We start from the raw sequence: 65,955 nt of genomic DNA, 5'->3' as shown, positions 1-65,955 counted from the left end.
TTTATATAGACATAGAGGGAGCTAGGAGAGTCCAAATGAGGTGCGGTTTTCGGCCACGCGATCGTGATCGAATGCTCTAGATGATGGAGCAGGTTTAGGTGGGTTTTGGGCCAAATTGGAGGGGTGTTGGGCTGCAACACACACGAGGCCTTTTCGGTCCCTCGGTTAACCGTTGGAGTATCAAACGAAGTCCAAATGATACGGAACTTGACAGGCGGTTTACCGGTAGTAAACCAAGGCCGCTTGGCAAGTCTCGGTCCAATCCGGAAATTTTAATCCCCACACACGAAAGAAAGCTAGAAATGACCATCGGAGGAGAACGAAGCGCCAGAATGCAAAACAGACAACGGGGAAAATGCTTGAATGCATGAGACGAACACGTATGCGAATGCAATGCACATGATGACATGATATGAGATGCATGACAACGATAACAACACACGGAGACAAAGACCCAAACCCGAGAAAATAAAATAACTTAACGCCGGAAACGGCAAGAGTTGGAGTACAAATTGGGAAAGTTACATCCGAGGCGTTACAGAGGAGGACTCCCCCCTCCTTGGCGCGCCCCAAGGGCCGGCCGGCCTCTCCCCCTTGCTCCTTTATATACGGGGGCAGGGGGCACCTCTAGAGACACAAGTTGATCTTCGTGATCGTTCTCTTAGCCATGTGCGGTGCCCCCTCCACCATAATCCTCGATAATATTGTAGCGGTGCTTAGGCGAAGCCCTGCGACGGTAGAACATCAAGATCGTCACCGCGCCGTCATGCTGACAGAACTCTTCCCCGACACTTTGTTGGATCGGAGTCCGGGGATCGTCATCGAGCTGAACGTGTGCTAGAACTCGGAGGTGCCGTGGTTTCGGTGCTTGATCGGTCGGGCTGTGAAGACATACGACTACATCAACCGCGTTGTGCTAACGCTTCCGCTTCCGGTCTACGAGGGTACATAGACAACACTCTCCCCTCTCGTTGCTATGCATCGCCATGATCTTGCATGTGCGTAGGAAATTTTTTGAAATTACTACGTTCCCCAACAGTGGCATCCGAGCCAGGTTTTATGTGTTGATGTTATATGCACGAGTAGAACACAAGTGAGTTGTGGGCGATATAAGTCATACTGCTTACCAGCATGTCATACTTTGGTTCGGCGGTATTGTTGGATGAAGCGGCCCGGACCGACATTACGCGTACGCTTACGCGAGACTGGTTCTACCGATGTGCTTTGCACACAGGTGGCTGGCGGGTGTCAGTTTCTCCAACTTTAGTTGAACTGAGTGTGGCTACGCCCGGTCCTTGTGAAGGTTAAAACAGCACCAACTTGACAAACTATCATTGTGGTTTTGATGCGTAGGTAAGATTGGTTCTTGCTTAAGTCCGTAGCAGCCACGTAAAACTTGCAACAAACAAAGTAGAGGACGTCTAACTTGTTTTTGCAGGGCATGTTGTGATGTGATATGGTCAAGACATGATGCTAAATTTTATTGTATGAGATGATCATGTTTTGTAACCGAGTTATCGGCAACTGGCAGGAGCCATATGGTTGTCGCTTTATTGTATGCAATGCAATCACCCTGTAATGCTTTACTTTATCACTAAGCGGTAGCGATAGTCGTAGAAGCATAAGATTGGCGAGACGACAACGATTCTACGATGGAGATCAAGGTGTCGCGCCAGTGACGATGGTGATCATGACGATGCTTCAGAGATGGAGATCACAAGCACAAGATGATGATGGCCATATCATATCACTTATATTGATTGCATGTGATGTTTATCTTTTATGCATCTTCTCTTGCTTTGATTGACGGTAGCATTATAAGATGATCTCTCACTAAATTTCAAGATAAAAGTGTTCTCCCTGAGTATGCACCGTTGCCAAAGTTCGTCGTGCCCAGACACCGCGTGATGATCGGGTGTGATAAGCTCTACGTCCATCTACAACGGGTGAAAGCCAGTTTCTCACATGCAGAATACTCAGGTTAAACTTGACGAGCCTAGCATATGCAGATATGGCCTCGGAACACTGAGACCGAAAGGTCAAGCGTGAATCATATAGTAGATATGATCAACATAGTGATGTTCACCATTGAAAACTACTCCATTTCACGTGATGATCGGTTATGGTTTAGTTGATTTGGATCACGTGATCACTAAGAAGATTAGAGGGATGTCTTTCTAAGTGGGAGTTCTTAAGTAATATGATTAATTGAACTTAAATTTATCATGAACTTAGTACCTGATAGTATCTTGCTTGTCTATGTTTGATTGTAGATAGATGGCCCGTGTTGTTGTTCCGTTGAATTTTAATGCGTTCCTTGAGAAAGCAAAGTTGAAAGATGATGGTAGCAATTACACGGACCGGGTCCGTAACTTGAGGATTATCCTCATTGCTGCACAGAAGAATTACGTCCTGGAAGCATCGCTGGGTGCCAGGCCTACTGCGGATGCAACTGATGACGTTAAGAACGTCTGGCAGAGCAAAGCTGATGACTACTTGATAGTTCAATGTGCCATGCTTTACGGCTTAGAACCAGGACTTCAATGATGTTTTGAACGTCATGGAGCATATGAGATGTTCCAGGAGTTGAAGTTAATATTTCAAGCAAATGCCCGGATTGAGAGATATGAAGTCTCCAATAAGTTCTATAGCTGCAAGATGGAGGAGAACAGTTCTGTCAGTGAGCATATACTCAAAATGTCTGGGTATAATAATCACTTGATTCAACTGGGAGTTAATCTTCCAGATGATTGCGTCATTGACAGAATTCTCCAATCACTTCCACCTAGCTACAAGAGCTTCGTGATGAACTATAATATGCAAGGGATGGATAAAACAATTCCCGAGCTCTTCGCAATGCTAAAAGCTGCGGAGGTAGAAATCAAGAAGGAGCATCAAGTGTTGATGGTCAACAAGACCACTAGTTTCAAGAAAAAGGGCAAGGGGAAGAAGAAGGGGAACTTCAAGAAGAACAACATGCAAGTTGCTGCTCAGGAGAAGAAACCCAAGTCTGGACCTAAGCCTGAAACTGAGTGCTTCAACTGCAAGCAGACTGGTCACTGGAAGCGGAACTGCCCCAAGTATTTGGCGGATAAGAAGGATGGCAAGGTGAACAAAGGTATATGTGATATACATGTTATTGATGTGTACCTTACTAGAGCTCGCAGTAGCACCTGGGTATTTGATACTGGTTCTGTTGCTAATATTTGCAACTCGAAACAAGGACTACGGATTAAGCGAACACTGGCGAAGGACGAGGTGATGATACGCGTGGGAAATGGTTCCAAAGTCGATGTGATCGCAGTCGGCATGCTACCTCTACATCTACCATCGTGATTAGTATTAGACCAAAATAATTGTTATTTGGTGCCAGCGTTAAGCATGAACATTTTATCTGGATCTTGTTTGATGCGAGACGGTTATTCATTTAAATCAGAGAATAATGGTTGTTCTATTTATATGAGTAATATCTTTTATGGTCATGCACCCTTGAAGAGTGGTCTATTTTTTATTAATCTCGATAGTAGTGATACACATATTCATAATGTTGAAGCCAAAAGATGCAGAGTTGATAATGATAGTGCGACTTATTTGTGGCACTGCCGTTTAGGTCATATCGGTGTAAAGCGCATGAAGAAACTCCATACTGATGGGCTTTTGGAACCACTTGATTATGAATCACTTGGTACTTGTGAACCGTGCCTCATGGGTAAGATGACTAAAACACTGTTCTCTGGTACTATGGAGAGAGCAACAGATTTGTTGGAAATCATACATATAGATGTATGTGGTCCAATGAATGTTGAAGCTCGTGGTAGATATCGTTATTTTCTCACCTTCACAGATGATTTAAGCAGATATGGGTATATCTACTTAATGAAACATAAGTCTGAAACATTTGAAAAGTTCAAAGAATTTCAGAGTGAAGTTGAAAATCATCGTAACAAGAAAATAAAGTTTCTACGATCTGATCATGTAGGAGAATATTTGAGTTACGAGTTTGGTCTACATTTGAAACAATGCGGAATAGTTTCGCAACTCATGCCACCCGGAACACCACAGCATAATGGTGTGTCCGAACATCGTAATCGTACTTTACTTGATATGGTACGATCTATGATGTCTCTTACAGATTTACCGCTATCGTTTTGGTGTTATGCTTTAGAGACGGCCGCATTCACGTTAAATAGGGCACCATCAAAATCCGTTGAGACGACGCCTTATGTACTATGGTTTGGCAAGAAACCAAAGTTGTCGTTTCTAAAAGTTTGGGGCTGCGATGCTTATGTGAAAAAACTTCAACCTGATAAGCTCGAACCCAAATCGGAGAAATGTGTCTTCATAGGATACCCAAAGGAGACAGTTGGGTACACCTTCTATCATAGATCCGAAGGCAAGACATTTGTTGCTAAGAATGGATCCTTTCTAGAGAAAGAGTTTCTCTCGAAAGAAGTGAGTGGGAGGAAAGTAGAACTTGATGAGGTAACTGTACCTGCTCCCTTATTGGAAAGTAGTACATCACAGAAACCGGTTCCTGTGACACCTGCACCAATTAGTGAGGAAGTTAATGATGATGATCATGAAACTTCAGAATAAGTTACTACTGAACCTCGTAGATCAACCAGAGTAAGATCCGCACCAGAGTGGTACGGTAATCCTGTTTTGGAAGTCATGCTACTAGATCATGATGAACCTACGAGCTATGAAGAAGCGATGGTGAGCCCAGATTCCGCAAAATGGCTTGAAGCCATGAAATCTGAGATGGGATCCATGTATGAGAACAAAGTGTGGACTTTGGTTGACTTGCCCAATGATAGGCAAGCAATTGAGAATAAATGGATCTTCAAGAAGAAGACTGACGCTGACGGTAATGTTACTATCTACAAAGCTCGACTTGTCGCAAAAGGTTTTCGACAAGTTCAAGGGATTGACTACGATGAGACCTTCTCACCCGTAGCGATGCTTAAGTCTGTCCGAATCATGTTAGCAATTGCCGCATTTTATGATTATGAAATTTGGCAGATGGATGTCAAAACTGCATTCCTGAATGGATTTCTGGAAGAAGAGTTGTATATGATGCAGCCGGAAGGTTTTGTCAATCCAAAGGGTACTAACAAAGTGTGCAAGCTCCAGCGATCCATTTATGGACTGGTGCAAGCCTCTCGGAGTTGGAATAAACTCTTTGATAGTGTGATCAAAGCATTTGGTTTTGTACAGACTTTTGGAGAAGCCTGTATTTACAAGAAAGTGAGTGGGAGCTCTATAGCATTTCTGATATTATATGTGGATGACATATTACTAATCGGAAATGATATAGAATTTCTGGATAGCATAAAGGGATACTTGAATAAGAGTTTTTCAATGAAAGACCTCGGTGAAGCTTCTTACATATTGGGCATCAAGATCTATAGAGATATATCAAGACGCTTAGTTGGACTTTCACAAAGCACATACCTTGACAAAGTTTTGAAGAAGTTCAAAATGGATCAAGCAAAGAAAGGATTCTTGCCTGTGTTACAAGGTGTGAAGTTGAGTAAGACTCAATGCCCGACCACTGCAGAAGATAGAGAGAAAATGAAAGACGTTCCCTATTCTTCAGCCATAGGCTCTATCATGTATGCAATGCTGTGTACCAGACCTGATGTGTGCCTTGCTATAAGTCTAGCAGGGAGGTACCAATGTAATCCAGGAGTGGATCACTGGACAGCAGTCAAGAACATCCTGAAATACCTGAAAAGGACTAAGGATATGTTTCTCGTATATGGAGGTGACAAAGAGCTCATCGTAAATGGTTACGTTGATGCAAGCTTTGACACTGACCCGGACGATTCTAAATCGCAAACCGGATACGTATTTACATTAAATGGTGGAGCTGTCAGTTGGTGCAGTTCTAAACAAAGCATCATGGCGGGATCTACATGTGAAGCGGAGTACATAGCTGCTTCGGAAGCAGCAAACGAAGGAGTCTGGATGAAGGAGTTCATATCCGATCTAGGTGTCATACCTAGTGCATCGGGTCCAATGAAAATATTTTGTGACAATACTGGTGCAATTGCCTTGGCAAAGGAATCCAGATTTCACAAGAGAACCAAGCACATCAAGAGACGCTTCAATTCCATCCGGGATTTAGTCCAGGTGGGAGACATAGAGATTTGCAAGATACATACGGATCTGAATGTAGCAGACCCGTTGACTAAGCCTCTTCCACGAGCAAAACATGATCAGCACCAAGGCTCCATGGGTGTTAGAATCATTACTGTGTAATCCAGATTATTGACTCTAGTGCAAGTGGGAGACTGAAGGAAATATGCCCTAGAGGCAATAATAAAGTTATTATTTATTTCCTTATATCATGATAAATGTTTATTATTCATGCTAGAATTGTATTAACCGGAAACATAATACTTGTGTGAATACATAGACAAACTAAACCTCACTAGTATGCCTCTACTTGACTAGCTCGTTAATCAAAGATGGTTATGTTTCCTAACCATAGACATGTGTTGTCATTTGATTAACGGGATCACATCATTAGGAGAATGATGTGATTGACATGGCCCATTCCATTAGCTTAGCACCCGATCATTTAGTATGTTGCTATTGCTTTCTTCATGACTTATATATGTTCCTATGACTATGAGATTATGCAACTCCCGTTTGCCGGAGGAACACTTTGTGTGCTACCAAACATCACAACATAACTGGGTGATTATAAAGGTGCTCTACAAGTGTCTCCAAAGGTACATGTTGGGTTGGCGTATTTCGAGATTAGGATTTGTCACTCCGATTGTTGGAGAGGTATCCCTGGGCCCTCTCGGTAATGCACATCACTTAAGCCTTGCAAGCAATGCAACTAATGAGTTAGTTGCGAGACGATGTATTACGGAACGAGTAAAGAGACTTGCCGATAACGAGATTGAACTAGGTATTGAGATACCGACGATCGAATCTCTGGCAAGTAACATACCGATGACAAAGGGAACAAAGTATGTTGTTATGCGGTCTGACCGATAAAGATCTTCGTAGAATATGTAGGAGCCAATATGAGCATCCAGGTTCCGCTATTGGTTATTGACCGGAGACGTGTCTCGGTCATGTCTACATTGTTCTCGAATCCGTAGGGTCCGCACGCTTAACGTTATGATGACAGTTTCATTATGAGTTTATATATTTTGATGTACCGAAGGTTGTTCAGAGTCCCGGATATGATCACGGACAGGACGAGGAGTCTTGAAATGGTCGAGACATAAAGATCGATATATTGGATGGCTATATTCGGACACCGGAAGTGTTTCGGGTGATTTCGGAGAAAACCGGAGTGCCGGAAGGGTTACCGGAACCCCCCAGGGAAGTATTGGGCCTTAGTGGGCCTAAGGGGAGAGAGAGGGCAGAAGCCCAGGAGGTGGCGCGCCCCCTCCCATGGGGAGTCCGAATTGGACTAGGGGAGGGGGGCGCGGCCCCTCTTTCCCTCTCCCTCTCCCTCTCTTTCCTTCCCCCTTCTCTCTTCCTAGTTGGACTAGGAAAGGGGAGTCCTACTCCTACTAGGAGGAGGACTCCCCCCTCCTTGGCGCGCCCCAAGGGCCGACCGGCCTCTCCCCCTTGCTCCTTTATATACGGGGGCAGGGGGCACCTCTAGAGACACAAGTTGATCTTCGTGATCGTTCTCTTAGTCGTGTGCGGTGCCCCCCTCCATCATAATCCTCGATAATATTGTAGCGGTGCTTAGGCGAAGCCCTGCGACGGTAGAACATCAAGATAGTCACCATGCCGTCGTGCTGACGGAACTCTTCCCCGACACTTTGCTGGATCGGAGTCCGGGGATCGTCATCGATCTGAACATGTGCTAGAACTCGGAGGTGCCGTAGTTTCGGTGCTTGATCGGTCGGGCTGTGAAGACGTCCGACTACATCAACCGCGTTGTGCTAATGCTTTCGCTTCCGGTCTGCGAGGGTACATAGACAACACTCTCCCCTCTCGTTGCTATGCATCACCATGATCTTGCGTGTGCGTAGGAAATTTTTTGAAATTACTACGTTCCCCAACACTTTCGAGGGTAGAGTATTCAACCCAAATTTATTGATTCGACACAAGGGGAGCCAAAGAATAGTCTCAAGTATTAGCAGCTGAGTTTTCAATTCAACCACACCTGGAAACTTAGTATCTGCAAAAAAGTGTTTAGTAGCAAAGTAATATGATAGTGATGGTAACAGTAACAAAAGAGTAATGAAAGCAAAGTAATATTTTTGGTATTTTGTAGTGGTTGTAACAATAGCAACGGGAAAGTAAATAAGCGTAAACCAATATATGGAAAGCTCGTAGGCATCGGATCAATGAGGGATAATTATGCCGGATGCGGTTCATCATGTAACAGTCATAACATAGGGTGACACAGAACTAGCTCCAATTCGTCAATGTAATGTAGGCATGTATTCCGTATATAGTCATACGTGCTTATGGAAAAGAACTTGCATGACATCTTTTGTCCTACCCTTCCATGGCAGCGGGGTCCTAATGGAAACTAAGGGATATTAAGGCCTCCTTTTAATAGAGAACCGGAACAAACCATTAGCACATAGTGAATACATGAACTCCTCAAACTACGGTCATCACCGGTAAGTATCCCGATTATTCTCACTTCGGGGTTAACGGATCATAACACATAATAGGTGACTATAGACTTGCAAGATAGGATCAAGAACTCTCATATATTGATGAAAACATAATAGGTTCAGATCTGAAATCATGGCACTTGGGCCCTAGTGACAAGCATTAAGCATAGCAAAGTCGTAGCAACATCAATCTCAAAACATAGTGGATACTAGGGATCAAACCCTAACAAAACTAACTCGATTACATGATAAATTGCATCCAACCCATCACCGTCCAGCAAGCCTACAATGGAATTACTCACGCACGGCGGTGAGCATCCTGAAATTGGTGATGGAGGATGGTTGATGATGACGACGGTGACGAATCCCCCTCTCCGGAGACCCGAACAGACTCCAGATCAGCCCTCCCGAGAGGTTTTAGGGCTTGGCGGCGGCTCTGTATCGTAAAACGCGATGAAATCTTCTCTCCTATTTTTTTCTCCCCGAAAGCAGATATATAGAGTTGGAGTTGGAGTCGGGAGGTCTCCAGGGGGCCCACGAGGTAGGGGGGCGCGCCATAGGGGGGGGCGCCCCCCACCCTCATGGAAAGGGTGGGGGCCCCCTGGTCTTCATCTTTGGCGAGGATTTTTTATTATTTATTGTAAGACATTCCGTGGAGTTTCAGGTCATTCCGAGAACTTTTGTTTTCTGCACATAAAACAACATCATGGCAATTCTGCTGAAAACAGCGTCAGTCCGGGTTAGTTCCATTCAAATCATATAAGTTAGAGTCCAAAACAAGGGCAAAAGTGTTTGAAAAAGTAGATACGACGGAGACATATCATCTCCCCCAAGCTTAAACCCTTGCTTGTCCTCAAGCAATTCAGTTGACAAACTGAAAGAAATAAAGAAAAACTTTTACAAACTCTGTTTGCTCTTGTTGTTGTAAATATGTCAAGCTAGCATTCAAGTTTTCAGCAAAGATTATAACTAACCATATTTGCAGTAATTCTCAGGTCTCATGATTACCCATATCAATAGCATAATCAACTAGCAAGCCATAATAAAAAATCTCAGATGACAACACTTTCTCAAAACAATCATAATATGATATAACAAGATGGTATCTTGCTAGCCCTTTCTGAGACCGCCAAACATAAATGCAGAGCACCTTTAAAAATCAAGGACTGACTAGACATTGTAATTCATGGTAAAAGAGATCCAATCATAGTCACACCCAATATAAATTAACAGTGATGAATGCAAATGATAGCTGCGCTTTCCAGCTAGTGCTTTTAATAAGAGGGTGATGACCCAACATAAAAGTAAACTGATAGGCCCTTCGCAGAGGGAAGGAGGGATTTGTAGAGGTGCCAGAGCTCGGTTTTGAAATAGAGGTGAATAATATTTTGAGCGGTATACTTCCATTGTCAACATAACAACCAAGAGATGGCGATATCTTCCATGCTACACACATTATAGGTGATTCCCAAACAGAATGGTAAAGTTTATACTCCCCCTCCACCAACAAACATCAATCCATGGCTTGCTCGAAACAACGAGTGCCTCCAACATACATCAGGTCCCAGGGGGAGTTTTGTTTTGCAATTATTTTTGATTTAGTTTGCATAAAGCATGGGACTGGGCATCCCGATGACCAGCCATTTTCTCGTGAGTGAGGAGCGGAGTCCACTCCTCTTGAGAATAACCCGCCTAGCGTGGAAGATACAGACAGCCCTAGTTGATACATGAGCTATTCGAGCATATAAAACAGGATGATTATTTGAAGGTTTAGAGTTTGGCACATACAAATTTACTTGGAACGGCAGGTAGATACCGCATATAGGAAGGTATAGTGGACTCATGTGGAATAATTTGGGGTTTAAGGGATTGGATGCACAAGCAGTATTCCCGTTTAGTACAGGTGAAGGCTAGCAAAAGACTGGGAGGCGACCAACTAGAGAGCAACAATAGCCATGTACATGCATTAAAATTAATAAATATTGGATGCAAGCATGAGTAGGATATAATCCACCATGAACATAAATATCGTGAAGGCTATGTTGATTTGTTTCAACTACATGCGTGAACATGTGCCAAGTCAAGTCACTTAAATCATTAAAAGGAGGATACCATCCCATCATACCACATCATAACCATCTCAATAGCATGTTGGCACGCAAGGTAAACCATTATAACTCATATCTAATTAAGCATGGCACAAGCAACTATGATCTCTAATTGTCATTGCGAACATGTTTATTCATAACAAGCTGAATCAAGAACGATGAACTCATCATATTTACAAAAACAAAAGAGGTCGAGTTCATACCAGCTTTTCTCATCTCAGTCGGTCCATCATATATCATCATAATTGCCTTTCACTTGCACGACTGAATGATGTGAATATAACAAGAGTGCACGTGCATTGGACTAAGCTGGAATCTGCGAGCATTCAATAAATAGGAGAAGACAAACCAAATGGGCTCTTGGTTAAATCAACAATAAAGCATATAAGAGCCACTTCAACAATTTAATTATGGTCTTCTCCTATCGACCCCCAAAGAAAGAAAAGAAATAAAACTATTTACATGGGAAAGTCCCAACAAGCAAAAGAAGAACGGGAAATATTTTTGGGTTTTCTTTTTAATTACTACTACAAGCATGGAAAGTAAATTAATTAAAAGCTACAACTATTTTTTTTGGTTTTTTCTTAAGGTTTATTAAACACACAAGAAGAAAGCATAAAAGGAAATAAACTAGCATGGATGATACAATGAAAAAGTATGAACACCGACATCTAGCAATGAGTGTGTGTGAACATAATGTAATGTCGGTGGGAAATACGTACTCCCCCAAGCTTAGGCTTTTGGCCTAAGTTGGTCTATGGCCACGGCTGGCCTGGCTGATATCCATAATAATAGTTGTTGGGGTCGTACTATGATGAAGAAGACTCTGACTGCCATTGGCTGACAGCCATCTCCGGATCCCAAGAATAAACAGACTGTCGTGGAGGCTCCTCTTGTGGTTCTGGTTCCGGGGCTGGTGCAGGGTCCCGGTAGGCGTTAATAGCCGCCAATGGAACAAGGTATGTGCCTACGGTCAAATCAAACAAAGAGGGAGCAGGCAAGGTAATAGTCTCAGGATGATGTTTATTAAAGAACAATTGATATTTAAGCTCTCCTTCCCTATTCTTAACAATAAAATCATGTGCTACCATACTTTTATAATCTAAATAAACACGAGGCAGCACCTTTTCTTCCTTCTCATAATGCCTAATAGGTATGTTAAAATGTGCAGCGAGGCGTGAAGCATAAATGCCTCCAAAGATGGGACCCTTAGTACGGTTCACACTTAACCGTCTAGCAATAATGCCACCCATACTAAAAGTGTTATCACTGTATAAACCTTGGAGCAAAATAATAATATCAGGGATACTAAGGTTTCCATAGTTTCCGCGACCAATTAAGCAACAACTAGCAAATAATGCAAAGTAACGTAAGACAGGAAAATGTATGCTAGTGATTCGTGCATCGGCAACCTTCCTAGTTTCCCCTACAGTGATAGTATCAATAAATCCCTCCACATCATCACGATGTGGTTCTTCTGTCTTGCCCTCAAAAGGGACTAAACAAATCTGACAAAAATCATAAAGTGACATCTCCTTATGCTCATCATATAAATGAAACTCCACCGTAGGTGGTGAGTTCCTAGAATGAAAATGAAAGTTTTGCACAAAGGTATTTGTGAGTAAGAGATACTGATCGCATTGGTCGTGGAGGAAAGCGGTGAGGCCTGCATTATGAGCCAATTCATAAAAATCTTCATAAATCCCGGCTGCTCTCAAGAAATCCTTCGAAGGCCATTCACACGCCCGAACCTCCGCGGTGCGCGGCAAATTATACTTAGGCTTCGATGCCTTTTCCTTCGAGCTTTGGCTCGATGAGCCCCTCAATAATCTCCTCATCATTTTCTAAAAAATTCTGAAATTTTTAGTAACTTCAAAATAAAAGTAAACCAAACTCAATAATATTGATAGCAACCACTCCTACAAGTGCCTAGAGCCTATATCATGCATCAAAACTACTTTTGACCATATAAATTTGACATGCAAGCTCAAGAACAGGGTCACCTAAGCAGCAAAAATTTGCAATGAATAAAGCACTAGAACAAAAACTAATTGGACCAATGGAGGAGTCACATACCAAGGAACAATCTCCCCAAGCAGTTTTGTGAGAGGTGCTTTGAGCAAGGAGATCGAAAATGGCAGCAAAGAGGGCTGGAACTCGTGCTTGAGTTGGTTTTTCGTGTTTGTGGGAGGAAGAAGAAGAGGATGGGTGCACGAATAAGTGGAGGAGGGCCACCGTGGGCCCATGAGGCAGGGGGTGCGCCCAGGGGGGTAGGGCGCGCCCTCCACCCTCGTGACCAGGTGGTAGCTTCCCCTGCGGTAATTTTTGCACCATAAATCCTCAAATATTCCCCAAAAATCATATTAAATTGGCATGTCATTCTGAGGACTTTTATTTTCGGGACATTTTTTATATTGCACGGATAAATCAGGAAACAGACAGAAAAATACTATTTTTACTTTATTTCAACTAAATAACAGAAAGTATAGAGAGGGTACAGAAGGTTGTGCTTCTAGTTTCATCCATCTCATGCTCATCAAAAGGAATCCACTAACAAGGTTGATCAAGTCTTGTTAACAAACTCATTCCGATTAACATGAAACCGGAGAAATTTCGAATAACACTAGGTTACCTCGATGGGGATATGCACATCCCCAATAATAAGTATATCATATTTCTTCTTGACAGTAGGAAGAGGGAATTCAAAACCTCCAAATATAATCGATGGAATTTTTCCGATAGAATTGATACTATGAACTTGAGGTTGTTTTCTCGGAAAATGTACCGTATGCTCATTACCATTAACATGAAAAGTGACATTGCCTTTGCTGCAATCAATAACAGCCCATGTAGTATTAAGAAAAGGTCTTCCAAGAATAATAGACATACTATCGTCCTCGGGAATATCAAGAATAACAAAGTCTGTTAAAATAGTAACGTTTGCAACCACAATAGGCACATCCTCACAAATGCCGACAGGTATAGCAGTTGACTTATCAGCCATTTGCAAAGATATTTCAGTAGGTGTAAACTTATTCAAGTCAAGTCTACGATATAAAGAGAGAGGCATAACACTAACACCGGCTCCAAGATCACATAAAGCAGTTTTAACATAGTTTCTTTTAATGGAGCATGGTATAGTAGGTACTCCTGGATCTCCAAGTTTCTTTGGTATTCCACCCTTAAAAGTATAATTAGCAAGCATGGTGGAAATTTCAGCTTCTGGTATCTTTCTTTTATTTGTAATAATATCTTTCATGTACTTAGCATAAGGATTGGTTTTAGCATATCAGTTAACCGCATACGCAAAAGATAGGTCTAATCATTTCAACAAAGCACTCAAAATCCTCACCATCCTTTTTCTTGGATGGTTTGGGAGGAAAAGGCATGGGTTTCTGAACCCATGGCTCTCTTTCTTTACCATGTTTCCTAGCAACAAAATCTTTCTTATCATAACGTTGATTCTTTGATTGTGGGTTATCAAGATCAACAGTAGGTTCAATTTCTACATCATTATCATTACTAGGTTGAGCATTATTATGAACATCATCATTAACATTTTCATTAGGTTCATGTTCATTGCCAGATTGTGTTTCAGCATCAGACATAGAGATATCATTTGGATTATCGGGTGGTTCAGCAATAGGTTCACTAGAAGTTTGCACAGTTCTATCATTTTTCTTTTTCTTCCTTTTAGAAGAACTAGGTGCATCAATATTATTTCTCTAAGAATCTTGATCAATTCTCTTAGGGTGACCTTCAGGATACAAAGGTTCCTGAGTCATTCTACCAGTTCTAGTAGCCACTTTAACAGCATAATTATTTTTCTTACTATTCATCTCATTGAGCAATTCCTTTTGAGCTTTAAGTACTTGTTCTACTTGAGTGGTAACCATAGAAGCATGTTTGCTAACAAGTTTAAGTTCACCTCTAATATTAGCCATATAATCACCCAAATATTTATTCATATCAGCATTTTGTTTTAGTTGTCTACCAAAATAAGCATTGAAGTCTTCTTGCTTAGACATAAAATTATCAAACTCATCCAAGCATTGACTAGCAATTTTAGCAGGAGGATTTTAGCTTTATCATATCTATAGAGAGAATTTACCTTTACTACCTGTGTCGGGTTATCGAGGTCTGGAGGTTCTTCAATAAATAAAGGATTAAGATCATATGTTTCTTCAATAGGCGGTAAATTAAGACCATGTATTTCTTCAATAGGAGGTAAATTCTTAACATCTTCAGCTTTAATACCTTTTTCTTTCATAGATTTCTTTGCCTCTTGCATATCTTCAGGACTGAGAAATAGAACACCTCTCTTCTTCGGAGTTGGTTTAGGAATAGGATCATTAATTGGAGCAAGAGCTGACTCAGGAGCTGGCTCAGGAGGTGACCAATTATTTTCATTTGTCAACATATTATTCAATAAGATTTCAGCTTCATCCGGTGTTCTTTCCCTGAAAAGAGAACCAACACAACTATCCAGGTAATCTCTGGAAGCATCGGTTAGTCCATTATAAAATATATCAAGTATTTCATTTTTTCTTAAGAGGATGATCAGGCAAAGCATTAGGTAACTTGAGAAGCCTCCCCCAAGCTTGTGGGAGACTCTCTTCTTTAATTTGCACAAAGTTGTATATTTCCTTTAAAGCAGCTTGTTTCTTATGAGCAGGGAAATATTTAGCAGAGAAGTAATAAATCATATCCTGGGGACTACGCACACAACCAAGATCAAGAGAATTAAACCATATCTTAGCATCACCCTTTAATGAGAACGGAAATATTTTAAGGATATAAAAGTAGCGAGATCTCTCATCATTAGTGAACAGAGTGGCTATATCATTTAATTTAGTAAGATGTGCCACAATAGTTTCAGATTCATAGCCATGAAAAGGATCAGATTCAACTAAAGTAATTATATCAGGATCAACAGAGAATTCATAATCCTTATCAGTAACACAGATAGGTGAAGTAGCAAAAGCAGGGTCAGGTTTCATCCTAGCATTTAGAGATTGCTTATTCCATTTAGCTAATAACCTTTTGAGTTTATATCTATCTTTGCAAGCTAAAATAGCTAAAGAAGCTTCTTGATCAAATAAATAACCCTCGGGAATAACAAGTGATTCTTCATCATCACTTTCATCATCATAATTAGATTCAATATTTTCAATCTCTCTAGCCCTAGCAAGTCGTTCCTCGAGAAAATCACCAAGTGGCACAGTAGTATCAAGCATAGAAGTAGTTTCATCATAAGTATCATGTATAGCAGAAGTAGCATCATCAATAACATGCGACATATCAGAACGAATAGCAGAAGCAGGTTTAGGTGTCGTAAGCTTACTCATAACAGAAGGTGAATCAAGTGCAGAGTTAGATGGCAGTTCCTTACCTCCCCTCGTAGTTGAGGGATAAAATGTTGTCTTGGCGTCTTTCAAGTTCTTCATAGTGTCCAGCAGATATAAATCCCAAGTGACTCAAAGAATAGAGCTATGCTCCCCGGCAACGGCGCCAGAAATTAGTCTTGATAACCCACAAGTATAGGGGATCACAACAGCTTTCGAGGGTAGAGTATTCAACCCAAATTTATTGATTCGACACAAGGGGAGCCAAAGAATATTCTCAAGTATTAGCAGCTGAGTTGTCAATTCAATCACACCTGGAAACTTAGTATCTGCAACAAAGTGTTTAGTAGCAAAGTAATATGATAGTGATGGTAACGGTAACAAAAGAGTAATGAAAGCAAAGTAATATTTTTGGTATTTTGTAGTGGTTGTAACAATAGCAACGGGAAAGTAAATAAGCGTAAACCAATATATGGAAAGCTCGTAGGCATCGGATCAATGATGGATAATTATGTCGGATGCGGTTCATCATGTAACAGTCATAACATAGGGTGACACAGAACTAGCTCCAATTCGTCAATGTAATGTAGGCATGTATTCCGAATATATTCATACGTGCTTATGGAAAAGAACTTGCATGACATGTTTTGTCCTACCCTCCCGTAGCAGCGGGGTCCTAATGGAAACTAAGGGATATTAAGGCCTCCTTTTAATAGAGAACCGGAACAAAGCATTAGCACATAGTGAATACATGAACTCCTCAAACTACAGTCATCACCAGTAAGTATCTCAATTATTGTCACTTCGGGGTTAACGGATCATAACACATAATAGGTGGCTATAGACTTGCAAGATAGGATCAAGAACTCTCATATATTGATGAAAACATAATAGGTTCAGATCTGAAATCATGGCACTCAGGCCCTAGTGACAAGCATTAAGCATAGCAAAGTCATAGCAACATCAATCTCAGAACATAGTGGATACTAGGGATCAAACCCTAACAAAACTAACTCGATTACATGATAAATCTCATCCAACCCATCACCGTCCAGCAAGCCTATGATGGAATTACTCACGCACGGCGGTGAGCATCATGAAATTGGTGATGGAGGATGGTTGATGATGACGACGGTGACGAATCCCCCTCTCCGGAGCCCCGAACGGACTCCAGATCATCCCTCCCGAGAGGTTTTAGGGCTTGGCGGTGGCTCCGTATCATAAAACATGATGAAATCTTCTCTCCTAATTTTTTCTCCCCGAAAGCAGATATATAGAGTTGGAGTCGGGAGGTCTCCAGGGGGCCCACGAGGTAGGGTGGGCGCCCTAGGGGAGCGCGCCCCCCACCCTCGTGGAAAGGGTGTGGGACCCCTGGTCTTCATCTTTGGCGAGGATTTTTTATTATTTATTGTAAGACATTCCGTGGAGTTTCAAGTCATTCCGAGAACTTTTGTTTTCTGCACATAAAACAACATCATGGCAATTCTGCTGAAAACAGCGTCAGTCCGGGTTAGTTACATTCAAATCATACAAGTTAGAGTCCAAAACAAGGGCGGGAGTGTTTGGGAAAGTAGATGCGACGGAGACGTATCAACTCGTGCAACCGTTACCCTTCTTGGGTTGAAGTCTCCATCAACGTGGATGTACGATAGCACCACCTATCGGAACCACGCCAAAAATCTCTGTGTCTCCAATTGCGTTTGCACACTCCAAACTCCTCCCTTTACCTTCATATGCAATTGCTTTACTTTTCGCTGCTATACTCTTAGAATTGCATGTGTAGGTTGATTGCTTGACTTGTGTTAAGTTGCTAAAATCTGCCAAGAACTAAATTTGGGAAAAGGCTAGATTTTTATTTTTTTAAGTAGTCTAATCACCCCCCCCCCTCTAGACTTACTTTCGATCCTACACTTGGGCATCCCCAAGCTTAGGCTCTTGCCACTCCTTGTTCCATAATCCATCAAATCTTTACCCAAAACTTGAAAACTTCACAACACAAAACTTAAAAGAAAATCTCGTGAGCTCCATTAGTAAAAGAAAACAAACCACCACTTCAAGGTACTATAATGAACTCATTCTTTATTTATATTAGTGTTAAACCTACTGTATTCCAACTTTTCTATGGTTCATAAACTCTATTATTAGCCATAGATTCATCAAAATAAGCAAACAACACATGAAAAACAGAATCTGTCAAAAAAAGAACAGTCTGTGGTAATCTGTAGGTTTCGAATAATTATGGAACCCCAAAAATTCTAAAGTAAATTGCTGGACGTGAGTAATTTATCTATCAATCATCTGCAAAAATAATTAACTAAATATCACTCTCCAGTAAAAATGGCAGCAAATCTCGTGAGCGCTAAAGTTTCTGTTTTTTACAGCAAGATCGCAAAGACTTTCCCCAAGTCTTCCCAAAGGTTCTACTTGCCACAAACACTAATTAAAAGCATAAAACCACATCTAAACAGAGGCTAGATGAATTATTAATTACTAAACAGAATCAAAAAGCAAGAAACAAAAATAAAATTGGGTTGCCTCCCAACAACCGCTATCGTTTAACGCCCCTAGCTAGGCATAAAAGCAAGGATAGATCTAGGTATTATCATCTTTGGTATTTGTCTTTTTAATGGAATTATGCTCGAATCCAGGAGGTTCCTTACGTTTCCCTTCATACTCGGAGATTTTTAAATCTAGAGCATCCAACCACTTATTGCAAAGTGTAATCAATGTATTCATGCGGTGAAGGTTCCCTCCAACATTTTTAAGAGGTTCAATAGACTTTTGCAATTCGCATAATTTTTCTAAGATTTGGGTTCCCTCAGGAGATGGTCCCTTTTGTGGGGGAAGTATTCCTACTATCCCTTCTATAATTTCATAAGCAACACTGGGATCAATATCAATAAAATTCCCTTTGGCGGCAAAATCAAGGAGTTGTCTATGGGGTATGGTGAGCCCAATATAAAAATTACGAAGTAAAATCTTAGAGTCTCCCTCTATAGTGCAATCATGATAATATTTTATCATCCTATACCAAGCATCTTTTAAGTTTTCTCCTTGTCTTTGTTTGAACTGGAGAACTTCAAAATTGGGAGACAGGGGAGTAGATAAAGGACTAGCCATAACGACGAAGCAAGCGAAAGAATAAGAGAACAGAAAAAGAGGGCGAATAAAACGGCAAGGGTGAAGTGGGTGAGAGAAAAACGAGAGGCAAATGGCAAATAATGTAATGCGAGGGATAAGAGTTTGTGATGGGTACTTGGTATGTCTTGACTTGTGCGTAGACTCCTCGGCAACGGCACCAGTAATCCTTCTTGCTACCTTTTGAGCCCTGCGTTGGTTTCGCTTGAAGAGGAAATGGTGATGCAGCAAAGTAACGTAAGTATTTCCCTCAGTTTTTGAGAACCAAGGTATCAATCCAGTAGGAGGCCACACGCAAGTCCCTCGTACCTACACAAACAAATAAGAACCTTGCAACCAACGCGATAAAGGGGTTGTCAATCCCTTCACGGTCACTTACGAGAGTGATATCTGATAGAGATAATAATGATAAGATAAATATTTTTGGTATTTTTATGATATAGATTGCAAAGTAAAATAGATTGGAAACTTATATGATGGAAAGTAGACCCGGGGCCCATAGGTTTCACTAGTGGCTTCTCTCAAGATAACATAAGTATTACGGTGGGTTAACGAATTACTGTCGAGCAATTGATAGAAAAGCGAATAATTATGAGAATATCTAGGCATGATCATGTATATAGGCATCACGTCCGTGACAAGTAGACCGACTCCTGCCTGCATCTAATACTATTACTCCACACATCGACCGCTATCCAGCATGCATCTAGAGTATTAAGTTCATAAGAATAGAGTAACGCATTAGGTAAGATGACATGATGTAGAGGGATAAACTCAAGCAATATGATATAAAGCCCATCTTTTTATCCTCAATGGCAATAATACAATACGTGTCGTTTTCCTTTCTGTCACTAGGATTGAGCACCGCAAGATTGAACCCAAAGCTAAGCACTTCTCCCATTGCAAGAAAGATCAATCTAGTAGGCCAAACCAAACTGATAATTCGAAGAGACTTGCAAAGATAACCAATCATGCATAAAAGATTTCAGAGAAGAATCAAATCTTACTCATAGGTAGACTTGATCATAAACCCACAATTCATCGGATCTCGACAAACACACCGCAAAATGAGTTACATCGAATAGATATCCAAGAAGATCGAGGAGAACTTTGTATTGAGATCCAAAGAGAGGGAAGAAGCCATCTAGCTAATAACTATGGACCCAAAGGTGTGAAGTAAACTACTCACACATCATCAAAGGGGCCATGGAGTTGATGTAGAGGCCCTCCGTGATCGATGCCCCCTCCGGTGAAGCTCCGGAAAAGGCCTCAAGATGGGATCTCTTGGGTACAGAAGGTTGCGGCGATGGAAATAGGGTTTTATGGTGCTCCTGGATGTTTTCGGGGTATGTGAACATATATAGGAGGAAGAAGTAGGTCGGTTGAGCCACGAGGGGGGAGGGCGCGCCCCCTGCCTCGTGGACACCTCGTTCGTTTCTTGACGTCCACTCCAAGTCCTCTGGATCACGTTTGTTCCAAAAATTATGCTCCCGAAAGTTTCATTCCGTTTGGACTCCGTTTGATATTCCTTTTCTGCGAAACACTGAAATGGGCAAAAAAAACAGCAATTTACACTGTGCCTTGGGTTAATAGGTTAGTCCCAAAAATAATATAAAAGTGTAAAATAAGCCCATTAACATCCAAAACAAATAATATAATACCATAGAACAATAAAAAATTATAGATACATTGAAGACGTATCATACATCATGTATTTGAAAAATATGTCCAATGTGTATCAGAAAAATGTTTCACGTGAGCTCTAAAAATGTACATTGTACCGAGAATAAAGTAGACATGAGTTCAAAAACCGATAAAAACCTCAAAGAAATAAAAAAGAAATGCAAAAAACACAAAGAAAACATAGAAAACCAAATATAATTTCGAAAGAAAGAAATAGCGAGAAAGACCAATGAGAAAACAAAGAAAACGAAAGTAGAAATGAAAAAGAAAAAGAAAAACCAAATAAAACCAACAAAAAAATAAAGAAAACCGGATAGATTGAACATATAGCGATCGCTACGAACGGTAGCAACTACCGTGCTAAATGGACCAGCCCTCTACTGTGTCGCCTGTATGCGATTCCTATTAGAAATTATTACGGACGAGCACATAGCTGCCGCGGGTGCGCGTTTGATCATGAAGTGAAATTTTACGTTAAGGCTCCAAGCACCATGGCTTTATTCATGAAGTGGGCCGGAAAGTGGCATGAGGCGTGGATTTGTTTATTTGCTATGGGAAAAAATGAGGCGTCGATTTGTTAGTATATGAGTTCACTTGGGCTCTTTAGTTTGGAGAAAAATAAGGAATAACAGTTTTTAATCTGCAATGTATATATGGCATAGTATTACTATGTACATATCAATTTTGGTGAGAAAACATTTATTTTCTTAAATAAGTGTTCAACTTTCTCCTTGGTAACCGATAAATTGGTCATCGGAATGATTCGTTTAGATGCAAAACAAATTTCTACCATTGTTTACAAATCATTTTCTTTATCACAGTACAACTTTTTTGGCGTCACAAGTCTTATCTTTTTCTTAAAATTCACACTCCCGGGTATTGTTAAAATAAACAACATCGTGTGCGGAAGGCGAGTTTCACAATTTTCATTATTTGTTACTAGAAACTTGCCTTCCACACATCATATTATTTATTTTTCGTTTGCAAACATTATTTCAAACAATAAGAGCAAGTCCATTATTTTCTTGACCAAATTTTCTTAAGAGGAAATACCTGAGGTATTTATTGATCTGCACAGAGATAGCAGCCTATAAAGAGAGGGGACACATGAAGAAAATATGCAAAGAAGGGACCACAGATCTAATCAGCTGCAATCTACCATCGTAAGATGACATAGTGGAACACTCTACTAGCCTTCTCTCAATTCTTTGATGGATGGGTGTGAAATCTTCAATTTTGGGCTGTAAGCGTTGAGAGGCAGACCAAGATAGATGAAGGGGAAGGAACCTCTCAACCAACCCATGATATTGAGCAATTTGATGAATTGGTTTTCCGTAACATTGATGGGATCAAGAATTGACTTGGAGCAGTTAATTCTCAATCAAGTTTGGGAAACAAAGTGAAGCATGAGATCTTCTACATCATGCAGTTGACTTTCCACATCAGGCATGAAGAAGATTGTGTCATCGGCATATTGGATCACGGGAAAATTAGGACATGAGGGAACTTTTAAGTGGTGGATTAGCTCAACTCTCATTGCTTAATTGAGGATCAACTAGAGGGAATCAGGAGCAAGCACAAAAAATGTGGTATGCACTGTTGTGGTGGAAGCAAATTTCTAGCATATACAATTAAAACGCCCTGATACTATTTTGTAACTAGCACAATGCACGTGCATTGCTACAGAGCCATAAAAACGACGATGAGATACTACTGGCTTAGGAAATCATCAAAAGATGATGGTGTCTTATGTCTATTGCATGGTTTATGATTAAAAAGGGAGTGTAAATATAACTAAAGGTCATGTTGTAGTCATTGACGATTTTTAAGCAACTATCATAGGTCCTTTGCAAGATTTGCAATGAGATAACATTTTAAATTTTAAAACATAGGCGAATGGACATGAGGAATTTGAATGAACAAGATCGTGGAATTGGTAGTACGACAAGGTCTATGACCATGTTGAAATTACAATGTGTTCACTCTCTTCTACTATGCTATAGAAGTGGAAGAATTGATCTGGTAGAGAAATTAAAATAAAGATCATGATTTTGAATTGGAATCATATGTTATAATATGTGTTTTTATAAGAGTGTTATATGCTCATATTAGGGTAACAGTGTATTTGTTTATTTGGGATGGGATAGGTCAGGCTGGTCATAGTGGGGAGTAAGGCCAACTCCACCGCGCGACCCCAAACGGACGTCCGTTTTGTCCGGTTTCTGTCCGTTTGGGTAGGGCAACGGGGTCGTGTCCGGGCGTGTCCTGGGATGCGGTGGCCGTGCCCCCAGCGCGCGGCCGCATCCCTTTGCCCCATCCTGTCCGTCAGGGCCAAAAATGCCCATATTTTCATCAAAACTAGTTTTACAACCCAAATATTTGTCTGAAAATTAAAATAGTTTTACAACCCAATTGAAATTGTCTTTAATAAAATAGTTTTACAACCAAATCGAAATTGTCTTGACTGAACATAAAATGGACCAATACATCTATTGGTTGCCAATGTGATCCCACACGTGCTCAACCAAGTCATTTTGAAGATTCAAATGAGTGTGCCAATCACGCATCTCACGGTGGAATTGGACAAACTGTTCAAATGTGGTCGGGTCTTGGTGCAGGGGCTCAATATTTTCACCTTGATAATCAAATCCTTGGTCGAAGATACTCTCATCACGCTCGTCCACGACGATCATGTTGTGCATGATCACACGAGCAGTCATCACCTTCCAAAGCTTCCTTTCATCACATGACAGTGCAGGGTTTCGAACGATACCCCACCGGGATTGAAGCACACCAAAAGCACGTTCCACATCCTTTCTAACACTCTCTTGTATTTGGGCAAATCTCTTTCTCTTCTCACCTTGGGGTTTCGAGATTGTCTTCACAAAAGTTGACCACTGAGGATATATACCATCTGCTAGATAGTATCCCTTGTTGTACTGGTGGTCGTTGATCTCAAAGTTGACAGGTGGGGAGTGGCCTTCTGCAAGCCTCGCGAAGACTGGAGAACGCTGCAGCACGTTGATATCATTGTGAGAACCTGCCATGCCGAAGAAAGAATGTCATATCCAAAGATCCTGCGATGCCACCGCTTCTAATATGACAGTGCACCCGTTGACATGCCCCTTGTACTGGCCCTGCCAAGCAAATTGACAGTTCTTCCACTCCCAGTGCATACAATCTATGCTGCCAAGCATGCCTGGAAAGCCTCTACCTGCGTTGGTCGCCAACAATCTCTCTGTATCAGCGGCAGTTGGCCGCCTCAAGTACTCTGGGCCAAACACCTCGATCACAGCCTGGCAAAACTTGTACATTGACATCAGACATGTTGTCTCACTCATACGCACATACTCATCCACCAGATTGCCTGGAATTCCATATGCAAGCATGCGGATGGCCGCGGTGCATTTCTGGTAAGAGGAGAATCCAAGCTTGCCAAGGGCATCCGGCTTGCACTCAAAGTATGGGTCATGAGCAACCACTCTCTCTCGGATACGATTGAACACATGCCTTGCCATTTGAAAACGGCGACGGAATTTATCCGGCTTGAAGAGCGGGGTGTTGGCAAAGTAATCGGCATAGAGCAGGGCGTGGCCTCTCTCTCTGTTGCGGTTCAGGTTGGGAGCACGGCCAGGGACTGACCCCCTGTACCGAGGAAGCTGTCGTTGAATGTGGTCGTGAACGACCAGTGCAGCCACCACAAGATCTTCATCATCCGACGACGAATCGTCCGATGAACAAAGGAAGTGATGGAAGAAAAACTCGTCTCCACAGTCCATACCTTTGTGGGCAAAATGCCGAACACCTTGCGGTCGTGGTGGCGAAGAGGCCGCGATGATCACCTCGATGCAGCAGGGGTGGTTGCCGGCCGGCTACTGGCCACTCTGGAGCTCTCGTCGGAAGCTGCCAAGGCCGCCGTGGTACGTCGCCGGCGGTCGTGTCCCCTCTGCCGCTGGCAAAGACAGCGACGGCCAAACCTCCGATCGACGGCCAAAACTACGTCCAAAGCGCGGGCGTGGTCGCGGCCATGTCAAGACGTGGTTTGGTAGGGACGGCTGGAGGCTGCGCAGTGAGGAGGCGGATGGAGAATAGCGGCGGCACGGGCAGCGGCGCGGGGTGGGAGAGAGAGGGTGGAAGCGTTGGGAGCGGAGGGACTGCTAGCGTCCCCGACAGGCGGGCCACCGGGGGGGGCAAGGGCGTGCGTCCAGGCCGTCCGCGCGCGTCCGTTTTACCCCAAACCGAGCGCAAGTTTGAGCCGGGGATGGGTCGAAAACAGACGGAATCCGGACATTTGTCCGTTTGAGACCGCGCTATTCGTCCGTTTTATCCCAAACGAACGGGGCCGGACAGGATAGGGTCGCGCGGTGGAGTTGGCCTAACATATGTATGATGTCATGCAACATTTTATTTATTCTGTTGTAGACTCATCTTGTCTTGGTATGTGTGATGTTACTCATAATATGAATACCATATTATGTTACCATGAGCCTCTCTTGTCTCATTAATTACTTGACACATCATCTATTTTGCTTAGATATGTGTAATGTTACCACTTAGAGCAAGTACAATAGGTCTAGTCAGCCAGCTATAAGCAGTACCACGTCATCAGAAATCACTGATGGAGAAAAAAGAGGGTAAAAAAACGAAGGGAGCGGGCACTCCAGCTATCGCGAGAAACAAGAAAAAGCAACCACATGCAGGGGTGTGAGCGGGCGCTCCAGCTATCCTTGCGTCCCTTTACATGCAAACATTGAATAGTACTAGGTAGTTTACAGCCAAACTATAGTATTAGTGAGATTTTATAAAGGCTTTATGTGATGTAGCATTGACATATAGCCACCAACAACAGGCTTTGTTATTAACTATGCTCTTATGTTACTTTCATTATAGGTAGTCTCACAACAGTAACATTTCTTTATTATATTTTTTGGAAGGTTGTTAGTCTCATATGTGGGTAAAAGTGCATTTGTTTATTTGTTGATCTCACGTGTGAACTCACCGCCACTTCAATATTTATAAGTACTCCCTCCATATATATAGGGGCTAATAAGTTTTTTAAGGCTGTCTTTGACTATTGATAAAATTAATAATATATAATATGTATAATGTGAAAATTATATTATTAGAAGCTCGTTCCATGCACGAATTTAGTGATATGCCTTGTGTAGGCTGCATGTCATATAATATCGCGTTAAACACTAAGCTGTTGTCCGATTCTCACGGTTAGTGAAATGCCACCAAGTCTTTTGCATGTTGGACTTGGGTCCATTAAGGCATGTACAACGATGTTATCTTAGATGTGCACTATCGTATTAACCATTGTATCTGCCCTTAAGAATCATCTGAACCACCGTAAAAGTATAGCAGAGTTGCGTGTGGTTACTTGTGATGTGCCGCAACGAGCATCGCGCAAACCTAAGGTCAAGCCATTTTCCACAGGTTGTGGGCAAAGGAAGGCGCCGATGATGACGATGCGAGAGGCAGTGAGTGCCACCAAAAGCAACGCTCCCTCCATTCCACAACATAGTGATTTTGTAAGAGAAATTCCATAATGTAAGCAGCGAGCCAACCGTGGAGGACCTGAACAATGGCATCCTGTCACGGGCGACATCTTTTCTCAGTCGTCGCAACGTATTGTCTTCACTCTTGACGTCCATTTCGACTTTATGCATGACTCGTACGAAAAAGGCCGGTCTTCGCCGTGGCTGTCATGCAGTATTTACAGCTGCTGCCATTCCCTTCCGAGTAACAATGATTTTAGACATTGACTTATCTTCGGAGACTCTGAAATTGCATAGCAGCAGTGCAGCACACGCTGATAGAAGCTATTGAAAATGAAGTCAGGCACTTGGCAAGGATTATAAATTCTCAATTCATCAAGGTAATGATTGCAAATTTGATCAGCGATCAAGTCAGACACTTTGGTCTTCGCCTCTTCGGCAAGCAAGAGGCTGGGCTTCCGCGTGTGGGTGGCTGGGCTGGGGACCCAGGCTGGGAGTGGGGGCTTGGATTGAACATCAGTTGAAAAACAAGAACTTCCCCTAAAAAAGTTAAAAAACAAGAGCTAATACACAACATGCATTAGGACGGAAGATGTATATCTTTGTTCACGATAAAAAGGACACGTAAATCAGAGGGCTTTTGCACAAAAATCGTCATCGCCAGGGGGCGAGGCCAGGAATACCAGGAGACCACTAGAAAAGTGGACACTTTGAACAACGCAAAGCATAGCAACCACACCGTGCATTCGCTCCCGTGCACAACCGAGAGGAAGAGAGGAGACATGCCGTGCGGAAGAGAGAGCAGATCAGCGGTGGCTGGGGTGCCCGCACGGCGGCTCCGCCCGCTCGTGCTCATGTTCGTCCTCTTCTCGGTGATGCCCCGCCGCGCACTCTCACGGAGCCTGGCGCTGCCACCGCTGCCGGTGGTGCGGAACATAACGTGCAACACCATCCCATATCCATTTGGTGTCCGAGGCAGATCCCTCCCCGGCTTCGAGGTAATCTGCGGGTGGAACAAGGAAGCAATGCTGGAGATCAACAAGAGCAGCCATAAAATCGATTATGTGTCGGTGGAAGGCGCCTTCGTCGTCATCTTAGCCGGGCCCATCAGCCAAGTCTGCTACGACCGCAACGGTAAGCAGACGCAGGCCACCGGAATCGGCAACATCAGCTTGGACGGGACGCCGTTCACCTTCTCCAAGCGCAATAAGTTGGTCGCCATTGGATGCAACTACGGGCTATCTGCTAACTTCAGCAACTCGATGCCCGGTCATAGCCAGTGGCAGCTTGTCAACTGCAACTCCTTTTGCGACGGAAGCTCTTGCCCTTCCGATGCAGCTTGCTGCGAGGACACCATGCCGATGGACGCCGCTCAAGAGTTCACCTTGACGTTCGACAAGTTACCAGGGCAATTCACTGGTGACGAGAACGGCATTTGCAGCGCTGCGTTCTTCTACGACCAAGATGAGCAAATCTTCAAGGGTGGGCAGGATCCGCTGAAAGACCCGCTGTTCCCGGGTGGTGACCACGCGATGATCTTGGATTGGGCAGTTGGGCAGGGCACGTGCGACCAGGCCTTAACCTACAATTTGATGTCACTCTGCAACAGTCTGAGTGACTGCATCGATGCGCCCAGGGGAGTTGGCTATCTCTGCAAGTGCAACGCAGGGTATGACGGGAATCCATACACTGCAGAAGGATGTGTAGGTAAATATTTCTTCATCAACCACACAGATATCCATGACCTACAATATTGAATAGAATTTCACCTGCAGTTTCATGTGAAGGCACACAATAGTCAGTCTTCACCTAAGGTCTTGAAATGTAGCCTAGACAGATTAACAAACAGGTTACTAAAAAAACAGGAAACCACCATAGTCCCATTTTTTAAATCTTTGTTAGCACAAGCTGATGAAGAGACTAAAATGTAGGCAAGAAGGCTGAAACGCGTCAGTACCAGGCGATCTTGTGCATCGACCCATCACTAGCAAAAGAGTGTCCTTGCACAAGATCTTCAATCTTACCAATGCTCCAAGAATCTGCGTCCATATATTCTTCATATATCGCCATCTATAAGTCTGAAAACAAATACAGTTTCTTAGTTCTGAAGTACACCAACGGCAGCTGAATAGCACATATTCAAGATTGTTCTTATCAATTTATCCACCATGGTGCCAATGGCTCTAAAACTCTGACCTAATTTCAGAAGCGAACATCAATGTTTGTCGATCTACCACACAATCAAAGAATAAATGATGGATGGTTTTGGTTTGAGCACAAAAGAGGCACCTATGTAATTCTGAAAACAAATATAGGTCCTTTGTTCTGAAGTATTCATTCATTTCATCATTGTCATTGTTATTTTGCTATGGTTCCAAACACAAGCAAGGAAGTTTAATTCATTTGTCACATCTACAAAGCAGCTTATATAATTTTACCTGCTTTTATGAATATAAATATGCCTCTCTGATTTTTGAAATGAAGTGCTGCATTGTTGATTTTTAGATATAAACGAATGCCGGAATTTGGACAGCAACCCTTGCAACATTACAAAATTCTGCAACAACACCAAAGGAGGTTTTACTTGCTCATGTCCCCCTGACTTGATTGGTGACGGTTACAAGAACGGGACAGGCTGCACTGAGGCGCCCCTTCCATCTGGTAATGTTATGTCTTGGAACATTTGACAGTTTACCGTAGTAAAATTTAACTTTATACTTAGAAAAATCATACAAAATGTATGTGACCCGAACATACTTAACAATTCGCACAATATCAAAAGCTACAGCTCAGCTACTTTTATGCATTACCTTTGTTTCTTTTTACATGTTTGGGCATGGATGCAGATGCTAGTCAAATTATTTTAAAAGAGTAATAAAATTAAAGTATCTTGATGACAAATCTACTTATAAGATTTGCACATGAACATCCAAATACTGTTGTGTGTATTAGCTGTACAAGTTTTATGAAGTTGATTGCATGCATTCTAAGAGGACATCTAAATGAGAACATATAGAGTACCACCTAGCCTCTTCATGCAGCCATCTATCTGTTTTACTTCTATCTTTCAAAATTTCTTAAGCACACACTTTCATCTTGGTAGAAGTACTTCAGGTTCTCAAGCGCTGACATAGCAAATAGATATGTCCAGGCTACAGTATTACTATCAAAAGATCTAATAATGACCATTCTCTTGCAATGCAGGTTCCCCTATGCAACAATCGCAAGGTATGATAAAGATACTTTTTGCCAAACAGTTGCAAAAGAGGACTATATTATTAGTCTACTAACGATCTATGGCTAACTATTAGGTTTGAACGTGTGCGCTCACCCTGAGAGGAACCCCTGCATGTACTTGGAGTACTGCAAAGATGGGCAGTGCTCTTGTCCTCAAGGCATGATTGGTGATGGCCGTGAAAGGGGAAGTGGCTGTCAAAAAAAGCACTTTCCTGTAGATGCTGCCTTGGGTAACTTACTCAAGAAACCTGGCATAACAAATTTTATTATTATAATTTGTTTTTGCTTCATAGAGTATTCACTTCCATTTTATTAGTCTTATTCTATCAATGCAATTCTTAGGAAACATAGTTCTGCAATGCTGGTCCATTGATGTAGTATGCAGTGTTCATATGTACGATAATTTGTGCGAGTTAGGCCCCTCGTGGAGGTGAGGCCCGTGACACTGAAGACTGTGAAGCCCAAATGGAGAACATGTTTTTGCTCTTGCAATCGTTGAGAAATATTGGTTTGTTGGCTTGTTCAATAGTTCTACACAGAGAGACATTGTCCTCGCAAGTGCCTCCGCTCCGGTTAGTAGTTTAGGTTAGATTTTTTTAGTCCTCGCAGGTGTGGTGCTTCTTCTTTGAGTTTGTCTTCCGGACTTCGATCCTCCTCGAGTTCGTTCATCTGGACGTAGTCGATGGAGCTCCGGCGTAGATTTATGCTGTCTTCTTTGGACGGTGAGGTTAGGGTTTCTCGTCATGTGGCGAGATTTGGTGTCAGGTGTTTCAGATCTATTCAGGGGTTCAACGACGATGACTGCGACTCCAAGGCGCTGGTCCTTAGGGGCACGTGCACGAAGACTTTTCGGCTATCATCGACAAGGTCATGACGGCTCCTGTAGGGGAGCAGGAACAGTGCGCATCGGTGGCTCGTTCTGATGGTAGTAATGGTCGTTCGGTGGTCTCGGAATTTCATGTGATTTTTATTATGTTTGACGTGCTTTATACTTCCGGTGAACTTTGATAATAGATCTGAATCATTTTCGCAAAAAAAGATACATTGTCCTGACCCAGTAAAAAAAGATAAATTGTCGCCAAAAAAGCAACATAGAGATATGAATACGATGCACTGAAAAAAAATGCATCTATACCAATATAAAAAGACCCAAAGGGGTAGATCCAATTAATCTCGGCCATCAAATCATGTCAATTCAACGATGACATTCAGCGACCTAGAGTGCTTCAATGTCGAGCGCTCAACACGTTTAGCAAGCAGTTAATTTCATGCCAAATATAATAATAATCACATAATAACATGTAAATAATATCTTGCCTAATATCCGCATGCACTTAATATACTTTCAAATTAACGTGCATTGCACGTACACATTGACTAGTGACTCAAAAAGACATTCTTGGTTCCACAAGGGGGGAACAGAAACATGCAATGCCGATGTTGGTATACATAGGAAACTGGACGAGGAAGAAGATTTCGGCATCCCGAACAAAAGAGCTTGATGTATTTTCCAAATTTCTGTAAGAATATTTTTGTAAGGTCAGTGGTTTATAAAAGAAGAAGAAACAGCAACCCTTTTGACCGGCAAATGCTCTTCTTTTTCTTTGCATCGTGGCACGATGTCGCTGGAGCCGTGTCAAAAGCATTCGTACGGGTCTCTCTCAGAAGAAGAAAAATGTATTCAGGGGTCACGGTCACGGTCAAGGTCAAAGTCAAGCCATCCATTCATTTTCCACAGCCCACAGGGTAAGGCAAGGCGCCCCTCCTCCCAAACAAAGTCCAAAGCCACCAGAGCCCAGTCGCGCGTGCCGTCTTCTCTCCGTCGTCGCCGCCTCGGTCTGCCATGATAGCGCCAAGTACCAACCGCCCGTCAAAATGAAAATGTATGTTCATCCAGGACGAATTTGGTTCATTTTTGGATGCATACAGGACAGGTGCCGTCTTCTCACACATTTGTCACGCCTAATTCATGGGAACTTACCCCTCTGCAAATGAAAAACTCTGTATGTCACACAGAGATTTTACAAGGAACGCAAGACTTCAGAATGATTCGTATCTCAAGTTTCGGTGAAAATGAAATCCCAGTGGTGTAAATTTAGCTGAGTCATTTCCTGACCTACAAACAGGTCGAAAATAGGGGTGTACTAGATAGATATGGAGAAAGAAAAAAACTAGCCAACAGTTCCCTGGTATAACCCTACTATGAGTTTCTACGACTAGCAGCTAAACACAATTGAACAGATCATTACTGTGAAAGACCTAACATGAGAGGTCGCCGGACGGGAGTAGAATGATCTCCATACTTTCATCCTTGGCAATTCCATCATGGCTCAAACTCAACTGCGCATCGAAATTCATCTCCCCGCGGCAGCTCAAGTCTCGAAGCAGAGGAAGTAGAGGCTCTTCTTCTTCACTCTTCAGAACAGAGTGTTGTTTCATCAGTCTTCTCAGCGCTTCAAGTTCAACCGCAACCTCAATCATCCTCGGCCTCTCTTCACCTCTCAGCCTCAAGCATCGCAAAGCCAGCTGCGCGACCGTTTTGACATGCCGCATTCCAGCTTCCTTGGCCACTTGAGAGTCTACAATCTTCAGCAACTGGTTCTGATGGAACAACGTGCTAAAATGCATCGCGAGGCTTCTCACCTCGTCCATCTGTCCACCACATATTGGTTTCTCCCTTGTCAGTAGCTCGATGAGCACCACACCAAAGCTGTAGACGTCACTTTTCTCGGTCAGCTGGCTTGTCTGGAAGTACTCAGGGTCCATGTACCCTAGCGTGCCCTGCACCAAGGTCGTCACATGGGTCTGATCGCGGGGTATCGGCCTTGACGCGCCGAAATCGGACACCTTTGCGGTGAAGCTTGTGTCAAGAAGTATGTTCGATGACTTGACGTCTCTGTGGACGATTGGCGTCTTTGCAGCCAAGTGCAAGTATGCAAGTGCCGATGCTGTTTCAACTGCAATCCTCAGGCGGTCCTCCCACGACATCGGGATTGATGTATTGTGAAGATGATGAAAAAGGGCCCCGTTGGTGATAAATTCATAGACCAATAAGGGAACTTCTGCCTCGAGACAGCAGCCTAGTAGCTGAACCACATTCTTGTGGGTCACTTGTGAAAGAATGACCAGCTCATTCACGAATTGCTCCACCTGGCTCTGATCAACCCGCTGCGACCTTTTGACTGCTACAACCGTTTGATCCGATAATATACCTTTGTAGACTGTCCCGAATCCACCTCTGCCAACAATATTGTTATCGCTGAATTTGTTGGTTGCCTTGTCAAGCTCACCTGAGGTAAATATCCGCAGCGGTGCCTTCCGAGAAAGCATCTGCTGCTTCAGTAACACACCACCATTCTGCATAAAATATCTCTGTCTTTTCTTTGCAAGCTTTCTCCTCCTAAAAAGACAGTGAGTCCAGAAACTGAAAACAAGGAGAAGCAGTAGCAGAGCTAGTCCCACAACTGCAAAGGCACAGTAAAACTCGGAGGATTATTTATTTGGTCAAGCATTAATCTAACTCAACATGCCTCCTGTACAGTGTAAACATCCATCGCATGACAAAGCAGTGAGATAGGGCTTCAGAAACTTGCCTATTGAAATCTGCAGCGTGCCAATTCCATTGCAGCCACTTCCATCCTTTCGGCCATTACCACTCATCCCTGATGGGCAAGTACAGTTGAAACCGCCCTTCACGTTGATGCAGCTATGTGTGCATGGATTTCCAAGGAAGCACTCATCGATATCTTGCCGACAGTCACGTGGAACCAAACAGATATCAGATATGGGTAGTTCTTGCCGATTATTAAGCTGGAAAACAAAAACTGAGGAAACAAAAAAAGTCAGAAAATATAAGCACATACGTGTTCGTTACCTTGGCATCCACCAGGCCCTTGCAGGTATGGGTTCCCCTGAAACCCGTTGGTACAATTGCAGCGATATCCAATCCCATTAGACGAGTTATAGCAGTAAGAATTCTCCTTGCAAGCATATGATGCAGAGCGGCTTGCCTCCTCACAGCTGCCACCATCTATGGACCACTCAAGAACAACATGCCGGTATTGAGGAGGGCTTTTATTTGAGTTGTTCAGGATCTTCAGGTCAGCAGTAGCGAAAGCATAGGAGTTCTGCTCCACGATGAACGCCTCAGCACATGCTGAAGTATACTTGCTGAGGCTGGCAGTTATGTTTATGTTTGTGAAATCTGAATACAGCTTCTTCAACCCCTTTGGCACCGGTGCTTGGCAGCAAGCCACACCAGAGCAAGCACCATCGACGATGCTATTATTAGAGCAAAAAGAAGCGCAGCCACCGCTGTAACCACCACTGGTACCATTCACCAGCATGGCCACCATATTACAGCCGACAGCGGTGAACTTGTTCCTTGTATCGGAGAAGGTGAAGTTTGTCCCCTCAAGGCTGAAGCTAGCAAAGTTCCCTCTGCACTGCGGGGAACGGGAAGCGGCACTAGCCAGGATGGTCACATAACCATCCAGCAGGGAGATGTTGAGAATACTAATTGAGTTGTTGCCTATGGGAAGCCTAGGACCAGATGAAGTACAATTGATCTCGAACCCTTGAGCTGGGGAGGGGCTCTGGCCATGGACACCAAAAGGATAAGGGATAGAGATGTTGGAACTTGAGCATGCAGAGGTACTCAATTCCATAGAATGAACAAAGAATGGAGAGAAGCATGTGAGGAGGAGCCATGGCAGGAGAGGAAAGGGAAGCAACTCCTTCTCCATTGGTCTTCGGAAACAAACGGTAGGCTCCAACGCCTATTTATCAATAGTTTCTCAGGAAACTGAGGGGAAGAACCACCAGCAAACACTTGCCTGTGGTTCTCTGGTACCGTGGTACACTCTAATTTTCTCTTGTAGGACAATACTGGGGCATCGTTTCCTCATCTTATTGTGGTCTAGTTTCTGTAGTGGGGCACCGTTTTCTCATCTTATTGTGGTCTAGTTTCTGTAGTGGGGCACCGTTTTCTCAACTTATTGTGGTCTAGTTTCTAGTTTCTGTAGTGGAAGCCAAGAAGGTGATCTATTCGAGACTCACAGCCACAAACAGGCTTCAGCTAAGATGTGCCGATGTGGACTTGTCCCATTAACTAATAAGCACGACCATATTCCCTGTTATCATTTTCCCCTTCCCCTTTCCATCTCATTTCCTTCCCTGAAGTCAAGTGGATGCTTCAAGCAAACACAGGGTACCAGAGGGGATGCTTTAAACTGCTGGCCTTTGTCTGTACATATACATATTGGTGCCTACACCAAATATCAAATATTATCATGCAGACCATTGCTCATGGGTATAATTGATTGATTTCACCACCTGACAGGTGACAGGCCACCTAAAAGTTCAGATGAAAGTATGCAGGCCTACGAGTAGTAGTACTTGTCTTGTCGTCAAGTAGTTTGGATTCACCAAGTTCAGTCAATGCCTGAACCTAAACAACCAAACCTCATGCCCGGTCTACCTAGATGGTAAAAAAGAGGACAGTAGATGATCAGGATCCATTGCCCCTGCCATCCAGCCAGCAGGAGGGCAATCCACAAACGGAACTGCAGAGGAAACAGGTAGTAGCAGTTTTTTTTCAGAAGAAGAGCGAGTGGCAGATTCAGATATAGGTAGTGCCAAAATTCTAGGGTTCTAGACTCTTACCTCGCCGCCCATGTCGCCAGGCACGGCGGCTCCGGGCTCCGCCTCCCCGCGCAACCTCCAGTCCAGCTTATCACCGCCCATATGAGCCTCCCAGTCCCAAGGTCGCGTTGCTCGGGACGCTGGGCGGCTGGCGGAGTGGGCAGGAGTGCGTCTGCCGGCACCGGGGAGGGTGCGCATGCGAGCGGTGAGGTGGCTGCCGTGCTTTCCCCTGCCATTGCGGCGGCGGAGGAGGTGGGAGAAGCGGCGAGTGGCGAGGGTGAGGAGTCCTGGTTTCCGGAGGACAGAGAGGAGGCTGAAGCGGTCTGGAAAGAAATGCTGAAACTGTAAAGAAGAAACAAGGCAAAGGCTTGCCATTACATTAATTAAGAGAGAAGGTTTGTAATAAAGTCCAACAGAAGGCAAGAAAAAAGCCATCACTATCGCGGCATTGCATAACCCAAGTGCTTAGCGCCCCGAGCACCCACAAACGAATTTCTTCTTCGATGTTGCGTAGTCGAAGGTGTCACGGTGTTTCGATTTGCCTGACAAATCATTCGTGTTAGTGACACAGACCCTTAATGGAGGTGAACTGAGTCGTGACAGTACCATATTACAGATTTCGGGCTTATATGTAAAGGGATTCGGCAAGGGAAACCCCCTAGGTTATCAAGGGGGTTGGGACTTGGAGAGAAAAGGAAAATACTTTTACAAACAGTCACATGGTACTCGGGTAATTAGCCGTAGCAAAGAACACGAAATTCCAAATGTTACTCTATGCTTTAAAAACGACAAGATCGGACACGCCTGTCACTTTCATGTGTTTGCTGCTCTACACAAACACAGACTCGTGGTCTTTTACAACTTCCAACCGATTCAACCTAGGTATATTTTACAGATCGTTTGTGTTGTTAGTGGCACATGCCCTTCATGGAGGTGAACTAAGCCGTGACACTACCGTGTTACACCAGCAATGGAAATGGAACTTTGCGAAATTTCGGGCTTATATATAAAGGGGATTCGACAAGTGAAAAACACTAGGTTATCAAGGGGGCTGGGACTTGAAGAGGAAAGGAAAGTATTTTACTCACAGTCACATGGTAATTAGCCACAGCAACAAACACAAAATTTCAAATGTCGCTCTATGTTTTAACAGCAAGATCAGACACGTCCGCCACTTCCAGGTATTTGCTGCTCTACACAAACACAGACTAGTGGTATTTACATCTTCCAACTGATTCGGCCTAGGTATATTTTACAGAAAGATGTAGGGAATGTAATAACCACATTTTTTGCATTCTTTGTAATAACCACTTGGTCCCACCTTGCACGGGGGACAGACAGATATAAAATACCATGGCAGCTTCAAACAAGAAAAATACAACAAACGACGACGACGATGGCAACAATGCCAGCAACACAGCACTGCAGATTCTGTAATAGTAACTATTGACATACTGAGGTCGATAAGGTTGCCCGGAAAGCTTTGATTGTGTTCACAACATTTGAAGCCGCTCTTCTGTGTATCACACACTAACCTACATATGCTTCTGTACAGGTGAAGCAATGACTCCAAAGTCTGGATATAAACTTCTACATATAACATAGTACTATTGACCTGTTGGGCTGTTGGCTATGTATGTAATGTAACAACATATGTAAACTATGTAGATACATGATCAAACACAAAAGTCAGCACCTTCACAGTACAAAAGAGAGAGGTGGCCAGTTCCGAACGTTGGCCACCACTCTGGTTGCCCCTTTGTTGAAGAAAGCTCCTTCCATCAGATTGCCCAGCCAAGGCTTCGGCATCTGAACACAAAAACAGTTTTCGGTCTTCACACCAGCCACCGGACGGACAGTCAGAGATCAACAACGGTTTTGAGGTATCGACAGTTTGGGACTTTGGGAAATGTACATACAACAGCTGCAAGCCTGAGCCAGGTCAAGCCATGCCAACCATTCGTACTACCAGCATAGCCAAAAGACCTACGGTGGATCCCGTACCGCAGGACTGGCCTTTCTAGCACGGTGAGCAAGAGCATGGGACGGCCTGCCAACTGCTTCCATTATCCTACTGAACACAACCTTTGCGGGGACACATGTGACCAGCGGAATTGCTTCGTCTGATTTCAATAGACCACCCAGAACATCGCTGCGCCTATGTGCCTTTGCCTGGCCACCTTCTCTGTGAGGCTTTTTCCCAATGGAAATGGATGAAACGGGTCTGGTTTTCTGGCTTGGTGAGCTTGCTTTCTTGAAGCCAGAGGGCTTCTTTTGAGATTTCTGAGAAAATGGCCTCAGCACACTGGTGGTGCTTTTCTTTGCATGCTTGACCCCCTGCTCATCGGTGGCATTGCCATCTAAGGTTGCTCGTGATGAATTCAAACGTGGGACTCTGGGCATAGCAGTCCTTCTGCCTGTTGGCCAAGCAGGTGGTGCTGCTGTGCTATTTTCCAGAACAGGATCACTGCCCAAAATAAGCCTGTCCATTGAACCTTCTTCAAGAATTCCAACTTGGATAGGGTGTCCAACAATAGCTTTACCATCCAGTCTGCTCATCAAAGAAACCAATGGGACATGCTCGCCTTGATAGTTAGCCTGTACCTTCAGGTCAACATTAAACAACACCGGCCCAATGTAACCAAGATGTGAGCCATGATTTTGTTGATACAATGAAGATCCTTCCCCACATGCCTTCTGACCAATAGAGGTTATCTGATTGCCATTTTTATTTAGCAAAGAGGTCTTGCAAGAAATTTCACAGTCGTTGAAAGAAGTGTAACTTCGTCCAATATCTCTGATAGGTTCTGAAGATAAGGGATAATCTTTACCATAGTATCTGTTAACGCCTGAATGATTCGCGGCCTTGTCAACCAAATCTGCTTCATCACGATCACAATCCAACCTTTCTTGGTTCTCAGGAAAACTTTGACCAAACGGTTGATGGCTTGACGCATCAATAATCTCAACTTTAGAGTCACCTTTATTGGTCATTTTGAGCAGCCCCTTCATGAAACTACTTGAGCTATCTAATGACAGATTTTCATCCGCCTTCCCCATTGGTCTCTTCACTGCAGTGCGCCGGTTGCGTTTACCTTTCATATGCCACTGGGAAACACCTAACTCAGGAGAACCATCCTCACCTAGTAAGACGTTTTGTTGAGGAATAAGAGTAGAAAAGTTCATCTCATCATCGTCATCAATATCATTTGCATGCCTTGACTTATTAAAAGCCTGGAGGGAATTAGGATCACATGCATCTGATTCAGGGGATTGTACCTTAGCATACCCTGCCAATAATATCAACAAAGGGAAAACGATCAAGTAAGGACAAATATCCAGTAAGAAATGTACGGAAGTCACTGGAATCATCATAAGTTCAAGACAAAGGTGGAGGTTGTATGTTATTGTAGCAAAACACAAACATGATCAAGTATACTTAGCATATCTCAAAGCACAGAGTTTAATCAACAAACTTCCATAAAAGAAGTGCACCAACAAAATAGATGTACACGGCACTAGGTAGCATAGTAGAAATGAGCTGTACACGATTTTTGCAACAGTTCAGCCCCACACTCACGCATAACTAAATAATTGCATGATCGGCAATAATTGATCCTACAACATCCCTACAATATCATTAGGCATCAATATTTGACAACCTAAGCAGGAGCATGATTATTTATTGTTGTGTCTTACAAAATCAAAATCCAAAGAAGAGGCATGTAGCAATGAGGCACTTACTTTGCAGAAGTTCAGCATCATCTTCTGTCTCAGTATCTGAACATAAACTCATTGAAGGATCAGATTCATGCTTCTCAACGAAGTCCGGAAATGTTTGCTCTTCGAGAAGAGTATCCTCCTGCTTTAGGTAAGTTTCCGTCTCACGATGAGCTTCTGTTAATATTGTTTCCTTAACAGGTATGAAGTCACGGCTATGTGCATCACCAGAATCAGCAGACAGGTATGTGGCACCACTTCTTTTGGCCTGACAGATAGCAGGCAAAGGATCCTTACCTCCTTCAACTACAACAGTTCCAGAATCATCATTGCACTGAAAAGGGCGAGGAAATTTGACGCTACTCTGTACAACTTGAGCAAGTGGCCTGCATCTATCATGTTTTTTGACAACAGATGCTTCAAAAACAGCTTCCACTAATCTTCTCTTTTTCAGGGCTGTATTTTTCTTACCGCTCTCTACATTTGATCCTTCTTGCGTATGTCCTGAACTGGAAAAGCCATTGACGTAATTACTGAGAGTGTTCCCTGAAGCTTCCAGAGCAAGAGATCCTGACAAGTTTCTTTTTGAACCAGCATGAATAAACTTTTCTTCACACTCTTTTGTTTTACCAAGGAGAACAGAGTTGTCCCCTTTCTGTTTTTTACTCTTTTTGCTTTTATAACGAGTAGTGCTGAGATCTACGCGTTGCTGAGATGCTGAGCTTTGCAAATGCAACTGAGGTTCCTGGACGTTGTTTCTTGAGTAATATTCTGAAGGGAAGTCGTCAAACTCCCTCCCTGTGTCAGCAAAGAGGGTACTGCAGCTGTCATCTGCCCTGAAACCTTGGTTCTGGTACTTCAATGCAAGCTGCTTTCTTTCCAATTCAAGAGCATGAAGAATAGCATCTTCTCTACGAGCATATTTTTCTCTTCTCTTTACAGGAGTTCCTTGAAAAGCCATTGCCTTCTCAATACAAGCATCAAACTCTCCACATCTAAATTCCTTGACACGTTTTGATTTCTCCAGGTTATACCAGTCACTGACAAAGAGAGGAAACAGAAAGAATCAGAAATCAAACTGTAAGCTCTGTTGAAAGCCAAATCATTAACAGGTAATACTGAGTACTATGTGCAATCAGCAGTTTGCCTGTTATCATTGTGAATTAAACACTCACTTGAAACTAATTCTTTAACATTCTTATGTACTTACTCTTAGATGGAGAAATACTTTCATACTTGGGATCTACGAATAAGTAGAAGAATAAACAAGAATCTGATCCATTTAATAGTGACTAGAAAACTACTACATAAATAAAATCATCTAAGCAAGAAATTAGTCAGTGAAACTTGTAAGAAAATGTAATCTGATAAGGCTATGTGTACCCCAACCACAATCGTTGTTGATCGACTGTATGAGCGTGCTATTTGTGCACCACAAGTTGATGTAGAAAACGAACCCTAAGAATCAGAGATGTCTACAAGCCAAAGTCCTTTCAAAAATTTGATTAGGAAGGTGACAAGATGATGCATTCGTGCCCGATTGCAGTCTGCTGGACATGAAGAAGTCCAACGTATCCACGACTTTGATTGTGTACGATCACAGCAGAAGCAGCTAAAGCGAACCTGACTTTAGCATAGTCACGTAAAAAAGAAACACGTATGTGTGCATGCATATGAGAAAGAGGCTTAGTTGTGCATGTGCATGAGGTTGAATAAAAATGTTTTCTAATCAGAAATATAGATAGTTATGGGTGCAGCTATCTAAAAGGAAATATGAGACCTGGTCGGTTTGAATAGAACAAGATTTTGTTGCCTTTTATTTCAACGGTCATGACCACCCGATCTATCAAGAGTGACGCATACAAGGGTTCTTACATGGAATTGCATGAGTTTGGATGGGGTCCACCAAGCAGGAACTGGTGGTGAGATTTAATTGGCAAGAGAGTTTATTTTAGAGATTGTTTCTGTTGGTATTTATCACGAGTTTTTATCAGTGTGGCCAGCTTGGTGGCAAGGTTAAGAGTGTTGGGCACACACTATAACTAGCCAGGCCGGTTAATGCATATTTTTCATGAGGTCGCGAATAAAAGCAGAAAACACCCATGTCGGGGATGACTAAATACCGTGCTTCTGCGCCGCCTTATGTTTAGGGTTTCAAACTGAGTTTTGAGGTTGGTTGAGCACTTTGGTGCAACGGAAATCTACATGCTTCGCTTCTTGCATGGTTTTTCAAGGACAAAGAATCTTTCTTTGCTTTTCCAGTGCCTATCTAGTTCTTCTTTTTTTCTCTACCAATTCATCCACCAATCCTTTTTTCCACTTCGTTATAGAGCTTGTTGCCAAGGATTCATAGATTGGTTTACCAGCTATATATTATCTCTAGTTAAAAAAAATCAAGAATTACATCAGACTACAATATTCAAATTCAATACACCATAAATCCAATAGACAGAATCACAGAACATACAAAATAAAAGGCTAAACTAATGTATTTACCACAATGCTCTTAAGACTATCCCAAAAACTGCCACTGCCATGGAAGAATCCAATCAGTACATCAACTTTTGTTTCATACTTTAGTCATCTTTTATTTCATGCAACGCCCATTCCAAGACTGGCACGCGTGTTTTATTTCAGCCTAGCACTCGCATTTGTTGCCCATTTATTAATCTAGAGTGAGTAATTGCCGAAATAACATCCAATCATTTATTCAAACATGTGGAAGTCGCAGTATCTATAAAAGTTTGTTCCCATGATTAAAATACCCCGTTTGTTGATCTAATAGCGTTTGGAATGGCAACCCAAAGGAATTTCATATGATTTTTGGAGGGTTATAATCCTTTAGAATTTTTCCTGTGTTGGTCGTTTGATTCATAGGATCGAATCTTATAGGAATTTTTCCTAAGGAATAATGTCTACTACATTTCATTGGAAATCCAGCATCCACTCCAACCTCATGTTACAGTTCTTTGTTTTTCCTGTGAAATCAAATACTCTATGCTAATCCTACAGGATTCAGAAAAGTGGGCATGCCACTCCAATCCTGTATTTTTCTATTCCTACATTTTATGAATCCTGCAAACCCTATAGGATTCAAGTGGGCATGCCACTCCAATCCTGTATTTTTCCTATTCCTATGTATTGTGAATCCTGTGAATCAAAAAGTGCCTAAGTATCCCCATGTCATTCCTGAACCAAACAAATCCTTATCTAATGAATAGCTGAGAATCAACTAACCTAGGTCAATCTCTTATCTTAATCTAGATAAATTAGGGCAAAAAATACATAGAAGAGGGAATGGTAGGAAAGCTTACATGCTAGCATCCTCGCGGCCGAGTAGCTTGACCGGAGTCCCCGTCCTGGGCGTCACCACCTGCGACGCCGCGAGCTCCTCCTGCCCGACTATCCTCCCGGGCCACCAGGACCCGTTCCGCCGCCGCACCCAGACGATGGTCCCCGGCGAGCAGTCTGAGATTCCGCCGCCATCCACCTCCCCTTGCCCCTCTCCTCCTCCTCCCTCTCCCCCCGAGCTCCGCCCCATGGCGACCAGGCCGCCACCAAACCTAACCTAATACTCAGGGGCGGATCTACAGGGCGTGCGGCACGCTGGTGGGATTAACTTAGCCGCTGGCTGAAGCCAACTCGCGCGGGATTGGGACGTCGGCGGTCGGCGGTGAAGGGCCGGCCGGCGGTAGAGCTAGGGCACGGTCAAGGCGGTCTTTTTTCTTTTTCTTTTTTTCCTTGAGGGAAGAAGGGCACACGGTCTGAACTCGGAAAGACAGAGCCAAAGGTCCAAACGTGTGTTTAGATGTTTTGTCAGGTGCTCAGCTAGACCAGTTGACGGACCGATGAGGAGGGCCAAGTCGGTCGAAAAATAAAATAAAAACTGACATGTGGGCCCAAGACGATTTTTTTTGCAGAAACTTATGGGAGCTTTATTGACTTAGTAGCATGTAATTACAATCAGCCCTGAGGCTGTTAACTAGGAAAGGAGGGCAGTCCTCAAGCCAGCACTCCGAAACCAATAAGGCGGAAGCCTTCTTGGCACACAGATCGGCCAAGTGTTCACCTCTCTGGACACATGCTTAAGCGAAAAGGAAATAAAAGACAAAGACTTCTCCTGAATTTCATCTAAGATAGGCGCGACAATTGACCTCGAACTATCACGCGAAGACCAGAGGTTGACAACCTCTAAACAATCCACCTCCATCACTACGTGTGAGAAACCACATAGTTGTGCAAAGATAACTCCTTCCCGTAATGACAAAACTTCCGCAACGAAAGGATCTGACACTCCTGGAAAAGGTTTGATCCACGCTCCCATGAACAACAGATGAGACCTCACCACGCCTCCTCCTCCCGCGCATGAAGCTGCAGTGTTTATTGCTCCATCCGTATTGATCTTAATCCATCCCGCATCAGGAGGACGCCATTGGAGACCCAAGACGCCTCGACCTGGCTTTAGAAATTCAAGCAGCAGCAGATCATTAGGAACAGTTTTTATCGCGTGAACTGGATCATAAGTTGGTTGATCATGGGTCCACCGATTCCTCGACGACCAAATCGCATGCATGACTGTAATAATTTTACCTCTGTCATGGTCCACAATCTGATCATCCATGAGCACATCTCTTTCCCAGGTGCCCGAATTCAACAGCGGCAGATTGACTCCCATAAAATCACGAGCCGCACTCCAAAACAGACCCGCATGAGAACAGCTAATCAACGCGTGGTGCAAGTCTTCTGTCGTTGTCTTGCATATATCACACATCACCATTGTACGAATATGACGATGATGTAGGGTAGCATAGTCCGGGAGGATTCCCAGTAACACTCGCCACCAGAACACTCTTACTCTGGGAAATAACCTTGAGCTTCCACAAGGCAGTCCACATATGTTTTTCTGACGATGATGGATCCGTTATCGTTCCTTCCTCTAGAGCAGAATGCTCGTTATGAGTCACTAGAGCACGATAAGCCGACTTAACAGAATAAACACCAGACCTCTCCAAATCCCATGCAAAAAAATCCTCACCTCCGGATGCTCTTAATGGTATGTTCAGTATAGCCGCACCATCTGATGGTAGAAAGTTCCTTCGGACTAGTTCGACATCCCAAGACCCCGTCTCATGATCGAACAGCTCTGAGACCCGAGGTATCGGATCGACCCCAGTCCGACCAGTTGGCTTACGAGTACTTGTGTTTGGGATCCACCTATCCGACCAAGTGGGTATAGATTCACCGTTCCCAACACGTTTGATCAAGCCACATTCTAGCGCCTTCCGACCTGCTATGATCGCCTTCCAAGTCGCCGATGCTGAGCGAGGCACCCGTGCTTCCATAAAATCACAGTTATGGAAATATTTTCCCTTCAAAACTCTGGAGCATAGGGAGTTGGGATGGGTCAACAGCCGCCATCCGTGCTTGCCAAGCAAGGCTAGGTTAAAACTTTCAAAATCCCTAAACCCCATACCTCCATTCACCTTTGGAGCAGTGAGATTTTCCCAAGACACCCAATGCAAAGACCGGTGGTCAATGGAGCTACTCCACCAATACTTTGCCATCGGAGATGTAAGTTGCGAGCAAACTTTCTTGGTCAACTGAAAACAAGACATGCTAAATGTGGGTATAGCCTGAACCACTGATTTGAGCTAGATCTCCCTACCTGCACATGCCAAGTTTCTCTCGGACCATCCTTGCATTTTGTTTCTGCCCCTCGCCACAATATGAGTGAAACTACCACTCACAATCTTGCCAACCGCTATCAGTAGACCCAAATATCTCTCAGTGAAAGCTTCCACAGCGATTCCAAGTGTTTGCTTAATATCCCTTCTCAACTCATGAGAAGCATTGGGGGTGAAGTAAACTGCACTTTTCTCCCGGTTGACTGCCTAGCCAGAGCAAGCAGCATAGATCCTGAGAATATCATTTAAATTAGAAAAGGGGAAAACTCAAAATGTGGTATTTTGTCTTTTTTTAATTAAAGCAACCGAGACCTCATGAGAAATCAAAATCTTTGGGTTCCGGTGAGTAGCTCTTTTGCATATTGTTCATAGGGCTATAAATTATGTTTTGAGAAGAGGTGAGCCAGCTTCACTGCTCACACTCTAAGCTACAACCTTAGATTTTCATGAGCCTTAAATTGCACGATCCGTTTTCATGACGCAAAAGAGACTTGCTAGAACATTTATTTATTTTCGCCATAAACTCCTTGATATGGCACCATAGGAATAAGAGTTTCCTTCATCGATGATCTTGAGAACTGTCGAGCAACTGGTGGCCACTTGAACCACCATTGTGTTAAGATCAAAATCAAGTGAAAATAGCTCACTATATGCAATGGCTTCCAAGTTGCTTGGATCAGTCGACCCACATGTGACGCCAGAAGCTCATACCACCTGAGGATCCTCCTGGACCACCACGGCACATTCCGCTGTCGCATCCACATGATAGACCCCAACAAGCAATTCGTGATGTCGCCATCTTCCGTGTCCTCTTGCTCCTTTCCTCTCTCTCTCTCTCTCTCTCTCTGGCCGATGGTGAGCATACCACCACGAAACCCAAACATCAAGGGTGGATCTGCAGGGTGTGCGACACACCTGGTAGTTGTGGAGGTCCGTGGAATTAAACTAACAACTAGATGAAAACCAACTCATACGGGATTGGGGCGGTGGCAACCGGTGGCGATGTTGAAGGTTGGCATAATGGTAGCATCCAGGGGAGAACTAGGGCACCGTCATGACTCTTCTAAATTTTTGAGAGAAGCGCTAGAAACACAGGTGACAGAAAACACAAAACACATATTTAGGTATTAAGCCGAAGGAGGTGACGAGCCGACTAGGAGGGACAAATTGAACAAAAAGAACACTGATGAGCGGGCCCACAAAAATTGGGCAAAAAACCCTCAAAATGAGCTATTTTGAGTTTTGCAAAGATACATAAATGTGTGCTTTTGGAACACTGTTTAAGAAAAATGGACAATGTTTTGTTAAATTTCATGTCACCGTCGGAAATTGCATGAGAATTGCCTTCATCGAATAAATATTGTTGGTGCACATCGAACCGTGTGATTGTGGCTATGACACAGAGAATATGGAGTGGCAAAGGACATAGATGGGTTGTGGAACATAACATATTGGTCATAAATAAACTAAATGGCATGTCATGACCAATTGGGTAAAAAAAATCTACTAGCAGTTTTCTCCCATGACATGACTTCCGCCTCGGTGTCCTACATAAAAAGAGAGACTTGTAATATAATTGATTTTCAAGTGAAAAAGAAGAGACTAAAATGTTCTCTTGTATTTGTGTGTCATGTACAGTACAATAATACAAAAGCAAGAAAAAAATACAAATGTAAAGGCGAGAGAACACCAATAAGGCTGGTCATAGCAGGAGTCTTAGCTAGTAACGTAATGCACCCCAAGGCAAGTTTGCTTATGTACCAAATAGTTAACGAGGAGAGAGGTGTTTGTGGTAACATAATGTGTTATTGTAATATAACACACACCCCAATGCAAAAGGAGAAAATGAAGGCTTGCATGATTCCATATATATGTTACTACCCACTATGAAGCTAGTAATATAGACTAGTAATATGTTCATGAAATAGTCTAAGTTACTTCCCACCTGAAGCTCATCCCGCCCGAGGATCCTCCCGGACCACCATCATTGAGTGAGAGTGTGACATGAAATCTTTTATTGAATAGTTAAAAAAGTGAATAGATCATTTGAAGTCTGTTGTGCATGTTTGATTGGATATGGCAAGTTTTCTACACACAAAAAAACCTCATTCAAACATTGCCATCGGTGGAACCAAGCAATTGTTATGAATCGGTGTGGCTGAGTACTCAGAAGTGTAATTCTTTAATATGTCATTGCCATTAACTTCTTCAACAAGTACTTGGGAAACTCGGTTTTTGAGGATTGCCCTATGTTCTTCAGTTGAACCGGTTCCCGCGCACCGAGTATGAATTCCAACAGTTGGTGAAGAACTAGGTTCTTTAGTGTCCAGCAAGTTAAAGAACTTCCCACACAACTAGTTTTCTGTGGCGGCTATGAATAGCGTCCTACAAGTTGAAGAACTTTTGACACAAGTACTAGTTCCGTGTTGTTGGGACCCGATAGTAGAGATATGCAAATCTAGCAATTCCACTAGCAAATATATATAAAAAATTCCAAGCCCCTCCACACACCGCGAATGTTAAAACCATACAAGCAACATGCACATCATGTGGGTGAGAACAAAAGGTAACACAACACAACTCAACGATATAAGTGGAATACACACACAACATAGTAAAAAAAATTGAAATGAGTAAAGTTTAATAAATTAATACAGACAAGGATATCACAACTAAGTTGCAGCTCACACGATTGAAACGAAAATACACTTAGACAGGTAAGTGTGACAAATGCCTTAAGAAGGTTAATGAAAAGCAGATGGCGACCATAATCCTTCCTAGAACATTGCATTGAATAATCACAGTTGACATTGTCCTTCACCACTAGAGACCGCTTGTTCTAAATGGTACCGTTTGATTTGCAGCATCTAGATAAAAAGAAAAATAAAGCAAGATGAGTACCCAACTATAATGGTAAGACTTACATCAGAACTAATTATATATGTGTAGGATCGAAAATATGTCTAGAGGGGGGTGCTTAGACTACTTGACCAAATAAAAACTTATCATTTTCCCAATTTTAGTTCTTGGCAGATTTTAGCAACTTTGGACAAGTCAAGCAATCTTAACACAATTCAAGCAAGCATGCAAAGAGTATATGAGCAGCGGAAAGTAAAGCATGCAACTTGCAAGAATGTAAAGGGAAGGGTTTGGAGGATTCAAACGCAATAGGAGGCACGGATGTTTTTGTCGTGGTCCCGATAGGTGGTGCTATCGTACATCCACGTTGATGGAGACTTCAACCCATGAAGGGTAACGGTTGCGCGAGTCCACAGAGGGCTCCACCCACGAAGGGTCCACGAAGAAGCAACCTTGTCTATCCCACCATGGTCGTTGTCGGTGTCAAAATCAGTGGATCTCGGGTAGGGGGTCCCGAACTGTGCGTCTAGGCCGGATGGTAACAGGAGACAAGGAACACGATGTTTTACCCAGGTTCGGGCCCTCTTGATGGAGGTAAAACCCTACGTCCTTCTTGATTAATATTGATGATATGGGTAGTACAAGAGTAGATACCACGAGATCAAGGAGGCTAAACCCTAGAAGCTAGCCTATGGTATGATTGTTGTATGATGAAGTTGTCCTACGGACTAAAACCTTCCGGTTTATATAGACACCGGAGAGGGTTAGGGTTACACAAAGTCGGTTACAATGGCAGGAGATCTTGAATATCCGCATCGCCAAGCTTGCCTTCCACGCCAAGGAAAGTCCCATCCGGACACGGGACGAAGTCTTCAATCTTGTATCTTCATAGTCCTGGAGTCCGGCTACCCGAACACCCCCTAATCTAGGACTCCCTCAGTAGCCCCTGAACCAGGCTTCAATGACGACGAGTCCGGCGCGTAGATTGTCTTCGACATTGCAAGGCGGGTTCCTCCTCCAAATTCTTCATAAAAGTTTGTAAACACCAAGAGTAGTTTCCGGCTCTGCAAAATAAGTTTCCACGTATTTCCACAGAGAGAATAATATTAACATAAATCTAATCTGCTGACGTATTCCGCAGCGTGACATCACACTATGGCCAAGGCTTTATTCGAATCGTTTTCACCTTTCCACCTCAGCGTGTTTTGCGAGGCGGTTTCCTTGGCACGTCTTGTCAAAGCAGAGATCGTGTCCCCCATTTACGGGATTCTCATCAATATGGACGTGGGTAACCCAACCGCGCCATTTATCACGGCGCTTGGGAGGCAAACGAGTTTTACTAGGCCGGTGGGGACGCATAGTCGCATCCGCCCATATAAGGGGATAAGGATCCACCTTTTTACCTACGCCTTCTTCCTCCTTTGCCTATCCATCTTCTGCGCACCCGAGCTCCAACGCCCTAGCCCGCACTTCCTACCTCAACCTTCTCCAACAATGTCCGGAGCGGGAGGCAAGTGGATGGTCTCCTCCGTCACGGAGGGCCATGTCAAAAGGCTAAGGAAGGCCGGATACTTGTCCAAAGACATCGCGCACCGGCTTCCTGAGGAGGGGCAGCTTCTCCCCACCCCAAGGCCCCATGAGAGGGTAGTATTTCTTCCCCACTTCCTCCTTGGACTGGGTTTTCCTCTCCACCCATTCGTCCGCGGGCTCATGTTCTACTATGGCCTAGATTTCCACGATCTGGCCCCGAACTTCATCCTCAATATCTCGGCGTTTATCGTCGTGTGCGAGGCTTTCCTCTGCATCCGTCCCCGTTTCGGCCTCTGGCTCAAGACCTTCAACGTCAAGCCAAAGGTGGTGCGCGGCAACCAGGCGGAGTGCGGAGGTGCCATGGCGGGCAAAATAGCCAATGTCCTATGGCTCGAGGGCTCCTTTGTGGAGACCTTGAAGGGGTGGCAGTCAGGGTGGTTTTACATCACCGAGCCACGTGATCCGAAGTGGATTGCAGCCCCTGAATTCCGATCCGGACCCCCTACGCGGCTCACGTCCTGGAAGGAGACGGGCTTGTCGTGGGGCGACGAAGAAGAGGTGACCGAACTGCAAAGATGCATCCAGTCCCCAGTGAACAAGCAGCTCAAGCTTGTCAACGTAGTCCAGATCATGCTCGCCCGCCGGATCCTTCCATGTCAAGAACGGGACTTCAATTTGTGGGAGTTCAACCCGGCGCAGCACTGAACTCTGAGCAGGCTCTTCGACACGACGTACGAAGATGTCTGGAGGGGGGCTAACCAAAGGCGCCGAGGCTCCCACATCCGCCTCTGAAGACCGCGGATTCAGCTTGCAGCGTCCTGCTGGCGAGGTAAAATATTTTCATCTTTTACAGGATGTTAAGTTTTCTTCATAGTTTGACTCTATGCGGGATCTAAACTCCCTCACCTTTGACAGGATTGGCAGGCGAAGTCCGGACTGATTAACTGTCCGACTCCCTTGCTCGAAGACCCAACCCCTGCTCTCTTAGTGAAGCTGCTGGTTCCGGCACCTTATGTGGTGCTGGAGAAGAAGGCCAAAAAGAAGAAGGCCACGGGGACTCGAAAGGTTCCCGGCATATGGTGGTGTCGGACTCGTCGTCCGACGAGTCCGAGACGCACTCCTCCCGTGAAGATGAGGAGGAGGAAGAAGAGACCTCTCCCCCTCCAGCGGGGGGAGGAAAGAAGAGGAAGGCCGCCCCAGTAGGGGAGGCCGAAGGGTCCAAGAAGAGGAAAACCCCTCCGCCGGACTATGCCCCCGACGCCGGCAAGGACGAAGAGGAGTGGCTGGACAGGGCCAAGCGTCTGGCGAAATCGTAAGTGTTCGGATACCAGAGTAACTCATGATATTCCTTTTGTTGCACAGCTTTCCCTAATGTTGAATGTAATCATGCAGCCCGCCCAAGGACGGGCTCGACGAGTCGTCGAGCGGCTCCCTGGATTCATCGGACCTGAATTCAGTTCCGCCCACTGCCTCCCCCTGTGCTACGGATGACGCCGAAGTGGCGTCGCGACAAGCTCCGAGGCAAGAGGAGGTGGTCCAGGAGGAGCCGCGAGGCGACCTCTCGGACTCCATGAGTAGAGGGGACAAGACCCCCCAGGGCTCCAAGTCCGGCTTTAAGCCAGACACCGCGCCGGAATCATCAACGGTTCCAGACCACGGCAGGCGAACTCTTGCCAAGAGGAGCAAGCCAATTGAGCCGGCGTCCTCCGTCCAACTGGAGGCGCCGGACAATCTGCTGGAGGTGCTTGAGGGCGCCTCCATCGACGAGGAGCACCGTACCATCATGAGTACGGTGGTCCAGAAGGTTCGGTCCGCCAAAAGCGGACTGACTGAAGCTTGTGCTAGCCTTCTAACAGGCTTCGAGGTAAGTAAAAAATATGTAAAAAATATTACCACATAGATAGTAGCCCCTGATGCTCTATTTGGCGTTCGGAAAGAAAAACCGAATAGAGGATCTATTAAATATCGCAGGAGTCTAACTAAAAAGGAGTCAATATACGTATGCAGACTTCGCTGCTGGCCACCGCCGCACTGACTGTGGAGGTGGGTGCCCTGAAGTAGGGCCTCGAGCGGACCGAGCAAGAGCTCGGCCTTGCCAAACGGCAGCTTGAGGAGAAAGAAGGTAAGAGATACCTTATAGAAAAAATGCCTATAAGAAGATGCAATTGCAAAACATGACAGGAGTACACTGCTTACTGTAGGGGCCACAACTGAGGTGGCGACCCTCAAGCAGGCGCTGTCCGAGGCCGAGAAGAAAGTGGCCACGGAGCGCACCGAGCGGGAGAAATTTGAGGCGCAGGTCGGCGAGGTGCAGCAAGAGCTTCAGGCTCTCATGGAAAAACATGAGAGTTTGGAGCTCGACTTGAAGACGCGAGCGTCCGAGCTTGCTGCGGCCCTTAAAACTGCCAAATCTGCCAAGGCCGAATCCCAGAAGGCCCTCCAGGAATTGGATGCGGTGAAAAAGATAGCGGCGGGTAAGGCATTCTCTATGCAAAGCAGACATATAAAAGTAAACTACTTGTTACTTACCCGAATCCGGAGCTCTCCAGGGGCATTCGTAGATCTTCCCCGCAGTGTATCCGATGCCGCCGCATTCTACCGAGCCGAGGAAGGCAGCTCGACGGAGAAGGTGTTCTGGTCTCGGTACGCTGAGGCCGGACACCCTGTGCCCTTGAGCGACCAGCTGAAGCAGCTGGTCGAGCTCCACAAGGCGGCCGAACAGGCCCTGAAGGTCTTCATAGTTCGGCTGTGGCCTGGAGAGGCCCTGCCTGGGAGCTACTTCGGACTGGTGCGGCGGTTGGTGGAGGCTTGTCCCAGGCTCGAGGTCATCAAGCGCTCCGTCTGCATCGAAGGTGCCCGTAGGGCCCTTGCCCGTGAAAAGGTGCACTGGGGTAAGCTGGACGGTGAGAAGCTTGTGAGGGACGGGTCGCCGCCGTGGAAGGAGCATCGCAAGCCCGAGAACTATTACAAGGATGTTCTGGCTGGTGCCCGCCTTATGGCGGATGAATGTACCAAGGATGTAATTTTTGAATGAACTCGCTCGTGTTATCCTGTGCGCTGAAAACTTGTTCATATGCGCTAAGCAATGCTTGTTGAATTTAAAATATTACTTTCTGTGCGTCCGTTTATCAAAAAAATGAGAGATGGCCAGTCGTCGGCTTCTGCCCCCATGCCACTAGTGCTGGGGTGTTCGGGATAAACCTGATCGCTCTTTTTCCCATAATTGGGTCCGTCAAGGGAGGCGATCAGCACAACGAACAAGGCAATCGGACTATAATGCTTGAACACTCTCACTTAGCCATAGAACTCTATAATTTTAAATTTCGGCGAAGCCCCTAGTATTCAGAAGACCGAGTTCGGGGCGCTACCCATGCCTTGGCCAGACAAAGCCGGTTCCTCGCTCGAAGCGGCATAAGTCTTTAAGGACTCGAAAAACCTCTCGAACAGCGACCGGTCTCTCGCTTCATCATGACAGTCGGTTTTAGCTTTCTCTACTAAGGTGCTCAGGCCAGCTCAACTAGGGCATAATCGCAGTAGTTCTCCTAGTGCTACCTTAGCCGATATAGCGGAACGTAAGGCACCAAAACATAGGAGCCGGGCAAACCCAACCATTGACCCAAATCATGATTCGGAGCCGATGCATATAGTGCTATAAGTTCAGGGTGCCGCACTTGTGAAAGTGTACGGACTTCTCACGTCATATAGATGGGTACTGAAGCCCCTGGCGTATTTTGCCGTACCATAGTGTACGGATGCGACATGTTATTAATAAACATATATATAAAAAGAGGATAATGCAAAAAATAGACAAAAAGCTATGCATTGTTTATAGAAAGGCTGCTATGAAAGCGGAACGATACAAATAGTGCGATAAGCAAAATAAATTGGACTATTTAAAATGTCCCGGCCAGGGGCAGGCCGCGGAATTGTATTAAAAAATAGGTATACTGCTCGCAATAGAGACCACCTGGGAGTTCCATAATGCGGCGTGGCTTGTTTGCTTTCCTGGATCTTGCATCGTTTGTGCGGCAGTTGAATTGCCGAACGGGTCGTCCGAAGTATGGAGTCCTGAGAGTAAGAGAAAAAAAAGGAATCCGGCAGCCCCTGGTGCGGTTTAAGCCGTTTTTCGGGCGTGTCGTGATAGTGCCCCTTCCCCTGTGCCCATGGTATTTCAAGAGCGTAGTTATGTACGCGAAGCGCTGGTTTTGCTATATCGCGGGGGCTAGGGTTGGGGCCACATTGCTACGCTAGCTCAGAACGTGCCAGGCGGTCTTGTTGTAGGGTACTCCGGGCGCGCTTGACAGTGTCCGGCTTTTTGAAGGCCGAACTGGAGAACTGCCTAGAGAGGCTGCTTTGTACTTCTGCTGCGACCGCTGCCGTGTGCTCCTCCGTTCGGAGGGAGCGTTCAATGTTCCCATTGACCGTGATTACTCCTCTAGGGCCTGGCATCTTGAGCTTGAGGTATGCATAGTGCGGTACCGCGTTGAATTTTGCGAATGCGGTTCGCCCGAGCAGTGCGTGATAGCCACTACGGAATGGGACTATGTCGAAGATTAACTCCTCGCTTCGGAAGTTATCCGGAGATCCGAAGACCACTTCCAGTGTGACTGAGCCTGTATAGTTGGCTTCTACACCTGGTATGACGCCTTTAAAGGTCGTTTTGGTGGGCTTGATCCTTGAGGGATCTATGCCCATTTTTCGCACTGTATCTTGGTAAAGCAGGTTCAGGCTGCTGCCGCCGTCCATGAGGACTCTTGTGAGATGAAATCCGTCAATGATTGGGTCTAGAACCAGTGCGGCGAAGCCGCCGTGATGGATGCTAGTGGGGTGGTCCCTTCGATCAAAGGTGATCGGGCAGGAGGACCATGGGTTGAACTTTGGGGCGACTGGCTCCATCGCATATACGTCCCGTAACGCACGCTTCCGCTCCCTCTTGGGGATGTGGGTTGCGTAGATCATGTTCACCGTCCGCACTTCGGGGGAAATCCCTTCTGTCCACTGTTGTTCGGTGGCCTGGGCTCCTCCTCGTCGTCGCTATGCAGCCCCTTGTCTTTTTTTGGCTCTTAACTTGCCTGCCTGCTTGAACACCCAACAATCCCTGTTGGTGTGATTGGCTGGCTTTTCGGGGGTGCCATGTATCTGGCACAAGCGGTCGAGTATTCGGTCCAAATTGGATGGGCCCTGAGTATTTCTTTTGAATGCCTTTTTCCGTTGACCGGATTTGTAGCCTCGGAATCCGGCATTAACTGCCGTATCCTCGTTGCTGTCGCTGTTAACGCGGCGCTTTTGTTTGTTCCGACGCGACCTATCACTTTTGTCCTTGGTATTCGCATTACCAGGGTTCTTGGTTAAGTTGTTGCTGTGAGCTAGCCAGCTATCTTCTCCCGCGCAAAAGCGGGTCATGAGTGTCGTGAGGGCTGCCATAGATTTCGGCTTTTCCTGTCCCAGGTGCCGGGCAAGCCACTCGTCATGGATATTATGCTTGAAGGCCGCTAAGGCCTATGCGTCCGGACAGTCGACTATCTAGTTTTTCTTTGTTAGGAACCGTGTCCAGAATTGCCTGGCCGATTCCTCTGGCTACTAAATTATGTGGCTTAGGTCATCGGCGTCCGGTGGTCGCACATAAGTGCCCTGGAAGTTATCAAGGAATGCGGCTTCCAGGTCCGCCCAAGAACCGATTGAGTCTGCTGGCAAGCTGTTAAGCCAATGCCGGGCCGGTCCCTTAAGTTTGAGTGGGAGGTATTTGATGGCGTGTAGATCATCACCGCGGGCCATGTGGATATGAAGGAGATAATCCTCGATCCATACCGTAGGATCTATTGTGCCATCGTACGATTCGATGTTTACGGGTTTGAAGCCCTTAGGGATTTTATGATCCATTACTTCATCTGTGAAGCATAGTGGGTGTGCGGCACCTCTGTATTGGGCTATATCACGACGCAGCTCGAAGGAGCTTTGTCTGTTGAGTTCGGCCCGGCCGGATTTGTTGCATCCGGAGTGACGATCACCGTCACGTGCCGTGGGGCGCCTGCGCGATCTGTAGATCGATCTTGTTTGCCTTGCCTTGTCCTCCAGTATGTCGCGCAGGTTGGGCGCATTTTCCCGTGCCTTAGTATGCTTGATGCGGCGTCGGGGCATGGCTTGAGTGGAGGGCCAAGAGGCCTCTCTGTCGCGGCCATGAGGTGGACGGTCGGCCATGTCATGCGCTGGTGATGTAGGTGCTTCCTCCTCTAGTCGGGGTAGCAGCCTGCGCTTTGGGTAACTCTTGGAGGGGCGTTCGAGTTCATACTCTTTGGCCGCAAGGACTTCAGTCCATCTATCAGCTAGCAAATCCTGATCAGCTCTAAGTTGTTGTTGCTTTTTCTTGAGGCTGCTTGCCGTGGCCATAAGCCTGCGTTTAAAACGCTCTTGTTCGGCGGGATCCTCTGGCACGACGAACTCGTCGTCGTCGAGGCTTGCCTTGTCTTCGGAGGGAGGTGTATAATTATCGTCCTCAACCTCTTGGTCCGCCGCCCTCTCGTGAGGGCTGGCTTCTCTGTCCTCCTGTGCTGAATCTTGCTGGAGGGGGTGTTCTTTGGCGCTATCCGGAGTAGTATTATCTCCCATGCCGGAATCACCGTTTTTGCTTTGGTGGGATTTAGAGTGGTGCCGCTGACGCCGGCGCTTGGGCTGTTTCTTAGAGTTATCGTCCCCCGCTGTTCCATCGTCATCTCCATCCTTTGGAGTGTCCACCATATATATGTCGTATGACGAGGTGGCCTTCCAGCGCCCTACAGGTGCTGGTTCTTGTTCGTCTCCTGCATTGTCATCCATGCCGTCGATGTCTTCGGAGTCGAAGTCAAGCATGTCGGTTAAGTCGTCGACAGTGGCTACGAAGTGGGTGGTGGGTGGGTTTTGAATTTCCTCATCGTCCGTATCCCAACCTTGCTGACCATAGTCCGGCCAGGGCTCTCCTGATAAAGAGAGATACTTTAGAGAATTCAGGATGTCGCCGAAGGGCGAGTGCTGAAAGATATCCGCGGCAGTGAACTCCATTATCGGCGCCCAATCGGATTCGATCGGCAGGGGTGCAGGGGCTCGAAGTTTGGAGAGGAATCCGGCTCCTCGGAGTCACGAGCTATGCGGAGTGCGGGACTGGAGTTTGGTTCGATCGCCTTTGAGATCGCAGCCCCTGAGGCAGCGTCCAACCTCTGATCCTCGATTGGCGCAGTAGGCTCCGAATCAATGGTCGGAACCGATGCATGTGCGGCCTCCAAAGCGTTGTTCGGCGGCAGAGCTATATCATGCCCATCGAGACAGTGTGGCGCGCCTGGCTGTGGCTCGAATCCGTCGAAGATCAAGTCCCCGCGGATGTCAGCAGTGTAGTTTAGGCTTCCAAACCTGACCTGATGGCCAGGGGCATAGCTTTCGATCTGCTCAAGGTGGCCAAGCGAATTGGCCCGCAGTGCGAAGCTGCCGAAGACGAAGATCTGTCCGGGGAGAAAAGTCTCACCCTGGACTGCATCGTTGTTGATGATCGAAGGAGCCATCGGGCCTAAAAGCGACGACACAGAGGAACTCTCAATGAAAGCACCAATGTCGGTGTCAAAACCGGCGGATCTCGGGTAGGGGGTCCCGAACTGTGCGTCTAGGCCGGATGGTAACAGGAGGCAAGGAACACGATATTTTACCCAGGTTCGGGCCCTCTTGATGGAGGTAAAACCCTACGTCCTGCTTGATTAATATTGATGATATGGGTAGTACAAGAGTAGATCTACCACGAGATCAAGGAGGCTAAACCCTAGAAGCTAGCCTATGGTATGATTGTTGTATGATGAAGTTGTCCTACGGACTAAAACCTTCCGGTTTATATAGACATCGGAGAGGGTTAGGGTTACACAAAGTCGGTTACAATGGCAGGAGATCTTGAATATCCGCATCGCCAAGCTTGCCTTCCACGCCAAGGAAAGTCCCATCCGGACACGGGACGAAGTCTTCAATCTTGTATCTTCATAGTCCTGGAGTGCGGCTGAAGGTATAGTCCGGCTACCTGAACACCCCCTAATCCAGGACTCCCTCAGTTGTCGCCCACAAAGGACTTGCCTCACTAGCGGTAGATCTTCACGAAGTAGGCGATCTCCTTGCCCTTACAAACTCCTTGGTTCAACTCCACAATCTTGTCGGAGGTTCCCAAGTGACACCTAGCCAATCTAGGAGACACCACTCTCCAAGAAGTAACAAATGGTGTGTTGATGATGAACTCCTTGCTCTTGTGCTTCAAATGATAGTCTCCCCAACACTCAACTCTCTCCCACAGGATATGAATTTGGTGGAAAGAGGATTTGAGTGGAAAGCAACTTGGGAAGGCTAGAGATAAATATTCATATGGTAGGAATGGGATATCTTGGCCTCAACACAAGTGTAGGTGGTTCTCTCTCAGAAAAAAGTAAGTTGGAAGTGTAGGTTTGTTCTGATGGCTCTCTCCACGAATGAAGAGGTGGTGGAGGGGTATATATAGCCTCCACACAAAATCTAACTGTTACACACAACTTGCCAATCTCGGTGGGACCGAATAGTTAAACTCGGTCGAACCGATTCAACAAAGCTAGTGACCGTTAGGGTTTTCGGTGGGACCGACATGCAACTCGGTAGGACCGATATGATTAGGGTTAGGGCATAACGTAATCTCGGTGAGACCGATTACACAAACTCGGTGAGACCGATTTTTGTAATAAGCTAACCAGAGAGTTGGTCAGGTAAACTTGGTGGGACCGATCGCTCATTTCGGTGAGACCGAAACGTTACGAAGGGAAAACAGAGAGTTTACATTGCTATCTCGGTGGGACCGATCGCTCATCTCGGTGGGACCAAAACGTTACGAAGGGAAACAGAGAGATTACAATCCCATGTCGGTGAGACCAAGATCCCTATCAGTGAGACCGATTTGCCTAGGGTTTGTGGCAGTGGCTATGACATTTGAAACTCGGTGGCGCCGGATACAAAGAATCGGTGGGACCGAGTTTGACTTTTGGTTTAGGTCATATGTGGATGTGAGAAAGTAGTTGAGGGTTCTGGAGCATATCACTAAGCATTTTGAGCAAGAGCCTCATTAAGCAACACCTCATCCCTCCTTGATAGTATTGGCTTTTCCTATAGACTCAATGTGATCTTAGATCACTAAAATAGAAAATGTAGAGTCTTGAGCTTTGAGCTTGAGCCAATCCTTTGTCCTTAGCATTTTGAGGGGTCCACTTTTCTCATCCATGCCATGCCAATCATTGAGCTTTCCTGAGATATTAATCTTGAAATAGCATTAGCTCAATGAGCTATATGTTGTTAGGAATTACCAAAACCACCTAGGGATAGTTGCACTTTCAATCTCCCCCTTTTTGGTAATTGATGACAACATATAGATCAAAGCTTCGACAAATGATAGTAAGAGTGAAAAACATTGTCGCTTTGAGAAGTATGTGAAAAGCAAGAGCTCCCCCCTAAATTTATGCACAATGAGTTAGGAACATGGGTTACTCTTCCATGTCACATACATCTTGGTGGATCGCTTGAAATGATAATAATGAAATACATGCACTCATCACCAAGCAAAGTGATTGATCATATAAAAGGATAATGTCATCCAACAAGCATTAAGGTAGCATATGATCAAATACATGATCATCCAAGTATCACAAACAAGCAAATAAACAAAGTTTAACCACCAAACAAAAAGAGAGAATAAAAAGCAACACTCTCTCTCGAAGCCTATGATCTATACATTTTCTCCCCCTTTGGCCACAAGTTACCAAAAAGTTCATAAAAAATGCATAGTGCTAGATCGACTCTCGGGCTTGGTCTTCAGGTGGTGGTGTAGATAACATGCCAAGGACGAAGGTATTAGTTGATGTAGATGGAGCTGGTGGAGTGGGTACTGGAGCTGGTTGTTGGGGATCGTTGCAGAAATTAAAAAATTTCTACGCATCACCAAGATCAATCTATGGAGCTTACTAGCAACGAGAGGGGAGTGCATCTTCATACCTTTGAAGATCGCAATGCGGAAGCATTGCAAGAACGCGGTCGGTGGAGTCATACATGAAGCGATTCAGATCACGACCGAATCCGATCTAAGCACCGAACGTTCAACACACGTGCAGCCCGGTGACGTCTCCCGCGCCTTGATCAAGCAAGGAGAGAGAGAGAGGTTGGGGAAGACTCCGTCCAGCAGCAGCACGGCGGCGTGCTGGTGGTGGAGGAGCGTGGCACTCTAGCAGGGCTTCGCCAAGCACTTCGAGAGACGAGGAGGGAGAGGGGTAGGGCTGCGCCAAGAGAGAGGGAGACTCGTGTCGTTGGCAGCCCCAAAACCCCCACTATATATAGGGGAAGGGGAGGGGGCGCCGGCCCCCTAGATCCATCTAGAGGGGGTGGCGGCCCCCTTAGGCTTTCCAACTGGGGGGCCAACTACAGCCCATTAGGTCCTTCGGGGCAGGTGGACACTCCCGGTGGACCCCGTAACCCCTTCGGTGGTCCCGGTACAATACTGATAGATCCTGAAACCTTTCCGGTGGCTGAAACTGGACTTCCCATATATAAATCTTCACCTCCGGACAATTCCAGAACTCCTCGTGACGTCCGGGATCTCATCCGGGACTCCAAACAACATTCGGTAACCACGTACATCTGTTCCCTATAACCCTAGCGTCATCGAACCGTAAGTGTGTAGACCCTACGGGTTCGGGAACTATGCAGACATGACCGAGACATCTCTCCGGCCAATAACCAACAGCGGGATCTGGATACCATGTTGGCTCCCACATGTTCCACGATGATCTCATCGGATGAACCACGATGTCAAGGATTCAATCAATCCCGTATACGATTCCCTTTGTCTATCGATATAGCACTTGCCCGAGATTCGATCGTCGGTATACCGATACCTTGTTCAATCTCATTACGGCAAGTCTCTTTACTCGTTCCGTAACACATCATCCCGTGACCAACCCCTTAGTCACATTGAGCTCATTACAATGATGTCTTATCGATTGGGCCCAGAGATACCTCTCCGTCAAACGGAGTGACAAATCCCAGTCTCGATTCGTGCCAACCCAACAGATACTTTCGGGGATACCCGTAGTGTACCTTTATAGCCACCCAGTTACGTTGTGACGTTTGGGACACCCAAAGTACCCTTACGGTATCCGGGAGTTGCACAATCTCATGGTTGATACGTCTCCAACGTATCTATAATTTTTGATTGCTCCATGCTATATTATCTACTATTTTGGACATTATTGGGCTTTATTATCCACTTTTATAGTATTATTTTTGGGACTAACCTATTAACTGGAGGCCTAGCCCAGAATTGCTATTTTTTGCCTGTTTTAGGGTTTCGAAGAAAAAGAATATCAAACTGAGTCCAAACGGAATGAAACCTTCGGGAACGTGATTTTCTCAATGAATAAGACCAGAGAGACTTGGACCCTACATCAAGAAAAGAAACAGGAGGCCACAAGGTAGGGGGCGTGCCCACCCCCACCAGGCGCGCCTTCCACCCTTGTGGGCCCCCTGTTGCTCCACCGACGTACTCCTTCCTCCTATATATACCTACGTACCCCCAAACGATCAGATATGGAGCCAAAACCCTAATCCCAGCGCTGTAAATTTCTGTATCCATGAGATCCCATCTTGGGGCCTGTTTCGGAGCTTCGCCGGAGGGGGCATCGATCACGGAGGGCTTCTACATAAACACCATAGCCCCTCCGATGAAGTGTGAGTAGTTCACCTCAGACCTATGGGTCCATAGTTAGTAGCTAGATGGCTTCTTCTCTCTTTTTGGATCTCAATACAATGTTCTCCCCCTCTCTTGTGGAGATTTATTCGGTGTAATCTTCTTTTTGCGGTGTGTTTGTTGAGACCGATGAATTTTGGGTTTATGATCAAGTCTATCTATGAATAATATTTGAATCTTCTCTGAATTCTTTTATGTATGATTGGTTATCTTTGCAAGTCTCTTTGAATTATCAGTTTGGTTTGGCCTACTAGATTGATCTTTCTTGCAATGGTAGAAGTGCTTAGCTTTGGGTTCAATCTTGCGGTGTCCTTTCCCGGTGACAGTAAGGGCAGCAAGGCACGTATTATATTGTTGCCATCGAGGATAACAAGATGGGTTTTTCTTCATATTGCATGAGTCTATCCCTCTACATCATGTCATCTTGCTTAAGGCGTTACTCTGTTTTTAACTTAATACTCTAGATGCATGCTAGATAGCGGTCGATGAGTGGAGTAATAGTAGTAGATGCAGGCAGGAGTCGGTCTACTTGTCTCGGACGTGATGCCTATATACATGATCATACCTAGATATTCTCATAACTATGCTCAATTCTGTCAATTGCTCAACAGTAATTTGTTCACCCACCGTAGAATACTTATGCTCCCGAGAGAAGCCACTAGTGGAACCTATGGCCCCCGGGTCTATCTTTATCATATTGATCTCCTACTACTTAGTTATTTCCTTTGCTATTTACTTTGCCTTTATCTTACTTTGCATCTTTTATCATAAAAATACCAAAAAAATTATCTTATCATATCTATCAGATCTCACTCTCGTAAGTGGCCTTATAGGGATTGACAACCCCTCTTTGCGTTGGTTGCGAGGATTTATTTGTTTTGTGTAGGTACGAGGGACTCGCGCGTAGCCTCCTACTGGATTGATACCTTGGTTCTCAAAAACTGAGGGAAATACTTACGCTACTTTGCTGCATCATCCCTTCCTCTTCGGGGAAAATCAACGCAGTGCTCAAGAGGTAGCAAGAAGGATTTCTGGCGCCGTTGCCGGGGAGGTCTACAGAAAAGTCAACATACCAAGTACCCAGCACATACCCTTATCTCCCACATTACATTATTTGCCATTTGCCTCTCGTTTTCCTCTCCCCCACTTCACCCTTGCCGTTTTATTTGCCCTCTCTCTCTATCCTCCCTCTCCATTTGCCTCTTTTTGTTCGCTTGCTTTTTGTTTGCTTGTGTGTTAGTTTGTTTGCTTGTCGTTATGGCTAGTCCCTTATCTTCTCCGTTGTCTCCCGAGAATGAAATTCTAAATTTTAAGCAAAGGGAGGGAGAAAATCTAAAAGATGCTTGGTATAGAATTTGCAATGCTCAAAATAGATCCACTAGGAAGCAATCTACTTCCGTTCTTATTCACAATTTTTATGTAGTCATTACTCCTTGGCACCGTTATGTTCTTGATACTATTACCGGAGGGAACTTTTTGGGTAGCCATACTTTTGATTCTTATAATGCTATGTTAGATTTATTTGGCTCACCCTGAGGGAGTCCTTGATTAGGGGGTCTCTGGACAGCCGGACTATCTCCATTGGCCGGACTGTTAGACTATGAAGATACAAGATTGAAGACTTCGTCTCGTGTCCGGATGGGACTCTACTTAGCGTGGAAGGCAAGCTAGGCAATACGGATATGGATACCTCCTCCTTTGTAACCGACCTTGTGTAACCCTAACCCTCTCCGGTGTCTATATAAACCAAAGGGTTTTAGTCCGTAGGACAACAACCACAACATACAATCATACCATAGGCTAGCTTCTAGGGTTTAGCCTATCTAATCTCGTGGTAGATCTACTCTTGTACTACCCATATCATCAATATCAATCAAGCAGGACGTAGGGTTTTACCTCCATCAAGAGGGCCCGAACCTGGGTAAAACATTGTGTCCCTTGCCTCCTGTTACCATACGGCCTAGACGCACAGTTTGGGACCCCCTACCCGAGATCCGCCGGTTTTGACACCGACATTGGTGCTTTCACTGAGAGTTCCTCTATGTCGTCGCCGTTAGGCTTGATGGCTCCTACTATCATCGATAGCGATGCGGTCCAGGGTGAGACTTTTCTCCCCGAACAGATCTTCGTATTCGGCGTCTTTGCACCGCGGGCTAATTCGCTTGGCCATCTGGAGCAGATTGAAAGCTACGCCCCTGGCCATCAGGTCAGATTTGGAAGCTTAAACTACACGGCCGATATCCGTGGAGATTTGATCTTCGACGGATTCAAGCCTCTGCCTTGTGCGCCACGCGGTCACGATGAGCATGACTTAGCTCTCCCATTGGACAGTGTTAAGGAGATCGCACTGGCAGCTGCTCCGACCCTCAATTCAGAGACAGTCGCGCCTTCCGCGGACGGGTGGATGGACCCCGCACGGAGGCCTTACCCTCAGTGGCGATCGAGTCGAACATCGACCTTGCCTTGCACGAAAGCCGTGTTGTTAAACTGTCGGATCCTTCTCCGGCCACGGACTCCGAACCGCCTGCGCCCGTTCCTATCGAATCCGATTGGGCTCCGATCATGGAGTTTACCTCCGCGGATATTTTTCAGCACTCGCCCTTTGGTAACATACTGAACTCATTAAGGTCTCTCTCCTTGTCAGGAGAATCCTGGCCAAACTATGTCCGGCAAGATCGGGATGTGGACGGCGAAGAAATTCGACGCCCACCCACCACCCACTTAATAGCCACTGTCGATGACTCAATCGACATGCTCGACTTCGACTCCGAAGACATCGACGGTATGGACGATGATGCGGGAGGCGAAGAGGAACCACCGCCCACAAGGCGCTGGACGTCCACCTCATCATATGACGTATACATGGTGGACACACCAAAAGAAGACGACGACGAGGAACAGAAGGATGCAACGAAGGCTCGCTCCCTCGAGAAGCAGTCAAAGCGGCGGCGTAAGCGCCGCCCCAAATCCCGCCTCGGTAGAAATAACGATCATACAGACCCAGCGTTGGAGCAGGGCGAACCACCGCCGGACCACGGAAATACGGAGAATCAAACCGAACAAACCAATTCTGCCAAAGATAATAGTCCGGACGACATAACGCCGGACAGGCACCCGGAGCAGCAGAATGCCCGTCAAAGGCTTGTTGCCACCGCGAGGAGTCTGAAAAAGCAGAAGCAAAGGCTCAAGGCTGCACAGACACACTCCAAATTAGATGGAGTAAAGTACTCAACACAGCAGCGAGGTATGGTGGCAATCGCCCCACCAAGAGCTACCCGAAGCAGAAGTTGCTACCCGGATTCGATGAGGAGGCCCTAGATCCCCCACAACCAAAAATCAAAACGGCCACCTGGCCAGATAGACGACCTCACGGCCAACATGGAGCGGCAAACAACTCCACTCACAAGCCAATAAGCGATCCACACGAGGGCTCACACCAAAAGGACGGCGTAACCAGAACCATCTATGGACCACGCAAGCGCGCCCCAGCATATGATGCAACACAACAAGCATCAGAACAACGCAGTACACCCAGCTACAGGGGTGCCGCACACCCCCTATGTTTCACTGATGAGGTGTTAGACCATGAATTCCCAGAGGGATTCAAACCCGTAAACATAGAGTCATACGACGGAACAACAGACCCTGGGGTCTGGATTGAGGACTATATCCTTCATATCCATATGGCTCGAGGAGACGATCTCCACGCCATCAAGTACTTACCCCTCAAGCTCAAAGGACCAGCTCAGCACTGGCTTAAAAGCCTCCTCGAAAACTCCATTGAAAGCTGGGAAGAGCTCGAAAACGCCTTTCGGGCAAATTTTCAAGGGACTTATGTACGACCTCCGAACGCGGATGATTTGAGTCATATAACTCAACAGCCCGGAGAGTCAGCCCGAAAGCTTTGGAACAGGTTTCTTACTAAAAAGAACCAAATTGTCGACTGTCCGGACGCTGAAGCCTTGGCAACTTTTAAGCATAGCGTCCATGACAAATGGCTGTCCAGACACCTCAGCCAAGAAAAGCCGAGAACAATGGCAGCATTAATAAGCCTCATGACCCGCTTTTGCGTGGGTGAGGATAGCTGGCTAACCAGATGCAGCACCAGCGACCCCAGTACATCCGAAGTTAGAGATGGAAATGGGAAATCACGGTGCAACAGCAATAACAAATGCCGGAATAAAGAAGACATCACGAAGAGCACGGCAGTAAAAGCTGGATTCAAAAGCTCTCGGCCAGGTCAGCAAAAGCCGCCCTCTAAAGGCGCCAGAGACGAACTGTCCAGCCTAAACAAAATTCTGGACCAAATATGTTATATCCATAGCACCCCTGGTAAACCCGCTAATCATACCCACAGAGAATGTTGGGTCTTCAAGCAGTCCGGCAAGCTCAACGCCGTACACAAGGGGGAGGATACACCAAGCGAAGATGAGGATGAGCCTCTCAAGCAAGACACTGGGGAACAAAAGAAATTTCCACCAGAGGTCAAAACAGTAAACATGTTACACGTGATCAAGGGGAGAAACAAAACGGCACTCCCAGAAAAATATGCCCAAGGGCCTATCACCGCGGAGTCCTGCCACTGGTCGTCTCAACCGATCACTTTCGACCATCATGATTACTCAGCAAGTATCCGGCGTGCAGGATGGGCTGCCCTGGTATTAGACCCAATAATTGACGGATACCACTTCACACGAGTCCTGATGGACGGTGGCAGCAGTCTAAACCTGATATACCAAGATACAATCCGCGAAATGGGGATAGACCCAACGAAAATTTGCCATAGCACACTACTGGAATCAGCTACTTTGCCATCTGCCAGCTCTTTGCTGTCAGCTAGCGGACGGCAAAGAAGCTCTTTGCCATCAGCTACCAAAAAGCAGCCGACAAAGAACTGGCTGATGGCAAAGACCTAATTTGCCATCAGCTAGTTCTTTGCCGTCGGCTAGCAGACGGCAAAGATTCTTTGCCGTCGGCTAGCGAACGGCAAAGAGGGAGGGGCCCCACTGACGAGCTGCTAAAAAAACCTAACGCCCCCCCTCTTTGCCGTCCGCTAGCGGACGACAAAGAGCAAAAAGGCGGACGACAAAGGGGGGCGGACGGCAAAGAGGGAGGGCCCCACTAACGTTAACGGCTGCGC

General features: G+C 45.1%; 3 protein-coding genes across 3 annotated transcripts; 1 reads left to right on the top strand and 2 right to left on the bottom strand.

Moving 5' to 3' along the window:
• Positions 1-27,040: 27,040 nt before the first annotated feature.
• On the top strand, positions 27,041-29,939 carry LOC119351938 (wall-associated receptor kinase 1-like). The gene is made up of 4 exons (XM_037618707.1): positions 27,041-28,091; positions 28,890-29,045; positions 29,589-29,612; positions 29,696-29,939. Exons 1-4 carry the CDS (start codon positions 27,167-27,169, stop codon positions 29,935-29,937), a joined length of 1,347 nt encoding a protein of 448 aa, XP_037474604.1. The 5' UTR covers positions 27,041-27,166; the 3' UTR covers positions 29,938-29,939.
• A 1,744-nt stretch (positions 29,940-31,683) lies between these two features.
• Positions 31,684-35,076, bottom strand: LOC119356349 (wall-associated receptor kinase 3-like). Its single transcript, XM_037623293.1, has 3 exons — positions 33,496-35,076; positions 33,215-33,367; positions 31,684-33,085 (listed from the first exon to the last, which is right to left on the bottom strand). Exons 1-3 carry the CDS (start codon positions 34,364-34,366, stop codon positions 31,881-31,883), a joined length of 2,229 nt encoding a protein of 742 aa, XP_037479190.1. The 5' UTR covers positions 34,367-35,076; the 3' UTR covers positions 31,684-31,880.
• A 1,615-nt stretch (positions 35,077-36,691) lies between these two features.
• On the bottom strand, positions 36,692-42,747 carry LOC119356347 (uncharacterized protein At1g51745-like). Its single transcript, XM_037623292.1, has 3 exons — positions 42,299-42,747; positions 39,009-40,024; positions 36,692-38,554 (listed from the first exon to the last, which is right to left on the bottom strand). The coding sequence occupies exons 1-3, from the start codon at positions 42,523-42,525 to the stop codon at positions 37,251-37,253; spliced, it is 2,547 nt and encodes an 848-aa protein (XP_037479189.1). The 5' UTR covers positions 42,526-42,747; the 3' UTR covers positions 36,692-37,250.
• Positions 42,748-65,955: the final 23,208 nt, after the last annotated feature.

The sequence above is a fragment of the Triticum dicoccoides genome, chromosome 2A, assembly GCF_002162155.2.
Source record: "Triticum dicoccoides isolate Atlit2015 ecotype Zavitan chromosome 2A, WEW_v2.0, whole genome shotgun sequence".
Taxonomy (NCBI): domain Eukaryota; kingdom Viridiplantae; phylum Streptophyta; class Magnoliopsida; order Poales; family Poaceae; genus Triticum; species Triticum dicoccoides.
Note: the sequence above shows the minus strand (reverse complement) of the source record. Positions and strands in the feature narration are given on the sequence as shown.

What these genes read in the sequence shown, in the direction of transcription:
- LOC119351938 (XM_037618707.1), top strand. Translation starts at nt 27,167, where the DNA reads ATGCCGTGCGGAAGAGAGAGCAGATCAGCGGTGGCTGGGGTGCCCGCA. An exon ending in CACTGCAGAAGGATGTGTAG is followed by an intron (nt 28,092 to 28,889) that starts GTAAATATTTCT and finishes GTTGATTTTTAG; the next exon opens with ATATAAACGAATGCCGGAAT. An exon ending in TGAGGCGCCCCTTCCATCTG is followed by an intron (nt 29,046 to 29,588) that starts GTAATGTTATGT and finishes CTTGCAATGCAG; the next exon opens with GTTCCCCTATGCAACAATCG.
- LOC119356349 (XM_037623293.1), bottom strand. Translation starts at nt 34,366, where the DNA reads ATGGAGAAGGAGTTGCTTCCCTTTCCTCTCCTGCCATGGCTCCTCCTC. An exon ending in AGGGCCTGGTGGATGCCAAG is followed by an intron (nt 33,368 to 33,495) that starts GTAACGAACACG and finishes ACTGTCGGCAAG; the next exon opens with ATATCGATGAGTGCTTCCTT. An exon ending in CACGCTGCAGATTTCAATAG is followed by an intron (nt 33,086 to 33,214) that starts GCAAGTTTCTGA and finishes GTGCCTTTGCAG; the next exon opens with TTGTGGGACTAGCTCTGCTA.
- LOC119356347 (XM_037623292.1), bottom strand. Translation starts at nt 42,525, where the DNA reads ATGGGGCGGAGCTCGGGGGGAGAGGGAGGAGGAGGAGAGGGGCAAGGG. An exon ending in GGCCGCGAGGATGCTAGCAT is followed by an intron (nt 40,025 to 42,298) that starts GTAAGCTTTCCT and finishes TCTCTTTGTCAG; the next exon opens with TGACTGGTATAACCTGGAGA. An exon ending in TGATGCTGAACTTCTGCAAA is followed by an intron (nt 38,555 to 39,008) that starts GTAAGTGCCTCA and finishes TATTATTGGCAG; the next exon opens with GGTATGCTAAGGTACAATCC.